Raw genomic sequence first — 65,900 nt, forward strand, 5'->3', positions numbered from 1 at the left:
CGTTTGAAATAGAATTGAGCTGAATTCAATGCATTTTGAACCATTTATGAATTGCATTTTACACAGTTTTAGTTGAATACAATTAGCTGATAGTTTAAAAGTGACCAGATGACGCTCAGTTTTTACAGTGTAGTCTACACACTCTCCAGACCCACAGAGGAGGCATGTGGTAGTCTATACCCTCTCCAGACCCACAGAGGAGGCATGTGGTAGTCTATACCCTCTCCAGACCCACAGAGGAGGCATGTGGTAGTTTATACCCTCTCCAGACCCACAGAGGAGGCATGTGGTAGTCTATACCCTCTCCAGACCCACAGAGGAGGCATGTGGTAGTCTATACCCTCTCCAGACCCACAGAGGAGGCATGTGGTAGTCTATACCCTCCTCAGACCTACAGTAGGGCAGCGAATGACTAGGGGGGAATTGGCATAGTGACTAAATTGTGGGATGGGAACAAAGGTAGAAAGGCAAAAAAAAAAAAATACTAAATAGATAATAGAGTCTCTACATTACTAAACCAGCTCCCACTGTGTTTATTGAGAGATCAGCGTTTCAATCACATAAGGATCTATAAAAGAATATCTTATCTTATCCTGATGAAAATGCTTGTGTGATCGGAACATTGATCACTCAATAAACACACAGTGGGACTGGGAGCAAGTTGAACAGTGTGCTACTGCTGACTAATAATTCTGATGCTGATGTTCTGTCTGTCCTGCACCTCATTACCATGCTCTACCTTTTTCTTTTAATAGAGAGAGCCTTATTCCCAGACAGGGATCTGAACCAGTGTAGTATTCAGTATATTTAAGGTGCATTTCATAGATGTTTAACCTTAATCTTGTAGTTTTGTCATGAGGAGGACATGTGATAATCAGACATAAAGCTTACCAACATGTTCTGTTTCTCGAGAGCTTGGTCGTATTGGCCCCTCAACAACCTCAAGAAGATATCTAGTGAACTGCAGACCCTAACGGTATTTCCTCAACCATTTCCTCAACTTTCCTCAAGTTTTCCTGACTACAGTTGAAAATAGTTGAGGAAATAGCACCTGCAGCTACCCTGGGTGACATCATCCGGACAGAACACGTCTGTACGTTTTATATCAGATTACCACATGTCCTCCTCACAACAGAATGATGGGATATGATGAACTTTTACAGTTTTCTCATTTACGCCTCTCTCTCACCAATCTGTTTTCCTGCCTATCCTGTTTTCCAGTGAGCACCCCTAATTTCCCTGATTTACATATCGCTGTCAATCACACCCAATGGAATCCAATCAGAAAGCAGGGGACGGACTCACAGGCACGCAGAAGGAGGCGGCTCTCAGGGCGCTGATCCAGAGGACTGGATACCAGCTGCTGCAGGTGGGAGCAGAGAGAACAGAGATGTATGGTGTGGGACGGGATGGTGGAGGGATTCCATATCCCACGGGTCGGCACGGTAGCGCAGTGGTCAACACTGTCGCCTCACACCAAGAAGGTCCTGGGGTCCAAACCCCCCAGGTTATCCTCAATAGTTAGGAATGGGTTAAAAGAGGATACATTCCTGGTATATGTTAAAAATTATTCTAATTCTTAATTTGAATGTATTTACATGTACAGTATCTCAAATTTCTTCTATGAGTACTTGCTCCGAGGTGTTAAATGGTATTCTGGCTCCATCCAATGGCAAAGAATACAAACTGCATTTGACTGGGTAATGAAAAACATGGAAAGCTGAGGTCCCCCTCCCCCCTCTCTCTCTGTCTCAGGAGAATGGCCAGAGGCGATATGGTGGCCCCCCGCCTGGCTGGGATGGTACACCTCCAGAGAGAGGCAGTGAGATATTTGTAGGTAAACTACCACGGGATCTGTTTGAAGATGAACTGGTACCTCTCTGTGAGAAGGTGAGAGAGTGCATTTAGACAGTTATCTTTTCATTACCCCCCCCCCCCATGTTATTCCTACATGGGAATCCCTTCGAATGTATATATATTTTTTTTATGATGAATTGAAAATGGAGGACCCTGATGTAAACAAGATGAAAGGCTTTTTCTGGTCTGCATCCTCTTAGCAGTTGTTTGTATTGAGCCGTACTGTATTGTACCCATTCTGCAATCTGTTAATAAAAGTTTCAATCAATCAATCAATCAATCAATCAATTCCCATGGATCTCAACCGCCTTAATTCCTCTGTCTCTCTCTCACCATCTCTTTCTCTCCCTCTCTCCCTCTCTCCCTCTCTCCCTCTTTCTTTCTTTCTTTCTTTCTTTCTTTCTTTCTTTCTTTCTTTCTTTCTTTCTTTCTTTCTTTCTTTCTTTCTTTCTTTCTTTCTTTCTCTCTCTCTCCCACCCCCACTCTCTCTCCCACCTCCCTTTTTCTCTGTAGTTTGGGAAGCTGTATGAGGTGAGGATGATGATGGACTTTAATGGTAACAACAGGGGCTATGCCTTCGTCACCTTCACCACCAAACTGGATGCCAAGGCCGCCATGAAGCAGCTCAACAACTATGAGATCAGGTGGGTGAGCTCAGCCTTCACAACCCCAGCAGTTACTCTACAGATGGTAGAGGTAAACGGTACTCTATCCCCCCCCCCTCACAGTGAGCTGTGGTGTTCCACAAGGAAGCATACTAGGACCGCTACTCTTCCTAATTTATGCAAATGACATGTCGTCAGCCTGTGACTGCAACTTGTTCCTGTTTGCGGACGACTCAGCCCTGCTGGTCTCTGACAAGAACAAGTTGCAGGTTGAAAAAACCCTCAGCTCGGAACTAGGCAAAATCTGCATATGGCTCGCTGATAACAAACTATCATTACACATGGGCAAAACAGAGTCCATTCTCTTCGGTTCAAATAACAAACTCAGCAAGACCGACGGCTTCTCAGTTACAGTGGGTGACAATATTGTCACAAGAAAATACGAAATTACCTACCTGGGTTCCATCCTAGAGGCAAATCTTTCCTGTGACAAAATGGCATCCAATGTAAAAAAAGTCAACCAACGAACTAGATTCTTGTACCAGATCTCCTCTCTGGTAAACAAGAATACCCTGAAGACTCTGGCAGGAGCACTCATTCAAGGGTACTATGACTATGCGTGCACCTCATGGTACCAAAGCACCTCAAAGGCGCTTAAAACAAAATTACAAACATCACAAAACAAACTGGTCAGACTACTACTTGACCTGAACCCCAGAACCCACCTCACCCCTGCCCACTTTGACAACCTAGGATGGCTTAGATTAGACGACAGAGTACAGCAACTTGCAATGGGCCTGGTCTACAAGATACACTATACGACCGGGGTGCCCATGTACATGTCAAAATACTTCCCAAAGGTCAGTGAATACCACAACCACTACACCAGAGGAAGCTCACCAAATCATGTTAAACCCAGATTCGGCTCAAACAAGGGACTAACCACGTTTCGCAATTATGCCACAACAATGTGGAATGCCCTACCCAAAGCTATAAAGGAATGTGAATCCCTGCCCACATTCAAAACCGCTCTTAAAGAGCACCTACGGGAGGCTGCAATTCGAAACTGGCCACCGTGAATGCCCAAAACCCCCACCACCTCCTAATAGACAGTCTCCTCCCCACCGCATGTATATATTCCCTCCCCGCCGTATGTATATTTCACTCCCACCCACCCACCCACCCCCTCCTAATGTACAGTCCCCTCCCCATCATATGTATATACTCTGTCAGGATCTAGGGGTAACAGTACTGTATATTTGAATACCGTTTATGTCACAAATGTATCAGTACTAAATACCTATATGTCCCTATGCCATAAATGTCATGTATGTTGTGTATGTCATAAATGTCTATATGAATTGAAAATGGGGGACCCTGATGGAAACAAGACAAACGTCTTTCTCAGGTCTGCATCCCCTTAACAATTGTATGTATTGAGCCGTACTGTATTGTACCCATTCTGCAATCTGTTAAATAAAGTTTTCATTCATTCATTCATTCACAAAGGTCTACAGTGTTCTGCTGACACTCATTTATCAAAACTTATAGATAACATTTTTAAGTAGAGTAATCCGTATTAAAAAAAAAAAAAAAAAAACATCCACAGAGCTTTTAGAAAGGTGCGGAATAAGAGTATTGCTTTCCCCTCCTAAAACGATTGATTTTGTATCATTTAAAAAAAATTGGCGGGTCCAAAATGAATGTTGTTATTTACATGTTGCAGGCATGTATCCCCTCCCTACTTCCCATTTCCCCATGTGGAATGCACCTTGGGATAAATGACTGGATAAATGACATGCTGTTCAAAATCGACCTGTTTACTGGATAGGATGACGAGTAATAAAGGTTTCTAGGATTTCTGTATTAGTCAGTGACTATTCTGACTAATCAAATTATGAAGTTAGTGTGTTGATCTGTTTGTTTACCCAAGGAATATTTGCTGAGCACATATTAGATTAGATTAGATTCAAATCAGTGGCGGCTGCTGACCAAATTTCTTGGTGAAGCACAACATTATTATTATATTATATATTAAATGATATTTTTTAAACATCCCCAACGCTGCAACACCCCCATTCCTCCCAGGTGTCAGGCTCCTCATTCGCTTCCATTCATTTTGGGGACCATGTTTAAATATCATACTTCTGAAGTATAAACAAACTATACTGCTGTGACGATTTCAATAAAACAGATCATTCTGAGTCAAATAGCAAAACTGTACATTGGAATATTGGTAAACATATCGGTCAATCCCATTGTCCCGTGGGATTATGCCCCCCCCCCTCCCCGCGGCGATATTAATATTTGATTAGAAACGTAAGCAAGGCTTGCAGCGACTCATGTGGTCCTTGGGGGCTACCTGGTGCCCGCGGGAACCGTGTTGGTGTATTACACATGCAAGGCCACAGCGGGCCAATTAATTCATAATCACTGTAAAATATATATATATATATTTTAAATTCACTCACCACACAACAGCCAAAGCAGTGACCGATCCATTGAATATGGCAGCTTCTCCATCGTGACAAGTCCGTCTCGAGTCGAGACACGTTCTTTTATCCCATGGAAAGTGTAAACAATTGCACCACTTCCGGTATTTTTAGCTCATGGGAGGTTCGGGGGGGGAAGGCAGCGCATTCATTTGATTCCCTCACGCTCTCGTAAAAGTCAGTCAAATCTTACTAAAAGCACGAGCAGTGAACTCCAAGCCCACGTGACTGAACTCAAACTAGAAAGAAACAGACTAAGAAACGACGTAAACTCCATGATCAAAACTGCAAAAAAGAATTTCATCAATGACAAAACTGAGGAAAACAAAAACAAACCACGTGAACTTTGGAAATTACTCAATAATCAACTAGGATGCAGTAAAAAACTTAAAACCAGATTCTCAAACATAAACATAAAAACGGACAACACGCTCATCACAGACAAGCTGGATGTAGCCAATTACTTAAACATTTTCTTCACAAACATAGCCACAACACTGGTAAACAAACTACCCTCCCACTCAGGGCTTTATGGGGTAGAACACATAGTAGCTTACTACAAAAACCTAGGGGTCCGCAAGGACGACTTCAAGCTGGAAATGGTAACAACAGATGAGGTACTCAATAAACTGAGCGCCCTCCAACCTAACAAGGCCACTGGCCATGACAACATCCCCTCCAAATTCCTCAGAGACTCAGCAGCCGCCATCACCCCAATCATCACACACATAATAAACCTCTCCATAAAACAGGGACACGTCCCCAAGGACTTCAAAATTGCGAGGGTGACCCCTCTGCACAAAAAGGGCAGCAAATTAGACCCAGGCAACTACCGCCCTGTTTCTATTCTCACCTCCATCTCGAAAGTAATGGAAAAAATAGTCTATGAACAGGTCGAAAAGTACCTAGCGGAAAAAAATCTAATCTACGAATTCCAATCTGGCTTCAGAACATCCCACTCCACTGACACATGCCTTCTCTATTTGAATGACCACATCAAACAAGAGGTGGACGCGGGAAAATACTGCGGCATGGTCATGCTGGACCTACAAAAGGCCTTTGACACGGTCAATCACTCCATTCTGATTGACAAGCTAAAAGCAATTGGTTTTGATAGTCTATCGGTGAGCTGGATGCAATCCTACCTTGAGGGGAGGGAACAGATGGTGGATGTAAACGGTACCCTATCCCCCCCCCTCACAGTGAGCTGTGGTGTTCCACAAGGAAGCATACTAGGACCGCTACTGTTCCTAATTTATGCAAATGACATGTCGTCAGCTTGTGACTGCAACTTGTTCCTGTTTGCGGACGACTCAGCCCTGCTGGTCTCTGACAAGAACAAGTTACAGGTTGAAAAAACCCTCAGCTCGGAACTAGGCAGAATCTGCATATGGCTCGCTGATAACAAACTATCATTACACATGGGCAAAACAGAGTCCATTCTCTTCGGTTCAAATAACAAACTCAGCAAGACCGACGGCTTCTCAGTTACAGTGGGTGACAATATTGTCACAAGGAAAGATGAAATTACCTACCTGGGTTCCATCCTAGAGGCTAATCTCTCCTGTGACAAAATGGCATCCAATGTAATAAAAGAAAGTCAACCAACGAACTCGATTCTTGTACCGGATCTCCTCTCTGGTAAACAAGAATACCCTGAAGACTCTGGCAGGAGCACTCATTCAGGGGTACTACGACTATGCTTGCACCTCATGGTACCAAAGCACCTCAAAGGCGCTAAAAACAAAATTACAAACATCTCAAAACAAACTGGTCAGACTACTGCTTGACCTTACTCCTAGAACCCACCTCACCCCTGCCCACTTTGACAACCTAGGATGGCTTAGAGTAGACGACAGAGTACAGCAACTTGCAATGGGCCTGGTCTACAAGATACACTACACGACCAAGGTACCCATGTACATGTCAAAATACTTCCCAAAGGTCAGTGAATACCACGATCACAACACCAGAGGGAGCTCCACAAATCATGTTAAACCCAGATTCGGCTCAAATAAGGGACTAAACACGTTTCGCAATTATGCCACATCAATGTGGAACGCCCTACCCAAAGCTGTAAAGGAATGTGGATCACTACCCACTTTCAAAACCTCTCTCAAGGGACACCTACGGGAGACTGCAATTCAAAACTGGCCCCTGTAAATATCCTAACCCAACCCCCTCCAATGTACAGTCATTTACCTAGTATGGTTTTGTCAATAGTCCAATGTACAATTTTGTTTGTTTGTACAGTGTCTCCCCCCCCCCCCTCAATGTACAGTTTTGCTTGTTTATACAGTGTGTGTCCCCCCCCCCCCCAACCACCTCCAATGTAAATGACCCAGTATGGTTGTCAATATCCCAATGCACCCAACCCCCCCCCACCCAACCTCCTCCAATGTACAGTTTCTACGTCAAATGTATATACTCCCTTTTCTTGACTCCTTCTGTATCACAAACAGTACTGTATTTGCAAATCTGGTATGTCATAAATGTATAGATGTAGCAGTACTGACTATCTGTATGTCATGTATGTCATATATGTCCTGATGAATTGAAAATGGGGGACCCTGATGTAAACAAGACGAAAGTCTTTCTCTGGTCTGCATCCCCTTAACAATTGTGTGTATTGAGCTGTACTGTATTGTACCCATTCTGCAATCTGTTAATAAAGTTTTCAATCAATCAATCAATCAAACTCTCGTCCCCCCGCCCCCCTCCTCCTCACGAGCTCCATGTAACGCGGAAAGGCAGTGGTCTATGCCATGTCTCGCAGCTCCTCTCTGATTGAGTCTCAGACCGTCGAGGGCTGTCAATCATTCAACCTGCGTTCGTGAGTAGCGTGCGCAAAGTTGCACGGGCGGGGCTTAGATGACTCAAATAGCCTATTTTGATTGGATAATAGAATAAAAAGATCAACCCGTGCAGGGAAAGTTGCACTTGAGTGATTGACAGCTAGCCATTACTGACTGCAGGCCTGATCAGAGAGCTCAGAGCTGTCACTTTTGGCCATTTTTGAAGAAAAAAAAATGCACTCGAATTTTTTTTACAGAGGAAAACATTTCGAATAAAAAATATAATAAAAAAAAAAAATATATATATATATATATATATATATATTAGTGCTGTCAGGCGATTAAAAAAATTAATCTAATTAATTACAGGATTTGTAATTAATTAATCTAATTAATCGCATTTTAATCGCATAACCATTTTATGCCTGATATTCTATATTCTATAATCATATTTCAAATTGCATGTGTCCGGATGGCAGAATTCAGTACTGTATCTACAAAACCTTCTGTTTAATCATCTTCCATCTATTAATTTGCTTAGATTTTTCAGGTCTGGTCAATTTGAGCATAGTGTTATTCACAGTCAAAGATAAAAAAAAAATTATTGATATTCTCATTTGGTTCATTACAATTTACTCAAGCCTAGTAACAGACACAGTATTTCTGACACTGGGAATACATTCCCTGAGATCCATAGATGTCCCTAGAATCAGATACCAAGAACATGCAAATGGACCATATAAAAAAAGTCTGTAATGTGTATTCTACGTTCTTATGGAATGAATGAGATAAAAAAAAAAAGTTATTAAAAAAAAAAAAAAAAAAAAATATATATTTTGTAATTAATTTTGAGTTAATTTTCATAACGCGATAATTTGCTGTGTAATTAATTAATCTAATTAACGCGATAAACTGACAGCCCTAATATATATATATATATTATATAAATTAATAATAATTATGAATTATGAGTGAATTTGTGTTTCACTTGTTGTCATGGAATAACCTCCACTGATTCAAATCTATTGTCATCTTACAGCACAAGTACAGTACAACGAAAATAAGTTTGGCATCCAACCAGAGTGCAAATGTAACAGTAAAGCAATAGTAATATACAATGTACAGGTGATTAAACTGGAGTATATATAAATGAGTACTACAGAGTAATAATACTAATCATACAGCCGTATCCTCGCAACAAAGAGAGCTGCTATTGGTCGAGCGCAAGATACGTGACCGAACTCGCACCAATTGCGTCAAATAAAACTCTGCGGTGACCAAATATCCGTTCGCGAGGACCGATCTAGTCCCAACTTAAAAATTATGATTGCGCAAAATGGGCTATTTTGTCAATGGAGAACTTTTTGTTCCTAAATCTACACCAATCTATCTTTCACCCACAGTGAAAATTGTGTAATTCGCCGAGTTGGGAACGAGAATAGTTTTCTAGCCACTTCTCAGCCTTCACCATACGGCCTATATGGTAGTAAGCCATCCTGACCAGCAGTGTAACTAGTAAGAGTAGGTAAGGGATATGTACAGATATAGATATAGATATAGTATATACAGATATGTAAAAATCCTTATACTGTATGCAGGTATATTCAGACAGATGTGGATAAATATACGGTAAATATAAATATATATTCTGATATGTCATTTAATGTCTCTTCTTCTTACCCCTCAGGAACGGCCGTCTGCTGGGCGTGTGCGCCAGTGTGGATAACTGTCGTTTGTTCGTGGGGGGGATCCCGAAGACCAAGAAGCGCGAGGAGATCCTGACAGAGATGAGGAAGGTGACGGACGGGGTGGTGGAGGTCATCGTCTACCCCAGCGCCGCCGACAAAACCAAGAACCGCGGCTTCGCCTTCGTGGAGTACGACAGCCACCGAGCTGCCGCTATGGCCCGCCGGAAACTGCTGCCAGGTAGACATGCTTCATAAAACACCTTCCACTGATCACATCATGGAGCACTTTACCATAACAACAGGTCCAATCAATAGAATAGAGAGAGCAGAAAGTAAAACAACACCATTTAAGTCAAATAGAATAGAATAGAAATAGACCATCCTGCAATGCAAATCATCTTGGACATGTCCTACCAGCTTGCAGCTAGCAGTGCCCCATGGCCAGTTTATTTTCTTTACAATATGAGAGGTGTCTGATGATGGAGAATAGCCGAACTAAAATAGAAAATGTAAAGGTACATTATCCCTTTACAATTCTGAATGCCAAATATACCTATGAAGTTCCTGGCAGATTTCAGCATCATCACCACACCGGCCAATCATAAATCAGTGTTACTGAGTCACGGTCCAGTGAGTGGAGGAAAGAGTGTCAGGGTTGTTGTGATAAGAAATGCTCCAGATAAACTACCTGACTAGACTGACACGGGTTTATCACATCTTGCTGGGTTGGATTGGATTAACTTTATTGTCATTGCGCAACAAAGCACAACAAAATACAGTCGGCATCCAACTAGAGTACAAGTAGCACTAGCAGCACAGTATACAAACTTGGCAAATAAATGCGCCAATACTTAAATAAATAGGTAAATTAATAAATAGACAAACGTATGTATACTGTGTAGAGTGCACAGCAATGCCACAGCATGCAGATACACACGCAGGCACATAGATACAGAGATGGGTAAACAAAGGGTACTGTGCCATTGCACAATGACATTCAGAGTTCAGAGTTCACACACACGGGCTGAGCATAGGCAACAGAGAGAGAGAGACAGAGAGAGAGAGAACATCGGATATAGTCATAAAGATAGAGACTGTTCCTGTCACAGAGATTGCTTAACCTCCATGTCTTCTGTGCTGAATCTTAAGCCTTAAGGTCGCTTTCACACAGGGGCTGTTTGGTCCGGACTTTCGGACCAGAATTCGATAGTCCGGTTTTTCGGGTCTGTGTGAATGCGCGTCGAACTCGGTTTGCGGACCAAACAGTCGAACTCTGGTCCGTCTGAAAACGTAGGTCTCGGTTCGGCTTCATCGAACCAAACGCGAACCAAATATAGGAAGTGATTATTATTACCACTGCTCGCAGCACTCACTGCAAAACAAGCACACTGCATCTAATCTCTCTATCTATCTATATATCTATATATCTGTGCATCTTGGGAAGAAGGAAGAAAAAACGCGGCTTATTATTATTACCGAGGCGCGCGGCTTATTATATTATTAATAAAACAGCTACTTGTGGGCACTCATAAAAACACTGTGGTCTACAAGTTGTTTAGCGAGAGGATGGTGGTAATGTGCTTCAATAGAACAATGGATCAATGCCATGTCAAAACTCGGCTCCGCTGATCTGGAGGACTCGCAGTCCACACAGACACACACACACGCGCGCGCGCGCACACACGGGATCGCAGCCACACACACATTTCCACTGTCCAATAGACAAGCGCCCTTTTCGACCGCGTGACATTGTTCAGAAGGTCTCGGTCCGCCTGACAGATATCTGTGTGAAAGCAGGCGAACCAAATGAAGAATGCAACAATGTTGCAACTTCACCCCCAGAACCGCACAGAGTCCACCAAAACTATATGTGAAAGCGACCTAGTGATAAGAAAATCCATGACAATGTTAGTGTTTGTGCAACGATGTTTGTGTAACACTGATAATAATAATAACAATACACTTTATTTGTATAGCACCTTTCATGCAAGAATTGCAGCCCAAAGTGCTTCACAGCAGTGATGAAGACATAAATGGACATAAAATAGACATAGACATAAAATGAGCATAAAATTGGCATAAATATAGAAAGGCTTAAAATGAGCAGAGAATTGACATAAAATTAGTATAGAAAGACAATAATCATAAAATAGACAACATGCATTCATACGTTATCACAATTGACCTGTGCTACGCGCCCTATCAATCGATCGATAATACGCCATGAATGAACAAGTTGTTAATACTGTATCATAGCTGTATGCACTGGCGTAACTCTCTCTCAATGTGTGCGGGGGACAGATTTGGGGGCGTGGCGAGTGACGGCGATGGGGGGGGGGGGTTAGGGGGGGGGCCGTCTACCTAGTTTTTTTTTCTTTTAAATACCAGGGGTGCAATACCGCATTTTTCCAAGCGGTGGCGCCATTTCTCCATGTAAACGACACACTGAGTGAATGAATGAATGAAAACTTTATTTAACAGATTGCAGAATGGGTACAATACAGTACGGCTCAATACATACAATTGTTAAGGGGATGCAGACCTGAGAAAGACGTTTGTCTTGTTTCCATCAGGATCCCCCATTTTCAATTCATATAGACATTTATGAAATACACAACATACATGACATTTATGGCATAGGGACATATAGGTATTTAGTACTGATACACTTGGGCGACAGTGGCTCGGGAGGTAGAGCAGTCGTCTGGCAATCCGGAGGTTCCCGGTTCGATTCCCGCTCCTCCCGGGCAGCGTGTTGATGTGTCCTTGAGCAAGACACTTAACCCCTAATTGCTCCCGATGAGCAGGTTGGCACCTTGCATGGTTGCCTCCGCCGTTGGTGTGTGAATGTGTGAGTGAATGGGTAAAAATGTGAGTAACAAATTGTAAAGCGCTTTGGATAAAAGCGCTATATAAAAAAGCAGCCATTTACCATTTACCATTACATTTGTGACATAAATGTTTTAAGCGCCTTTGAGGTGCTTTGGTACCATGAGGTAAGCATAGTCATAGTACCCTTGAATGAGTGCTCCTGCCAGAGTCTTCAGGGTATTCTTGTTTACCAGAGAGGAGATCCGGTACAAGAATCTAGTTCGTTGGTTGACTTTTTTTGAGCTCATACAGAAACAAGTATTGTTGTGACAAATAATAAACAAATTTGAAAGGTTTATGGTGAAAGAACATTTATTATATGGTGCTTCAATTAGCAATTATGAACACAGTAATACAAGATATGCATGATAAAAAAAAATACATGCTATGTTCCTGAGAAACACTACTATACAATATACAATTTTAGCTCTTAATGTATCTATCACCTTTATCTATCACCAATCACTTTTAATCAAATTTAATTACAGGTACAAAACATTAACATAAATCACTCTTATGCACTGGTACATAAGTTATATAACAAACCTGTTTCTATGTAGACTACTATACAATTTTAACTTTGTCATTATTATACTTAATGTATCTAAACTATATTATACAAGAGCCACATCTGTTCTTTCCTTAAAGTGACTTTATATACCTCATTCCTTTAAAGTGACTTCTCCATTATTTAAATTGACATTTTCACATTTAAACTCATCCAATGCTTCCAAAGACATGTTGTCTCCGATCATGGGCAGAGATGAATTCCTCACAGAGTTCTCTAATGTCAAAGGCATCAACTCTTTCTTGATGTATATGACAAACTGCCACACTGTTCAACCTTTTCTGCTTCATGGAGTTGCGAAGCCAGGTCTTCAACCTCCGGAGTCCGCTGAAACTCCTCTCAGCTTCAGCAGAGGATGAGGGAACAACCAGCAACAGCCTCACAAGGACCTCCACCTGATCAAAAAGACCTCTGACTTCAGGCAACATGCCTCTCAGGATGTCTGCAGCTTCTGTGCTTGATGCATAGGTGTTAGTTGCTTTGAACATGGCTAGCTGAACATCCAGCATCCTCCTGTTCATCTCTGGATACTTGTCCACAATGTCATCACTTTCTCCCCTAATAAGCACACCCTCCAACTTCTGAAGCACTTCAAAGCTTCTTTGATTAAACCGCTCTCGGAATTGCAGATCTGCTGTGTCCAGTATTTTGAAGAACTCCCCTCTGAAGAAGTCCACAGAAGTTGCTGGGACATGTGCTGCAGCGTCACCAGTTAGACGTTTTGGAGGGTTGCGGATACGAGGCATTTCCATCGGATCGATGTTTAGTGAGGTGACCAGCTTTGCGGTGTTGTCAAATATCTGTGAATGAATGAAAATTTTATTTAACAGATTGCAGAATGGGTACAATACAGTACAGCTCAATACACACAATTGTTAAGGGGATGCAGACCAGAGAAAGAATTTAGTCTTGTTTACATTAGGGTCCCCCATTTTCAATTCATCATTATTAGTCAGGATTTTCAATTCTTAATGACATTTATGACATAGGATAGGGACATACATATATAGTACTGTTATATTTGTGACATATACCTGTTGGAATCTTTCCTCTGTTCGTTTCTTGTGGAGAGCTGTCTTGACACACTCTACTGCAGCCTGCATCCCTGTGATTGTGGTGGTTCGCCTTTGCAAGGATTTGTTGAGGCATTCCATTGCCTCAAGAACCTCCAAAGCAAGATGGAGTCCCAGAACTGTGTTTCCTTTCTGGAATCTGTCAAGCAGACCATTTGCCTTTGTAGCTGATTCAGAGCCAGTTGAAGCCATCTCTTCCAAGCTGAGTAACACTGCCGCATACTGATTGAGGACTGCATGCACTGCTGCGACTCGCACAGTCCACCGTGTAGGACACATCGGCTTCAGTGTGGTGTAGGATCCATGTGAAGATGTGGCAATGTTGCTGAAGATGTTCTTGAACTTGCCTGAAAGTCCAAACAGACGCCCCAATTCATGGACCCATTGCAGAGCATCACGGACTACAGATGAAGCTGTGCAAGTTGCCTGTGTTATCAAATTAACACAGTGAGGACCACAGTGTACATACAGAGCCAGTGGCTGTGCTTGTGAAATATAGGCTTGTGCACCAGAATATTTTCCGGACATGTTTGCTGCTCCATCATATGTCTGTCCCCGGAGCCCATCAAGAGACAAACCAAGACGAAGCAGCACATCTTTGGCTACATTTGCTAGGTTTTGTCCAGTTGTGAGCGACACTTCATATAAACCAACAAATTCTTCATGGGGAATAAGGTTGTGGTCAACATAGCGAAGACAGATTGATTCCTGTTCGGTCCCAGTGATGTCCTGTGTTCCATCAATAATGATGGAGTATTGCAACTGTGGTTGTGATCTGATTTCAGTGGCTATATCTCTAATGATGGATTTTGCCATTATGTTCAACATTTCATTTTGGATTTGGGGGCTTGTGTAATCGACACGTGAATTAAGCCACTCAAACAACTTGGAGTCATCAGCTGATCTCATCCTGAGTAACTGAGACAGATTTCCTTGATCTGATTCATGGCCTCTGAGAGCCAGACCTTGTCTGCCCAGGAATTGCACACTGCTCATGATCTTCTTCAAGCATGACATGGCTTTTTGCTGTGATGCTGCCAAAGCACTAGAAAGCTGAGCATTAATAGGATTTGGTTTCTGATAATGTTGCATAACTGCAAGCTTATGAGACTTGCTGTTTGTATGATCAGTAAATCTCTCCACAGCCTTTTTCCAGTTTCTGAATCCAGCAGAAACAAATGCTGGATCAGTGTATTTCGCCAGGGTAGACTTCTCACGTTGAAATGCTTTTGCACAATAAAAGCACAGGACTCCACTGTGTGTATGACTGTAGTGAATCCAAGAAAATGCTTTAAACCATTTCTCTTGGAAACGTAGCGTTTTGTTTGCCAGTGTTTGACCTGGTATTTCTCTTGGATTGGGCTGATATGGCTTATTTGCATCCACCTGCAGAATAAACAAACCCAAAAAGAGAGAAACCATTAGAACACGGGTATAGGTTTACTAACTTTATTTATTTGAACCATGGGGACAGCGTACATTAATAAAACATTAATGCACCAGTGTTCCATTCCCATTATTGATTGATTGATTGGAAATTGTATTAACAGATTGCAGAATGGGTACAATACAGTACGGCTCAATACACACAATTGTTAAGGGGATGCAGACCAGAGAAAGAATTTAGTCTTGTTTACATCAGGGTCCCCCATTTTCAATTCATCATTATTTTGTCAGGATGATTGCAATGAGTTTGTATCTTGTTTGCAAATGACTATGTCTTGCTGATGGACTCTGTAAACAGGCTATTGGTAATGGAATGCAACCCATCACATTCACAGGTTTGGTGTGAGTGCTCGGCCTGAGTACCGGTAATCAGACCATGACATCGTTCACACACCAAACCTGAGGGGAGGGGGCAGGGAGCTCTGTGTCTTCCATCTATCCAACCATCCACTACACAGTCAAATATGTATTTTGTTAAGACATTATTGTTACTTACATAATTTCTGTCATTCAGTGGTGGGGATAGTGCACGCTGCAGCTGTGCATCTACGTTTACAGGCACTGTCTGTGTGCTTTCAGAAGCCGTATTTGCATCCTCCTGCAGAATAAACAAACCCAAAAAGAGAGAAACCATTAGAACACGGGTATAGGTTTACTAACTTTATTTATTTGAACCATGGGGACAGCGTACATTAATAAAACATTAATGCACCAGTGTTCCATTCCCATTATTGATTGATTGATTGGAAATTGTATTAACAGATTGCAGAATGGGTACAATACAGTACGGCTCAATACACACAATTGTTAAGGGGATGCAGACCAGAGAAAGAATTTAGTCTTGTTTACATCAGGGTCCCCCATTTTCAATTCATCATTATTTTGTCAGGATGATTACAATGGGGTTGTATCCTACCCACCCCCCCCCCCCCCCCCACCTCCAATGTACAGCCCCACCCCACCTACCCAACCTCCTCCAATGCACAGTTTCTATGTCAAATGTATACTCTTTTTCTGGATTTTTTTAGTATCACAAACAGTACTGTATTTGAAAATCTGGTATGTCATAAATGTATAGATGTAGCAGTACTGTCTATTTGTATGTCGTGTGTGTCATATGATGAATTGAAAATGGGGGACCCTGATGGAAACAAGACGAAAGTCTTTCTCAGGTCTGCATCCTCTTAACAATTTATGTATTGAGCTGTACTGTACTGTACCCATTCTGCAATCTGTTAATAAACTTTTCAATCAATCAATCAATCATGGACTTATGAACCACGATTATTTTCAAGAGAAACAAACAGGCAAATAGCTATAGCTATATAGTCAATCTGGACAAATACATTAGGCCTATATTAAAAAAAGAAAATCTGCTAAAATGCTGTTACTTGCCTTCCTGTTTCGTGGTGGTGTCGTCACTGCTGCTGGTTTAGCTCCGGGCGACAGCGTAGCAAAACTTAGTTTGCTTTGAAGAAGTAGCTTTCTCCTCTTGGGCGACGGTGCCATCTCGTTGTTGCATGCACGCAGGTAGGAGTCGGACATAGCACTGAATGTCTTATCTTATCTCTCTTTATACCGTATGTGATGACGTATTTTAACACACACCTCGGCTGAGGGGACGACCCGAGCTATTATTATGCAAAGACGAGTACTTTAGCGAGTGGGTACTTGGCCCGTGCAAATGCGACCCCCATCTACTACTCTTTGCATACAGGTAGTCAGACGGGGGGGGACATTAACTGCATTCTGAAAAAATGGGGGGGACCCATTCCAAAGTCCCCCGTGCCAAATATGCCCCTGGCTGTATGCTCTATGAATGAACAAGTTGTTAATACTGTATCATAGCTGTATGCTCTATGAATTAACAAGTTGTTAATACTGTATCATTAACTGTATGCTCTATTCCGCTTCAACACCACATACACTCGGACCCCAGTCACAAATGAGAGGTGCCTCGATAATGCGCTATGAATCAAAATATTGTATCCCTTGGCTGTAATGACTGATCCCCATCCGCCCATATTGAATATTGTAGATTTATACAACAAGATAATGTCATGGTGTGAATAAGGTTTGTACTTTTAGTAAAAACCTTTTTTCAATGGTTGCTACTTTGGGATGGTTACTTTTCAAATATATAATCCATAACAGTTTACTAAATGTTAGAATCGTAATCATCATTGATGTCATCTACACCAGGGCTGGACTGGGACTAAAAATCGGCCCTGGCATTTTTGGCCCAGACCGGCCCACCATAATTGATCGGACACCACCCACCAGTACACCATCCTTGCGGTCCCCTTATATATGCGTACCTACTGTACTATTCCCCCAAACCACTACAAAGCTGGGTAGTAAGTGCCATTGGTGGACAAGTGGACCAGTATACTCACTCGCTCTTGGCTGAATCTTGTTTTGGGTGGTGATGTAAAAACATCTGCAATATAGCAGGCTCAGGATGGACAAAGTAGTCTATAGCCCAGGGGTAGGCAACCCTAGGCACGCGGGGGCATTTTCATAGGCACAGGGGGCAGCATAAAAAAAATATATATATATATATTATAATTTTTCTTTTTCTTTTTTTTTGCTTTGAAATATTATAGTGAAATATTTTGCACTGTTGTCGCATTTATCTTGTTGAAATCCTCCCACAGGTTATTTTTACTACCACATATTTAATTGAGACCCTTTATTTGTTTATTATTTCAATTTAGCTGGAAATACATTGCTACATCATTCAGTAACATTTGCAGAGCCTTATAACAAAAACATTATTACGGTCACTATTGTGACCAGTGGGATTAATCAACAAATTGTATTATTTATTTTTCTATTTCATTGAACATTGCACATATTAAAAGCCATTTTTTTACTCAAAATGTGAGTATTACCAAGTCAACTTATGTTCTTAAAACAATGACAATAAACATAGTTTTATTAGGTTGAAATAATGTGGTTGTGTACTTATTTTTCTGTTAACTTATTATGGATTATGGACTCCTATACGATTGAACCGAATGGGGCTTAAACAAGACTCTCGATGCTCCTTATGTCTAAAGGGTGATATCGGTACATTTATGCATATGTATTGGGAATGCCCCCCTGTTAAGATATTCTGGAAAGAAGTAACCACGCAATTATCAGATTTTTTTATTTCTGACCATACCTGTACTTCCTTCGGTATTGTTGCTGAATAATGTCTCTCAGTTATCACACTCTGTACATGTAAAGAGGCTAATCTTGTCCGGTTTTACGGCTGCCAAAAAGCTAATAGCATCACGTTGGATTCAACCGGATAAAATGTGCCTGAAGGTATGGATTCTTACCTATCTTGATGTGATTTATTTAGAGATATCTACTGCACGAATCCTAGGTGTTAATGAAGCCGGCATAGCAATTTGGTCAGATGTGGTGGAGAAGATAAAGCATAGCATATGACTTTGTAATTTTTGGTATTAAACGAAATAATGGTTGGATTGTCCAAGGGGGGTCCTGAGGGGGGGGGGGGGGGGGGGGGTAAGTAGAGCGAGCAAGAGCATATGTATGTATTGTATTGTATTGTAATTATTATGTATATATCTTGTAATCTACATTTATATTAATTCAAATACTGGACTGTTATAGTCCTGTGATTTATTGTGGATTTGTACTGTTAATGTTTGTGTGTCTAGTTTTATATTATGTCAAAAATTTTAAATAAAAGAAAATGTGTTAAAAAAAACATATTATGGATTGAAAACTGAAAACCTTAATGCACAGTAACTGAACTCAATATTTTTAAGTTCTGGTAACTTATTATTATTTATTTTGTTACAGTGTAGTCTTGCGATCAATCAAAACTTATTTACACGATATACCTCACATTCACCCTCCATTCACATCCTGGTGTTCTCCATTAGGCCTGTAGGTGGAGCTATGACAGCACACGTACAGTACACACACCGATGGTGTGTGATGTGTCCAAAAATGAATGGGCAAATGTGAGTGAAATGGTCACACTGTATGCAGCTGTTTGTCTGCATTGCATTCGCCCCCCCCCCCCCCCCCAACTCAGATTTAGGGTTGATACAACCATCATAATAATATTGTTAATAATAACAATAACAATAATGATGTAATAATGTAAAAATTATCATTAAAAATACCTGATTATGAGAAAAAAAAATTTAGATGCATGGAATATTGTTGAGGCACACTAGTTACGACTATATTTCAAACAGGCACTCCATGTCAAAAAGGTTGCTGACCCCTGCTATAGCCTGTTCATCCCTGTCTCTCTCCTCCACAACCTGGCTTGACTAAACATACAGTAAGGAGAGAGATGATTACAATTAACTGGTACATTCAGGTCTAGAATTGTTAGAATTCCCTGACAAAGATGTACAATTTAAACAATACCATACTGGTAATGAGCAAATAGTTGTTTATTCAATTAATGCATGGAGCTGTTCCATCTTATTTCATTTGATACTAACTACTCAGTTCATACAGATTTCAAGTATTCAAATATCAATGATGAATATTGCATAAGGTTTACACAGTTAATAGATCACCTTTTTGTTTTATATTCATGTTCAGAGAGGAGTAATAGTTAGAGCTTTGTATGTGATTTATATGGCAATTAAATCAATGGTGTGCTTGTTTGTTTGGGGAGTTTGACCTACAGTTAATGTGCCTAGTACCACGTGAATGTGCATGGTCAATGGACAGCACAAAAACAATTTGTGTAAAATGAAATGAGGTTTGCATATATACTCTATCAACACAAAGCTACAGTGCGTTTAATTAGATCACCCTGCATAAAGTAGTCCATCTAGAGCTAGACTCGTATTTTTCAGTCCAGGAAATTGTAAAATTGGGCTCATGGTTTATGTGTCATTAATTTATGCATTCATACATATATTCTCTCTCTCTCTCTCTCTCTCTCTCTCTCTCTCTCTCTCTCTCTCTCTCTCTCTCTCTCTCTCTCTCTCTCTCTCTCTCTCTCTCTTAGGTCGTATCCAGCTGTGGGGTCATGCCATCGCGGTGGACTGGGCAGAGCCAGAGGTGGAGGTGGACGAGGATACCATGGCAACCGTCAAGATTCTGTATGTCAGGAACTTGATGCTGCAAACCACAGAGGAGACCATAGAAAGAGAGTTTAACAGCATCAAACCAGGTTAGATGCACATGCACACGCACGCACACACACACACACACACACACACACACACACACACACACACACACACACACACACACACACACACACACACACACACACACACACACACACACACACACACACACACACACACACACACACACACACACACACACACACACACACACACACAAAGTTCTGTGGAATGGTAATGTTAGACCTCCAGAAGGCATTTGATTCAGTGGATCACAACATCCTGTTAATGAAGCTTAGGGCCCTAGGCTTTAATGAGGCAGCTCAGAAATTGATTGGTTCCTACCTAACAGGGAGACAACAGGTGGTAGATATAAACAGAGTACTCTCCAGTCCTCGGACAGTAGAGTGCGGGGTCCCGCAAGGGAGTGTATTGGGTCCGCTCCTCTTTCTCCTGTATATCAATGACCTGAAAGCAGCTTGCTCATGTGACCTTCTTTTATACGCGGATGACTCCGCCTTACTAGTGTCTCACAAAGACAAACAAGTGGTTGTGCAGAACTAGAGAAGGTTAGCGACTGGCTAGGCTACAACAAGCTGTCCTTCCACGTGGGGAAGACTGAGTCCATTCTATTCGGGTCAAAGGCTCCGAAAATCGCCAGGTTAACATTAGAATAGGAGATACTGTTCTCACAGACAAAACATCTGTGAAATATCTTTGTTGCGTCCTGGAAAACAGCTTATTAGGGGAAAGCATGGCTCACCAAGCACTTACAAAGATCAATAACAGGACTAGATACCTAGCCAGAATCACAAATTTTTTAGATCAGTCAGCGATGAAGATTCTTGCTGGAGCACTCATACAGTGTCACTATGACTATGCGTGTGGCTCCTGGTACAACAGTGCCCCCAAAAGTCAGAAAATAAAACTACAGACATCACAAAACAAGCTAATCAGGGTAATACTAAGGCTACCTGCCCGAACCCACCTTGACCCATCTCACTTTGAGATCATGAGATGGCTTAAGGTGGAAGACAGAGTAAACCAGATAGGGATGTGCCTAGTTCACAGAATAGTGCACGGGGTAGTGCCAGTGTACTTTAACAACTACTTCAACCGAATCAGAGACACCCATGCATACCAAACTAGGAGCAGCTCAACTGACTTCGTGCCAGTCAGATTCAGAAGCTGTATGGGGAAGGAGTCATTTTTATATTCTGCAGCTGTCTATTGGAACAGTCTGCCCAGTGACCTGAAAATCGTAGACAATGCCGTTAGATTCAAGTCCAGCCTGAAGACATGGCTCAAAAGGGACTATACTTGACCTAGACACTTAGCTTAAGGCACCCTTGCATGTTGTATGAGTCTGTTATGTATATAAATGTTAAATGGTATATGTGATGTGTTGTGATGTCACATTTTGTATGATGCATGTATTAAGCATCACACTCCCCCACCCCCCTACAAGGACCACAATGGAAATAAGCTCTGAGCTTTTTTGTGTTTCATCCTTGGCAGTATATCCTGACTGTGCTCTTCTGTCACATGTTTATTTTTATATTGTCAAATAAAGTCATTCATTCATTCAGTCATTCATCAGTCATTCATACACACACACACACACACACACACACACACACACACACACACACACACACACACACACACACACACACACACACACACACATAAACACACACATGCGCATACATTTATAACTTATTTGAATCCACCAATTAACTTGTTAAAGGAAAACTGCAACATTTTGGGAAATTAGCTTATTTAACATCTTCCCTGGAGTTAGACAAGAAGATACATACCTTTTTTGTCTCTCTGCATGCATTAGGCTTAGGGAACACCCGCACCGTTAGCGTAGCTTAGCTTCATCACTGGAAGTGGGTCAGACCTTTACCCTGAAGTTCCCTACAGTCCCCTACAGTCACGAAATACACTCCAAATACAACTCCAAAACGTTCCTGTAAACATGTTGTGACCTGTGTATTTACCACGTGGAGAAATAAAAAATAATTGAATTCGACATTTACGTTTTCTAAGCAGATATACTCGGAACAATCTTTTGCCGAACCACTACTCTCTGGGCTCAGTGATTTCACGTCACCAGTGTTACTTTCTAACGTGAGGCCAGTGTTTGTTTACATTTTCATTTCATTCAAAGGATCCGAACCGATTGAAGTTATTATGGATACCATGACTGTGGTAAGTTTTCATTTATGTTTTTAGATGGAAGGCTGTATTCCATCTGTCTAACGTTAGCGAATATTGTGAGATTGATGAATAGGACATAGCGTTGCTGGACTATCGACCTACAGTAGTTAGCCCCTTTCGTGACTGCGATGCACGGCTACAGGGTTTGGGCGAGTGAATCCACACTTGTGGTATTATTATAACTAATTTATTGTGTAACGCTAGCCCCTTAAAACTTACCACAGTCATGGTATCCATAATAACTTCAATCGGTTCGGATCCTTTGAATGAAATGAAAATGTAAACAAACACTGGCCTCACGTTAGAAAGTAGCACTGGTGACGTGAAATCACTGAGCCCAGAGAGTAGTGGTTCGGCAAAAGATTGTTCCGAGGCGTACACTTTAAGACCATTGACAACATGGTTTGATCCCCAAGCATCAGTATCCTGGAGAAAATTAGAAGAAAATATAGTAGCCCCACATAGACTGAAGGACATAGCATACACTAAAATATCAATTAAGCAATGCGAACGGAAATTTGGCCCCATAATTACTCATGCGATCCGGATATGGCGTGAAACACAAAAAAAACATTCTAATCCACATAAATGGCACAATCATACTCCCTTATTCAATAACAATGCACTCTTGATTGGAAAACGACCTATAAGATTCCCTATATGGGAAAAGCAAGGCATACACTCATTAGGTGATGTTTTTAACAAACAGGGTTTCTGTAGCTATGAAGAAATACACAACAAATGTAATCTCACCGAGTCCACAATTTTTTTTTACACACAGTTATTGTTATGTTTGAAGTCTCAAGGTGTTCCATTAAAGATACCAATTGAACACCACAGATACCACAAATTCTTCTATGAAAGAGAGACATCGAGAGGTTTTGTTTCAGATTTTTATCATCAATTACTAACGTCCTCGTATGAAACCCTCCACCTAGACTCCGTCTGGAGGAGGGATATACCAGACCTGGAAAGCGATTTTGATTGGCAAGAAGCCTGGGCAAATATTCGATTTACATCAAGGAACCCAGACCATCAACAAATAAATCTTAACTATATTCACAGGACATACTTGACTCCTATAAGACTGAAAGAAATGGGTCTTAAACAAGACTCCAAATGCTCCTTATGTACAAATGGGGACGAGGGGACATTTATGCACATGTACTGGGACTGCCCACCAGTTAAAATATTCTGGAAAGAGGTGACCCAGCATTATCAAATCTCTTAACTCTGAATATACCTGTACACCCCTCTGTATTACTGCTGAATGATGTTTTTGAGAATGCAGTACATCCACAGCTAAAGAGATTGGTTCCAACCGGAAAAAATTTGCCGAAAGGTCTGGATTATTACATATCTCGATGTGATTTATCAAGAAATATCTACAGCAAGAATTTTGGGTCTCAATGAATCAAAAATGAAAATGTGGTTAGAAGTGGTGGAGATAATAAAAGATAGCATATAATGGTAGTGTCTGGTTAGGAGCGTGGGATAATGGATGGATTATCCAATGCGGGGTCCGGGAGGGGGGGTACAAGCTAGAGCTAGAGCATATGTGTGTAGGGTATTAGATAGCAGGTATTGGGGGTATATCCTGTATAAGACATTTAACTATATGGTGATTTCATTGGATGTGCACTGTTAATAATGCTTGTATATCTTATCGTGTGTTGTCATGTTTGTTTATATGTTTGTTTAAAAAATTATAAAAAAATAAAACACAAATTTTTTTATTTCGAATCAATAATTTTTTTTATTTCTCCACGTGGTAAATACACAAGTCACAACATGTTTACAGGAACATTTTGGAGTTGTATTTGGAGTGTATTTCGTGATTGTAGGGGACTGTAGGGAACTTCAGGGTAAAGGTCTGACCCACTTCCAGTGATGAAGCTAAGCTATGGTAACGGTGCGGGCGTTCCCTAAGCCTAATGCATGCAGAGAGACAAAAAAAGGTATGTATCTTCTTGTCTAACTCCAGGGAAGATGTTAAATAAGCTTATTTCCCAAAATGTAGGAGTTTTCCTTTAAGCTGTAGCCAATTGGGGGACCCTGTTGTCCTCGTCATAAATCTATCAATACAGACCGTCGAACCAGACTTAATTAATGTTGCGTTTCTTTTTCAAATGTAGCCAAGAGTAGAGACACTAACCCTGTCAAAACACCAGTCAAAGTGTATATTTCAGCACTAAGATTGTTTACCAATGATTTTAAGTGTTATTAGCTAAATATGAGTTTCTCTGAATAATGTGAATTCTTTGTGTATCAGAAAAAGGTCAGTAGTCACTCGAGGAAATGACTACATCCAGATTTAACACTGCCATTGGAAAGAGGAGATCCATAGATGTATGACTTGGCCATAATAAGGTCATTTATAGGCCTGCTATTCTAAATTATATATTCAAATTACATTATATTTCAAGTTGCATGTGTCCGGATGGCAAGATTCAGTACTGTATCTACAAAATCTACAAAAAATGATCTCCCTTTTATTCATTTGCTTCGATTTGTACACTTGATCTCAAGAAGGTGCTCAATGATCTCAGTGAACGAAATTCCTCCGAGCTCAATGTTAGCATGGTGTTATTCACCGTCAAAGATCAAAAGAAAATAAATATATAATTAATATTCTCCTTTGTTTCATTACAATTTACTCAAGCATAGTAAGAGATCCATAGATGTATGACTTGGCCATAATAAGGTCATTTATAGGCCTGATATTCTAAATTATATATTCAAATTACATTATATTTCAAGTTGCATGTGTCCGGATGGCAAGATTCAGTACTGTATCTACAAAATCTACAAAAAAGAATCGCCCCTTTATTCATTTGCTTCGATTTGTACACTTGATCTCAAGAAGGTGCTCAATGATCTCAGTGAACGAAATTCCTCCGAGCTCAATGTTAGCATGGTGTTATTCACCGTCAAAGATCAAAAGAAAATAAATATATAATTAATATTCTCCTTTGTTTCATTACAATTTACTCAAGCATAGTAACAGACACAATATTAATTAATTAATTAATTAATTAATTAATAATATATATATTTTTTTTATTTTATAAATTTTTTTAACAAAAAAAACTCTAACCCTAACTAACCTTACTGTCATGCACTTGTCCTAATAAACTAACCTACACTGTAACATGCAACACTTTGATGAACATTGTTACTCAGCTGATAGAGTTGTACCCTTCCTGATGACTTGTCGTACAGAACTTGTAAGTTGCTTTGGATAAAAGCGTCAGCTAAATGACTAAATGTAAATGTAAATGTAAACAATATGTCTGACACTGGGAATACATTCCCTGGGGTCCATAGATGTTCCTAGATACCAGGAACATGCAAATAATTGACCTTGTAGAAGTGAAGCAATCTTCCGTTTACTTGGGCATGTACTTTTAGGCAGATTTTCTGAAAATATGGCTGCATTTTAAGAGGTTAAAAGATAACAATTTCATTTAAACTTGCTTTTAAGGGTATTTAAAAGAGCATAATCTCTGCCATGCAGTATTACAATATAAACTGAGAAGAATGTAACTTATTTCTTTATTTTAATTAAAAAAATGTTCAAGCCACGGCAGCAGGTTTATGAAGATGTCTGAGTTTTTTCCAAATTCCAAAACATTAGTCTACAGTTATAATGTAAGATGCAGGTTAGATACTGTAAATACTGTTGATCAATACTGAGGGCGAAATGACCCATCCACAAGAAGCTGCCCGTGCCATGACTCTAGGTTTGTCTGACCCACACTCCTTACTGCCTGTAGGTGCTGTGGAGAGAGTGAAGAAGATCAGAGACTACGCCTTCGTCCATTTCACCCAGAGAGAAGACGCCACCAGCGCCATGAACGCTCTCAACGGCAAGGTTAGAACCACAGACATGCTAGAACCACAGACATGTTAGAACCACATAGATATTATAACCACAGACATGTTAGAACCACATACATGTTAGAACCACAGAGATATTAGAACCACATACATGTTAGAACCACAGACATGTTAGAACCACAGATATATTAGAACCACATACTGAACATGTTAGAACCACAGACATGTTAGAACCACATAGATATTATAACCACAGACATGTTAGAACCACAGACATGTTAGAACCACAGACATGTTAGAACCACAGAGATATTAGAACCACAGACATGTTAGAACCACATAGATATTATAACCACAGACATGTTAGAACCACATACATGTTAGAACCACAGAGATATTAGAACCACATACATGTTAGAACCACAGACATGTTAGAACCACAGATATATTAGAACCACATACTGAACATGTTAGAACCACAGACATGTTAGAACCACATAGATATTATAACCACAGACATGTTAGAACCACAGACATGTTAGAACCACAGACATGTTAGAACCACAGAGATATTAGAACCACATACATGTTAGAACCACAGACATGTTAGACCCACAGATATATTAGAACCACATACATGTTAGAACCACACACTGTACATGTTAGAACCACATACTGTACATGTTAGAACCACAGACATGTTAGAACCACAGATATATTAGAACCACATACATGTTAGAACCACAGACATGTTAGAACCACAGATATGTTAGAACCACAGAGATATTAGAACCACATACATGTTAGAACCACAGACATGTTAGACCCACAGATATATTAGAACCACATACATGTTAGAACCACATACTGTACATGTTAGAACCACATACTGTACATGTTAGAACCACAGACATGTTAGAACCACAGATATATTAGAACCACATACATGTTAGAACCACAGACATGTTAGAACCACAGATATGTTAGAACCACAGAGATATTAGAACCACATACATGTTAGAACCACAGACATGTTAGACCCACAGATATATTAGAACCACATACTGTACATGTTAGAACCACATATTGTACATGTTAGAACCACAGACATGTTAGAACCACAGAGATATTAGAACCACATACATGTTAGAAGTTAGAACCACAGACATGTTAGAACCACAGATATGTTAGAACCACAGAGATATTAGAACCACATACATGTTACCTTGAATGGCCCTTCTAAGGTTTCTCTCCTCCACACTGCCTGTGGAGCTTTTTTTCCCTATTGTTAGGTTTTAGTGAGTTTTTCCTTACCTTCGCGTGGGGTATGTCTGGGAGTGCTTGCGTTCTTTCATTTATTTGCATCCATCTAAAAATGTTTGCACCTTATGGTGTTCTTGTTCTGTTCTTGACTTATTGTTATGTTTTCTTCTTGACTTGTTTAAAGAAGATCTGTACGGCCCATGGGGACATTAACGTGTGTTGTTGGGCCCTATAAATAAATTTGATTTGATTTGAGTTAGAACCACAGACATGTTAGACCCACAGATATATTAGAACCACATACTGTACATGTTAGAACCACATATTGTACATGTTAGAACCACAGACATGTTAGAACCACAGAGATATTAGAACCACATACATGTTAGAAGTTAGAACCACAGACATGTTAGAACCACAGATATATTATAACAACATACTGTACATGTTAGAACCACAGACGTGTTAGAACCACAGATATATTATAACCACATACTGTACATGTTAGAACCACATACATGTTAGAACCACAGATATGTTAGAACCACAGAGATATTAGAACCACAGACCTGTTAGAACCAGACATGTTAGAACCACATACATGGAATGTATATGTGCGGTTTGATTTGAGAGGGAGGAAGGAGGAGGGGAGGATTGTAACATTTAATATATACTGTATGTATAGTGTAAATGTATAGTCTCTTCTCAGGTGATTGATGGTTCTCCTATTGAAGTGCCTCTAGCTAAACCAGTAGTAATATTAATATTAGTATTCATCTCTCTCTCTCCTTCCCTCTGACAGTGCAACTGTGTTTGATAACTTGCCTGTTTGATAACTTGCCTGAAATTGGATCTAGCTGTGAATGTTTTTTTCTGTATTTTATTGTGATGTTCTTCTTTTTTATGTTGAAACTTTCTGCTGCCTTGCTTGGCCAGATCGCTTTTGAAAAAGATATTTTAATCTCAATGATGCTGATCTGGTTAAATAAATGATTTGATTGATTGATTCTCTCAGGTGATTGATGACTCTCCTATTGAAGTGCCTCTAGCTAAACCAGTAGTAATATTAATATTCATCTATCTCTCCTTCTCTCAGGTGATTGATGGCTCTCCTATTGAAGTGACTCTAGCTAAACCAGTGGATAAGGACAGTTATGTTCGATACACCAGAGGGACCGGGGGTCGCGGCGCATCTCTGCTCCAAGCCGACTATGCTGCTGCTGCTTATACCCTAGGACAGGTAGGACAGGTAGGAGCCTGATACTGTCAACAATGGGCTGGCTGACTGACCGATTGCTTGATTGATTAGTTGTTGGTTTATTTACCAATACATATTTTTATTATGATGTTTCTCACTTCCTGTAGGTGTACGACCCGTCATCAGCCTACCTAGGTGCACCAGTGTTTTATGCCCCCCCAGCGTATGCTGCCATCCCCAGTCCGTTTCGCTTCCCAGGGGTCAAGGCCCACATAGGTGGTAGAGGACTAATCAGGACCCCTTCTATCAGAGGTGCGTAGAAATAAAATAATCTGCTTATATCTAATTATCAGCAAAATGTTGCTTTCAGATGAAAACTACGTAAAGAAAAATCTACTTACAAAAAATCAAGAAACAAAAACCTACATTTGAAATAATCAAATGTGTTTTGAAAGGGCGGCAGGCTGGCAGCTTGGTTAGAGAGACTATCTAATAATCAAAGGGTTGCTGGTTTGATCCCTGTTCTGTTCAATACTGCTGATATGTCTCTGAACAAGGGTACCTAACCACCCATGTATAAGTCTACTAACCAGCTCCAAGGACAGGTCTTGAAAAGTAGCGAACATTAGCTATGTTCTGTGATACAACACAACAGGCAGCAGTTTGCAATATGTCATTGAAGTTGTACCTGTCCTCGAGGCCTTGATACACCATGCAGGCAACCTTTCTGCCAGTGTTGTAGGGCAATGTTGCCCAAGGAAGGAGGAGATGTCGCAATATTTTGGCATTGATTACATGGCAACTTCTTGTCTCTCTTCAATTCTTGTTGGCATGTTGCCCTGGAATTCTACCCTAAAACATGGCTAGTTTTCATAGCCCTTGCTCAGTACATAAATTACCATTTTCAAGTTTCAATAAAAAATAATAATAATAATAATTTGGAATCATGGGGTTTTCATGCGACTGCAGCATAATGTTTGTAAGCCATCTTATTTATCAAGTTGAAATTGCTGTTTTGTGTTTGTTGTATTTGCTTATTCAAAATCTGCTGACAGCGCCTGTATATTACAGTCTTAATATGGCAAATCTATCGAATGGAATCTCGCTGAACTGAATCAAAATACAATTGGACACAATGTGTATGTTATGAGTCAAGATTCAAATCTCCAATCATATCAAATAAGTCTTGAATCAGAATGATACAAAAAGTAAAATCGCAAACCACCACAAATCATTTGGAATTAAATAATGATATTGAAAGAGAAAACAAATTATTTAATAAATTAATTATATTAATTAAAAAGCCACAACACAGATGACATCATAACCAGAAGTGTCTTGCTGTACTGTGCTGGCTCAAGCAGAGATCATGTGACCAATATCCTCTCTGAGTGTGTTCACATGCAGGCAGCAGTGCCGGGCGCAGACATTTCCACGGGCAAGGGGCAAAAAACAAAAAGGGACACTTCCTTACCACTAGAATAGCTGGGCCGGTCATATGAATTTTAGAATTAGAACAAAAGAAAACGTTCCTTAACACATCTTTAGGAAAGGTCAAGGAGGGAGGGCATCTTTCTTTTGTTCCAAATTATTGGAATTCCAATTTTTTAAATATTTCCATACAGTAAAGATGGGTATGGGGGAGGCATATTTTATTACGTCTCATTCTGTGGACATAACAACGCACAGCAATATACCCCATGCTTAATGCATATTGTCGGTCAAAACAGTCAGTTACCATTTGTAATAATTACATTACCTCCACTCTGTCTGAATGAATTAATAGTTTATTAGTTTAATAGTTTAGTTTAATAGTAAAAAGGGATAGGAAGAAGCAAGATGCTCATCAGGTCCTGCCCCTTATAGGCAGCAGGTGGTTTGCAAAGTGGGCTACATGTTGGCAGAATTTGGAATATTTTCCAATCTTTTAGATAACGCTACGCTAGCTGTATTGAGCGCTGTATTCCAATTTTCACAGCTCACACCTCGCTGGATTTAAGAACGATATTTCAGAGCAAGATTTCTGTTTCAGTGTCAAGAACAATCACTTGAAAAAAATCAAGCACCCTCAAAAACCATTAAGTATAGTTGAAACGGCAAGTACTCAAGTAATCCATTACTCACACCCATTCCTACTTCATATTTAGGCACGGTACAGTAGAGTATATTTCTTAACACATATCAGTGAAAAGGTTCCTTCATTGACGCTTCAGTTAGCCACACGACCCACACGTCTTGTTAGCTTTCCTAACCAAAACCAATGGTCATCCCTATAGCCACAAGCTCACCCTAACCTCACGTTCTGTGTCCCTCCTACTATGCATTTGCGTGAATTGGGGATGCCAAGTGGCGACAAATGAAAGGCACCCATCAGTGCTGCATGTAAACACACTCACTGTCTGTGATTTTTCAGAATGTCTGATTCTGTTCACCCCCTCCGGTTGATTTCCTGATAATTCTTCTGATTTCTCTTGATTTTTGATGCGTTTCCTGTAGAAATTTACATGACTGTACCTGTAGGGGCTGCGGGGGTTCGGGGTCTGGGGGGGAGGGGCTACCTGGCCTACGCTGCAGGGGGTGGAGCCATGGGGCGGGGCGCCACCTATGGCCTGAAGCAAGACAAGCGGGCGGAGGAGAAGCTGTATGATCTACTGCCAGGCATGGAGCTGACGCCTATGAACCCTGCCACCATGGCTCTGAAACCACCCGGGATCAAACACGCACCACAGGTTCATACATACACACACACACACACACACACACACACACACACACACACACACACACACACACACACACACACACACACACACACACACACACACACACACACACACACACACACACACACACACACACACACACACACACACCATACACTTTACAATGCGGACGAGGACCTTGCCCTCAATTATGATCAATATTATGTATATATCTAACCTGGATCTATCCACCCATCTATCTAACGTTCTATTAATTTACTTGTCCATTCATCCATATCTTTTTTTTTTTTATCTACTTTTTCGCCTCCTATTTTTCTGTATTTTTCTCCCATCCCAATTTAGTCGTTATGCCAATTCCCCCCTCCCCTTCCCGGTCGTTGCGCGCATTTGCCCCCCACTTGCCGGTCTAGGGAGCCCTGAAGTCTATCACATGCTTCCCCCGATACATGTGGAGACAGCCAGCAGCCTCTTTTCACCTGACAGCGAGGACTCTCACTGGGGAAGTGTAACGCGTGGGAGGATCACACTACCTTTCCCAGTTCCCTCCCTCGCTGTGCAGGCGCCCTGACCGACCTGTAGGAGTCGCTGTTTACAACGACCAGGACCCACCCCACCAGCTTTCCACCCACTGACACTGCCAATTGTGTCAGTATGGACGACCGACCAAGCCGGAGGTACCGCGGCAGCCGGATTCGATCCCACTGTCTCTGCGGTGGTAGCCAGACGCTTAGTCCGCTGCGCTACCCGGCCACCCCCCATCCATCCATATCCTTAAAGAATTAGAGTTAGAAAAATAATTGGGGCAAACAATTCCAACAATTCATCCATCCCTCCCCAATTAATATGTCTGTCTGTCTGTCTGTCTGTCTGTCTGTCTGTCTGTCTGTCTGTCTGTCTATAGATTCTAGAGGAGGTTTGCCAGAAGAATAACTGGGGCCAGCCAGTGTACCAGCTCCACTCAGCTATAGGACCAGACCAGAGACAACTGTTCCTCTACAAAGTCACCATCCCTGCCCTTGCAACTCAGTACCCTACTGTGTAAGTGTTTTGTTAATGTAGGCTAAACATAAACATTCTAAATGGGTCCAAGTTTATTTCCTGTTGCAGTGTTTACTAATACAATAGCTCACATGAAATAAACTTGGGCCAAAGCTGTTGGAATTATACTGAAGGTCGAAGTATAATCACTGCATTCTGTGTGATTCATTCATTAACTGACATTTACATGTAAGTAGTTTTGCATAGTATATTTACTAGATTCAGTAGCTTTGCATAGTATGTTTACTAGATTCAGTAGCTTTGCATAGTATATTTACTAGATTCAGTAGCTTTGCATAGTATATTTACTAGATTCAGTAGCTTTACATAGTATGTTTACTAGATACAGTAGCTTTGCATAGTATATTTACTAGATTCAGTAGCTTTGCATAGTATATTTACTAGATTCAGTAGCTTTACATAGTATATTTACTAGATTCAGTAGCTTTACATAGTATACTAGAGTCAGTAGCTTTGCATAGTATAGATTCAGTAGCTTTGCATAGTATATTTACTAGATTCAGTAGCTTTGCATAGTATATTTAATAGATTCAGTAGCTTTGCATAGTATATTTATTCAGTAGCTTTGCATAGTATGTTTACTAGATTCAGTAGCTTTGCATAGTATGTTTACTAGATTCAGTAGCTTTGCATAGTATATGTATTACTAGATGCAGTAGCTTTACATAGAATATTTACTAGATTCAGTAGCTTTACATAGTATATTTACTAGATGCAGTAGCTTTACATAGTATATTTACTAGATGCAGTAGCTTTACATAGTATATTTACTAGATTCAGTAGCTTTACATAGTATGTTTACTAGATTCAGTAGCTTTACATAGTATATTTACTAGATTCAGTAGCTTTACATAGTATATTTACTAGATTCAGTAGCTTTGCATAGTATGTTTACTAGATTCAGTAGCTTTGCATAGTATATTTACTCGATTCAGTAGCTTTGCATAGTGTATTTACTAGATTCAGTAGCTTTACATAGTATATTTACTAGATTCAGTAGCTTTACATAGTATACTAGAGTCAGTAGCTTTGCATAGTATAGATTCAGTAGCTTTGCATAGTATATTTACTAGATGCAGTAGCTTTACATAGTATATTTACTAGATTCAGTAGCTTTACATAGTATATTTACTAGATTCAGTAGCTTTGCATAGTATATTTAATAGATTCAGTAGCTTTGCATAGTATATTTATTCAGTAGCTTTGCATAGTATGTTTACTAGATTCAGTAGCTTTGCATAGTATGTTTACTAGATTCAGTAGCTTTGCATAGTATATGTATTACTAGATGCAGTAGCTTTACATAGAATATTTACTAGATTCAGTAGCTTTACATATTATATTTACTAGATGCAGTAGCTTTACATAGTATATTTACTAGATTCAGTAGCTTTACATAGTATATTTACTAGATTCAGTAGCTTTACATAGTGTGTTTACTAGATTCAGTAGCTTTACATAGTATATTTACTAGATTCAGTAGCTTTACATAGTATATTTACTAGATTCAGTAGCTTTGCATAGTAAGTTTACTAGATTCAGTAGCTTTGCATAGTATATTTACTCGATTCAGTAGCTTTGCATAGTATATTTACTAGATTCAGTAGCTTTACATAGTATATTTACTAGATTCAGTAGCTTTACATAGTATACTAGAGTCAGTAGCTTTGCATAGTATAGATTCAGTAGCTTTGCATAGTATATTTACTAGATGCAGTAGCTTTACATAGTATATTTACTAGATTCAGTAGCTTTGCATAGTATATTTAATAGATTCAGTAGCTTTGCATAGTATATTTATTCAGTAGCTTTGCATAGTATGTTTACTAGATTCAGTAGCTTTGCATAGTATATGTATTACTAGATGCAGTAGCTTTACATAGAATATTTACTAGATTCAGTAGCTTTACATAGTATATTTACTAGATTCAGTAGCTTTACATAGTATATTTACTAGATGCAGTAGCTTTACATAGTATATTTACTAGATTCAGTAGCTTTACATAGTATATTTACTAGATTCAGTAGCTTTACATAGTATATTTACTAGATTCAGTAGCTTTACATAGTATGTTTACTAGATTCAGTAGCTTTACATAGTATATTTACTAGATTCAGTAGCTTTACATAGTATATTTACTAGATGCAGTAGCTTTACATAGTATATTTACTAGATTCAGTAGCTTTACATAGTATATTTACTAGATGCAGTAGCTTTACATAGTATATTTACTAGATGCAGTAGCTTTACATAGTATATTTACTAGATTCAGTAGCTTTACATAGTATATTTACTAGATTCAGTAGCTTTACATAGTATATTTACTAGATGCAGTAGCTTTACATAGTATATTTACTAGGTGCAGTAGCTTTACATAGTATATTTACTAGATTCAGTAGCTTTGCTAAATGGCTTTTTGTCATTTTATGACCCTGTTGTAGGATGTTTGATTGTGTTTTCCTTCTCGTCATCAGTGACAGTGTTTATCAAGTTAATAAGTCAGCTCTACTCACCGCAGTTGATAACGCATAAGCTTTGACAGGTGTGCTCTTTAATATGGCTATTGTTACAGGTTGGGTAGCAAATTAATTTAGAACAGTGATTAAACTTGAACCGGACTACGTGTGCATTTAACGCACACACCATTGATCTTGTTTTTTTTATTCTATGTAAAATCTCCTCTGCCTCCCTCCTCCAACCCGCTCACCCCTGACAAACTATGTGCAGCCCTGGATGAAGTTAAAGGCCAACTTTCTCTTCTCACTGTATTTTCATAATCTTACAAGTTAATCTTCATCTCCTCTGCCACCTCCCCCCTCCCCTCCAGTCACCCGTTCACCCCTGCCAAGCTGTGTGCTGCTGTGGAGGAAGCTAAGATTCATGCTGCGGAACACAGCCTGCAGACCCTGGGCTTACAGACAGAGGGTGCTGATGCTGCAGCTGCAGCTGTCGTGGCTGCCTCTGTAGCCTTCCCAGGTATGTGAAGGGCCGTCGTACCCAAACTAACTCTCATAAAAACAAATTACGCTTTGACTACCAAAAGAGCCATTTGTAAGATTATAAGGATTGAAATACCTCGAGATTGTTGGATGAATCGAGATCTAACAATGAGTAAAACTCCTCTGTGAAAATGTCTGCCTAGCTTTTTAGAAGCGTTTTCACAATTCAATGTCTACGTCAGACAGAAAAAATTCAGCTTGAAGTGCATACAATTCTCTTCAAGTAGCCTAGCCTACCATGTGTAGCTTACTAAGTAGCCTAGCCTACCATGTGTAGCTTACTAAGTAGCCTAGCTTACCATGCGTGGCTTAGTGGTGGCTTACTAAGTAGCCTAGCTTACCATGTGTGGCTTAGTGGTGGCTTACTAAGTAGCCTAGCCTATCATGTATGGCTTACTAAGTAGCCTAGCCTACCATGTATGGCTTACTAAGTAGCCTAGCCTACCATGTGTAGCTTACTAAGTAGCCTACAGTAGTCTACCATGTGTGGCTTTACTACAGTCACAAACCCTCAGCTTGCACAGTCAGACACAACATGGCGAAACATACGGTTATCCTATAACCATAGTTATATGAGTATAGCGAGCGCTCTGCGCTCAAGTGGAACACATCCCATAGCAGTCTAATACTGAATAAATTTCTCCACATGTACACACCCATCCGCCTGGCCACACCCCCATCCGCTCCTCTACATAAGCAGGGGTGTGGCCATACTAACAGCTCCTTCCCAAGTCTTTCACCACCGAAGGCGAAGACCACGGGGTCCTCAGTGAGTCCAGCGCAGATCGCTCGCTATACTCATATAACTATGGTTATAGGATAACCGTATGTTATATTTCGTATTTAGCTTACGCTCTGCGCTCAAGTGGAACACAGGAGCTGAGCAGAGCGGAAGCTCAACAAATGTACCCGCTGCGGCACTCCACAACCATCAGAACCGGGGAGGACCCGAGCCCCCGGACCCCCCTAGTGGAGGACGGGAGGGAATCGGATCCGACCGTGTGAAGAGGGTTTAGCAACTCAACGCACAGGGTGAGCAGACCGTGGGACTTACCTTCCCACAGAAGAACCCACGACTACACAGGCGTGCAACCCACATGCCACTAGGGAACGAACGGGAAGGGAAAAAAAATTGTTACAACCCCTAATATCACGGGGACAAGGTCAAGAACCCAACCCCGTGGCAAGGCCGTAGCAGCGGAGCGTGAAGGAGGCGCGAAGGAGGGTCAGGACCCCCCGGAAAAAAGGGGGCCTGGTGGGGTCTCGATGCTGCGGCCTTCTACAACGGTGCTCGGTTTCCGGGTTCCTCCGATTGGCCACGACGCCCACGTGACCCTACGCTAGCACGCCCCCTTCCTGCCGCGCCGCGCTCGCCAGCTTCCGTGAGCGCCGCGCTCCTGCCGCGCTCCCTCAGCTTCCTCAATTTATAACGAATCATTAAAAAAATATACCGTTAACTGGAATATGTTGTTTCTTTACACATATGTTGGATTATGTAATTGGTTTGTCATGACAAACCAATAAAAATCGCGAATTAACCGGTGGCCACAACAACACACAGTAGCCTACTGGTGGTGGTGGAGGACCGGGGGGCTCCGCATCTCGGTGCGGCAGGGGGAGAGGAGGCAGCCGGGGAGGCGGCCGGGGAGGCGGCCGGAGAGGTCGAGGGGGAAGACGGACGCCTGTCTGCAAGAAAGTGGTCTACGACGACCACGAGAGTGAAGAGGAGGAGGACAACGCGGTCAGCTTGCGATCAGAGGAGGACGAGTACTGTGTGTTGTTGTGGCCACCGGTTAATTCACAATTTTTTATTGGAAACAACAACACAACAACACACAGTACTCGTCCTCCTCTGATCGCAAGCTGACCGCATCGTCCTCCTCCTCTTCACTCTCGTGGTCGTCGTAGACCACTTTCTTGCAGACAGGCATCCGTCTTCCCCCTCGACCTCCCCTGCCGCCTCCCCGGCCGCCTCCTCTCCCCCTGCCGCCCCGAGATGCGGAGCCCCCCGGTCCTCCACCACCACCAGTACTGTGTTGTTGTGGCCACCGGTTAATTCGCGATTTTTATTGGTTTGTCATGACAAACCAATTACATAATCCAACATATGTGTAAAGAAACAACATATTCCAGTTAACGGTATATTTTTTTAATGATTCGTTATAAATTGAGGAAGCTGAGGGAGCGCGGCGCGGCAGGAGCTTGGCGCTTGAATGAGGAAGCTGGCGAGTGCGGCGCGGCAGGAAGGGGGCGTGCTAGCGTAGGGTCACGTGGGCGTCTCTCTCTCTCTCTCTCACTCTCTCTCTGATTGTGTAGGGCATATTGGAAGCGTGGCTGCATTTGACTGACTGTGATCATATATTGATTGATGGCAATGGTGATAGTTGTACCTAATTAAATATTCGCCAATGCATGGTACATGTTTGCAAAATGTTGGCTATAGCACCCCTCATGGAGAAGAATGTACCGGCCGCCACTGCACCCCCCACATCGCCAGCATATCGGACAGGGCCCATCCAAGAGCAGGCCCTTCCACCCTACAGCACGCCGCCCTGAAGCCCTCAAGAGGCTAGAACCCCACAGGGGGACCAGGCAACGCGCCGGGGAGACAACCCCCAAAGAGGTTGATCCCTCAATCCAGGCAACAGATCAAAAAGACTCCACCTGTGCCTGGAGCACTGCGGACTAGACAGGCGCCTAAGGGGTCTGCTGAAAACAGCACCCCGTCGGAAGGGGTGTTCGGTATGCTGTGCACCATGTCGCAGCCTCCACAAAAAAAACCGACCCTCTAGAGGGACCGAGGCAGTGAAGGCTGACACGATTGGCAGACGTCATGAAAGGTGCGGGGGCACACTCGCAGGCAGACAGGGTCAAGCCCGGCCTAACCCGAGAGTCGACTCTACCAACACACCTGGAAACCAACCACCACCTAACAGGAGGCGGTTGTTCCTATAATCCCCCCAAGAAAAAACTCCAAAACACAACTGTGGGTATACACCGGCTATACAGCAGTACGAGTGTCTCAGTTCTCAAGAAGGGGTTAACCCAGGCCAACAGGTCGACGAGAACGAGTCCGGACCTGGGCCCGGCGGACCGGGACGTATACAGGGATGCCAGAGGGGCACGAAACCCACCTCGACAGCCCCCTCCCAGCCCCGCCAAGCAGGAGAAGCGAGGGGCGGAAAAAAGAATGGAGAAGGACCAGGCTCCTTTAGCACAGCGCAAGGTACAACACAAAAAGGACCAAGCAATAGTGAAGGATAACACGCAGTGATATAACCACGAACACCTCCATAACATCAACCCCTGCAACGCCCGCGCCAACCCGGCATTTTCGCCCCGAAAAGTCCTATAGGGTACCAGAACAGCAGATCTGCGCCCCGGCGGACAACGGGTTAACTGACCTGGTCCGGCGCGACCAGAACCAGTCCCGTGTCCTAATCACGCCACCATCCCCAGTCCTAAGAGGGGGGTAGGTATGCATGTCGATCTAAAACATCATAGAGGGCGCCACCAAGACGGTCAGAACATGCCCAGTGGCCCACCCCAAAAGCGTGAGACCCCTCCGCCAATGCTCTGATCTATTCCGTTATCTCCCCCCAGAGATGAACAAGAATTCATCGAGACTAACCCAGTACACAGGCGCTCGGAAGAGACAAACTCCATCCCAGTTGCCCCATGAAAACGCTGTTACAATGAAATGAGCAACCAAGGCGCGCAAGCCCACGCGTGATTCCACACAGAAGCACCCAGGGCCAGCACTATGTACACGTAGAGACCCAAAACATATCAATGGTAATTCTAACAAGAACCCAGATAACGTTCCCTTCAAGCCGCCTGGGAGAGCGGCAGGAAGCCGGCCAAAGACATGGATATGGGTCCCATATGACGCGTCTGAGGGAAAAACACCCCTGTCAAACCTGCTCTGTATAAAAGAGAGGAGACAGGGAACCCCCAGAGAGACTTCCCACGTGAGAAACAATTTGAAAAGATATATGTAACATTGAGCTATGTGACCAAAAGCTCAAGACATATGCAACAGAGCGCAGAGCAGAAAACTTTTGTTTAAGTTCATATGCACCGCAAAACCCATCTTGACAACAACAGAGGTCCACAACATGGAGCCTGAAAAGAACTCACGGAAGTCTCACAACCAATAGAAACGCGCCCAGTGACATACTCTATGGCGGGGGGAATTCCGTGACCCACAATGCGTGGGACCAGGGAACCCCCCCCCCTCTCCCTACCCTGTGACGCGCTGACCAAACAGTGCGACAGGAAGCCCGAAGGACAGAAGGCCCAACCCCCTGACCAATCAGAAAAGAGGGGAGGAGGGGTTTATCAGTTAACCCCCCCATGACCCCACACCCCGGATACGATGAAAAACAACCAGCAGCGATGATACCCGCGTAGCCAGCCAGCATGCTATATGAAAAGCGTATATCCACAAGGACAAGCTAAACCAATGCACGCCAGCCACAACCATAACTCGTTTGCGAACAGGTTTTATATACAAGGCTGTAGGCTCATGTGCGAACACGACACCTGTGTTTCATGTTTTAAGAAAAAACACATACGTTTAAAAGAGGGTCAAGACCTCGGTACAAGCTACATATACGAGCACTTCTGTAGGCTAACACTCCAACCAAGTTGTGGACTCGATGCCATGTTTCCAATGTAACAGAATACACACAACCAGTGTTAATTTTGTCAACTAAAATAATGACGAAAGATGTTCGTCAACGAAGGTTTTTTTCATGACGACAACGAGACGTGACGTCACATTATTGAAGACCATGAGACGCTAACAAGACTAAATAGTTTATTAAATATCGTTGACCACAACTGAGGACACAAAAATGGAATTTACAAAAACCAGGACGAAATTTCTCTTCATGTATGTTGATATTGTTGACTAAAACAAGACGAGACAAAATAATTATAACTTTTCTTAATGCCAGCGTCCCGACAGAGCAGTGTGACGGGGAGCTCTGTTATTAGCATTAGCTGAAGAGCTATTTGAAAAGCTAGTTTTAGCTTAACGTTACCTTGGCTAAAGTTGGGACTATTCATAATCCAGCTGCAGACCTGCAAGCAAAGTACAGCAAGTTGGCAAAGGAGTATTCCAAGGTAAATAACTTTTTCACCAGTAACGTTACATTGTTTGTATTTCCATCTAGCTCGCGTTAACTAGTGGCTAACCTAGCTCACGCTAATGTGGCTAACTGATCGACCTCTCGCACACAATTAATGACATGTTGCGGACAGCCATACCGGTGACAATGTTTAGCTTTTAGTGCCAAATGATAAGAGTCTGAGGCGGAGTCTCAAAAGAGAATGTTGAATATTTATTGTGCATTAAAAATCACAACAGAGCTTCTGCTACTAGCTGACCTAAACGGAGCATTCTGGAAGCAAGTGCAACAACGTATAATGTCCGCGTGGAACCAATGTGCCAACAACCTTTCCGTGGGTGAAGCATAGTTGAGCATAGTTGTCATTTAATGATACTAATACTAATCTATACAATCACCTGTTGTTGAATAAATACCATTACTTTCTAGTTATTACTAAAAAACAGTATATAAAACAGTAGCTGTAAAAAAGAAAAGAAAAAAAAGGTTTTATAATTTATATAATATAGTTTTTTAACGAAACAAAAAATAGACAACAATGTCATCCGTTTTCGTCGACAAAATCTAGACTAAAACAAAAAAGACAAAATTGAGACAAAAACTGACTAAGACTAAAATGCTCAGACATTTAGTTGACTAAAACTGACTAAACGAAAAATAAATGAAGATGACCAAATATTATGAAAAAGAAGCACTTGACACATGACTAAGATAAAAACTCAAATGAAAATAGCTGCCAAAATGAACACTGCACACAACCCCCTCAGACAACGGTAAAAATGACCACTTATAAGAAGAACACAGACTTCTTCATGATGAGGGAAGAAAAGTCTTTCGATCGAGTGCTAGCCACAGGCCTTGCCAAGCACACATATATATAGCGACCAGAACGATTTACAAGAAACTGTCCTACTCTCCTAAACAACACACAACCCCACAGCTAGGTGAGGGTTTATACACCGTATCACCAATATATAACAGTGAATAAAAACACAGTTTGTAACAGAAAACAGTCCCTCACCAGGAGGGATCTTTTATTTAGTTAACAAAAATCATATGTTGGGGCGGGGAAGGGAACAGGGGTAAACAGGGGAAAGTCACTAGCGGCGCCTGCCGCGTGCAGCACGGTGCTTGCCCCCACAGGGAGCCGGCCCGGAGTTCTGGGGCGCCTGGTCACGTCGATTCCTACCGTCACCTCCGGGCGTGGTGCGGCTGGCTGCGGCGGACAAGGCACTCCCTCCACTCCTGGCCTTCTTGGACGAAGGCCCAGCAGCAGCGGCAGTGGTGGCGGCGGCAACGGTCGCGGGCCTCTGCCGGCGTTGTTTCCGTCGGCCATCACCGGTGCCATCGGGTCGGGGGAAATGGGGTTGGAGCACAGCGCGCTCCTCCTCCATCTCTCTGCAGGCAGCCGTCATCTGCTGCATGGCCGACCCGAAGAGCCCAGCATCGGAGAGGGGGGCCGTGAGCAGGGGAATCCTCTTCTGTTCCGGCACCCGCGCCTGCTCCAGGCAAAGTTGGCGCTGGGACAGAGTGGCCAGGGCGCGCCCCTTCCCGGCGGCTATCGCCTGCAGCTGGGTAAGGTGCAAGATGGCTCCAGCCGCCTGGGCGTGAAGGTATTGTTGATGGTCGTCCAATACCGACCCGCCCGCCATCATCCCCGACATGTAGCGCGCTAGCTGCGCGATGTTGGACGTCGCAGCTAGGCTCTGAGTCGCGGCGATGTACGCCTGGTCACTCCAGTTAGCCATCTGCCTAGCCGATTTCCCTTGGGGAACCGGCTTCCGCAACGGCTCCCACACCACTTCGGGACAAAGAATGGATGTCATTGGGCTATCAAGCCGAGGCACCCCGTCCTTTAGTCCCTGGACCAAACCCGCCACCCGCGTGACTGGCACGTAGGCGGTGGTAAGGCTGGACAACGTTGCCAGAGATGACCTATCATGTCATCAGGAACAGGTGCAGGTAGAGGCTGCGGCAACACCACACCAGCTCGGGGAACATGGCACGCAACTCCCCTTGCGTACCTCCCTCCACGTCGCCCACGTCCCTCACGTACGGGAGGCTGCCATGTCGGGCGCCACCATCCGACGCGGCAGATAGCTGGGCATCTTGTTCAAGTTTCAAGTTTCTTTAATAGTTGTCATACAGAAGTACAGAATACTTTTGTACAAAATGCTTCTTACTGTTGCGCTCCAGAGACTGTGCATGACAAGATAAGTATGAAATAAAAACATAGTAAAAATTAGAAGAAAAAGGTCACAGTGTTCAGTTTAGACATATGTACAATGTTCGTAGACGTAGTTACCATACAATATACAATACTGTGCAGTGTACTAATATACAATACTATATAGTGCAAGGCATAAATGGACAAGGTGCAGTTTAGGTACAATTCACAGTAGGTGTACGAGTTGTAGTGCAAATCCTTTATCAATAAATATAAAGTGTAAGTGTGTTTGTGTGATCTAAAGTGTGGAGAGTGGGTGCTGCAGTGTGTTGTTTGTTTGAGTGAGTGTGTGTGTGCGTGTGGGTGTGTGTGCTGTGTGCATTTGATGGTTGTTGCATAGTGATTATTGTTCGTTTAGCGATTATTGTTCGTTTAGCAGCCTGATGGCCTGGGGATAGAAGCTCCTTCTGAGTCTTTCTGTGCTCGCCATAAGACTCCGGTATCGCTTGCCTGACGGCAGCAGTTCAAAGAGGCAGTTGTTCGGGTGGCTCGAGTCCTTAATAATTCTCTTAGCCTTCCCCTTGCACCGCTTGTTGTAAATGTTCTGGAGGGTGGGAAGCCCCCCTCTAATTGTGCGTTCGGCTGAACGTGTCACTCTTTGTAGTCTGCTACGGTCTTGTGCAGTGCTATTCCCAAACCAGGAGGTGATGTTGCCGGTCAGGATGCTCTCTATTGTACATGAGTAGAAGTTCCTAAGGATCTTCTGACTGACTTGGAACTTCCTTAGGCGCCTGAGGAAGTAGAGGCGTTGTCGTGCCTTCTTCACAACACTGTCAATGTGTGTGGTCCATGTCAAGTCCTCGGATATGTGGGCTCCGAGGTACTTGAAACTGTTCACTCTCTCAACTGGTGCCCCGTCGATGCTGAGGGGGCTGTAGTCCTTGACCCCCGACCTCCTGAAGTCCACAATCATCTCTTTTGTTTTGCTGACGTTCAGGGAGAGGCAGTTCTCCTGACACCACTGTGACAGGTTCTCTACCTCTTCCAGGTAGGCCCTTTCGTCGTTGGCAGAGATCAGGCCCACCACTACTGTGTCATCAGCAAATTTGATGATGGTGTTGTTGTTCCGCTGTGCTACGCAGTCATGTGTGTACAGGGAGTAGAGGAGGGGGCTCAGAACACAGCCCTGGGGGGCCCCTATGTTGAGCGTGATGGATGAGGAGGTGCAGTTGCCGGCTCTTACCACCTGGGGTCTGCCCGTCAGGAAGTCCAGGACCCACTGGCACAGGTCATAGTTCAAGCCCAGGTCCCTGAGCTTGGCTATGAGTTTGGAGGGGACTATGGTATTGAATGCTGAGCTGTAGTCGATGAACAGCATTCTCACATAGTTCCCCTTCCTCTTGTCCAGATGTGATGCTGCTGTGTGCAGCACATGGGCTATGGCGTCCTCCGTGGACCTGTTGGGGCGATATGCAAATTGCAGAGGGTCCAGGTTGATGGGGAGGGAGGAACAGATGTAGCCCTTCACTAGCTTCTCAAAGCACTTCATGGCTATGGAGGTGAGGGCTCAGGGTCGGAGGTTCTAACCCAACACCGGAGAACAAGGGACCTCAAGGAGACGCAACACTCCCTGCCACACCCCGAGGGGGAGAATGATACGACTCCATTGGGGCATCAAACAAGAGCGCTCTCGCCCCCTCCATGTGATCCTCAGTTTCCATCGGAAACGGAGACAGGGCAAGAGCACCCTCGTTTGGCTCCAGCACCTCCCCAAAGCCAGGCCGTTCGCCCCTGCAGCTCGCCGCCCTACGACGGGAGCGAGCAGAGGCGAAGAGCCTGTGTCGCAAATCCCCAGCCACCAGAGGAGCTGTCGGCATATCGGCCGACCGTCCACTGGCGGGGGAACCAGGGCCGGAACTAGGCCATCTCACGGGAGACGGTGGTTCAACGGCCCCTCGGAGAGGCAGACTCACCACCGGGCGCCGCTCGGGCGTATCTGACTGCCACGACCGTGGAGTCAGAGCAGCCCCACAACGCTGGTGAAGGGTGACGTTGTGAGTGTTCGAACCCCCCGAAGGTGCAGACATTATGATTTAGCTTTTCTCGAAAATTGGTGAGAGAGAGAAAAAATAAGATACAATGTCCACGTAGCTCCTTTCCAACAACTATTTCGGCACTAAACTCAAGTGGTGTATACAGACACTTGTCGTGGTGAAAATAGGGAAGGAACTGTTAGTATGGCCACACCCCTGCTTATGTAGAGGAGCGGATGGGGGTGTGGCCAGGCGGATGGGTGTGTACATGTGGAGAAATTTATTCAGTATTAGACTGCTATGGAATGTGTTCCACTTGAGCGCAGAGCGTAAGCTAATACGAAATATAACAGGGATCCATCGTCTGCAGCACTTTCCTAAGGATGTATGAACAGCATCTATAAAACTGTTTAAAAACTGACTACTAACTCTTGAAGGCACACCTTGACATTTTATGTTTTCGTTTGTGAGGTCTTTTTTCACCAGGCACTTGTCACATTGTCAACAAAGCTTTTCCTTTTAATGACTACCTCGGTTGACCAAAGATTTAACTGTTTTCAGTCCTCATTATATCATATCATTAGTTAAGTTTGCAGCTAGTGCTACTTGGATCAGAAGGCTAATATTGAGAACAATCGATTTTTAGGCTTTCTCCCATAATGTGCCTGGTGAAAACAAACATTTAAAACGTTAAAGTATTCATTTTCTTTTTTTTTATACAAACTATTATTGTAATAGAAACTAGATGGTAGTCACAAAAATGTAACCGTCTTCTCCTACCCTTCTGTTCTCTCCCTCTTACCTCCACTCTACCTTCCCTGAAAATGCTGTATTGAGCCGTATTGCAATTAACCTATGTATAAATAATTTTAAAAATAATTATTTCATGATTTCATTTTAGAGACTGTGAAATCAGTTGATAAATGTCATAATATGTAGGTCTTGTGTTATTTACCAAACAGTCATTGTGATATTGTTTAATATGAAAAAAAATCTGTTTCGATCAGCTAACCCCCCCCTCCCCCCCCCCCCCCCCCCCATCTTACACAAAATGTTACATTTACATGGTGACATTATAGTGAAACTGGATAATTATCCTACTCATCTTCTTTCCCCCCCCCCAGGCTATACCTTAGCCAGCCCCTCTACTGCAGCAGCTGTAGCCTACGAGGGCTACCCCGCCTTCGCCTTGACAACGCGCCATGGTGAAGCATACAGAGTGTTCTAGAACACCAGTTTCCAAAGTCTGGATTGCAGGAAGATGACATTGGAGTCACTTCTTATCCTGACATAATATTGATATACAACGCTACGCTATGTCTGGCTACTTCATGTTGCCAAGGCCTTCCTACTGTAAGTCCCTGCAATATAAGGCGTTGTGAAAACAACACTGCAAGTGAGGAAGTTAGTGGGATGAAAAGGTTCCATCTTGGTTGAACTGGCCTTCCCCAACACGGCCCCCAAAGAGACCGAGAACCACTGTTGAAAAACATCATAATATCATCACAGAGCATTCTAGAATGTTCCACATCATCACACCAACTTCTGCAACATCGTCACACCACTTTCTAGAATGTCCTACAGCAGGGGTCAGCAACCTTTTTGACATGAAGTGCCAGTTTGAAATATAGTTGTAACTAGTGTGCCATATCAACAATATGCCATGCATCGTAAATTTTTTTTCTCATAATCAGGTATTTTTAATGATAATTTTTACATTATTACATCATTATTGTTATTGTTATTATTAACAATATTATTATGATGGTTGTATCAACCCTAAATCTGAGTTGGGGCGGGGGTGCAATGCAGACAAACAGTTTTGCTTTACTGAGCTCCATTATCTGGGGGCTGTAGTTGGTCACTTTAAGCTGCACACCGGAGCATCTTTTAATCCAGCTGTTTGCTGTTCTCTGATATTTTCTGACATTTCGTTGATGCGTCGCTCGACACTTCGAGCTGACATGGGGATATCTTTTATCCTTGATTTGATTGTCTCTTTGTTTGGCAAGCCTTCAAACAAAACATCTGAGCTACAGAGAAAAGCCTCCTTGATATACTCGCCATCAGTGAATGGCTTTCCACATTTTGCAATGCAATGAGCAATGCGATAGCTTGCTTCAGTTGCATGGTTTTTAGCAGTCGTGAACACTTTGAGGGTGCTGGCTGGCTTTCCATACCTGGCCACGGCACGTTTAATCGATTCTGCCTTATCCGCCTGATCTTTGAAACTTTTTTGATGCTTCGTCTCAAAATGGCGTTTCACACCTGATGTTCTGCAAACTACATTTTCTAAACATAAAATACACACAGCACGGTCCTTCTGACACACAAACCCGTAGTCGTCTGTCCACGAGGGCTGGAATGCCCGAATTTCCTTTGCTTTAACTTTCTTAGCGGGGGTTGCCATCATGAAAGACGGCACATACAGAATGCAACAGCACTGTGTGATTACCTGGGAACTGCGCGCGGGCGCGGGAGGCCAGCTGACTGCTGACAGCTGAGCACCATGGGAACAGCTGTATAGCTGTCATAGGGGTGTGCAAAACAGTCAACTTACAAAAAAGAACCTGTGGGAGGATTTCAACAAGATAAATGCGACAACAGTGCAAAATATTTCACTATAATATTTCAAAGCGAAGTTAAAAAATATTATTAAAAGAAAATTATAAAAAAAAATCTTTTTTTTATGCTGCCCCCTGTGCCAATGAAAATGCCCCTGCGTGCCAGGGGTTGCTGACCCCTGTTCTACAGTATCATCACATGGTGTTCTAGGAGGTGAACCCTCGCCGCCAGCTTCCGGCAAACTTCCCGCAATCTGTCACAGATATTTTAATCCCTTTTTCTATCTGTCCTTTATCCAAAGCGATTTACAAGTTATGTACGACAAGTCATCAGGAAGGGCACAACTCTATCAGCTGAGTAACAATGTTCATCAAAGTGTTGAGTGCTACAGTGTAGGTTAGTCTATTAGGACAAGTATTAGGACAAGTATATTCTTTCCATCCACTCCTGAGCTTTCTTTCTGTCCACCCCTTTTAATCATCTCTCTCTCTCTCATTCTCTGTCATTTTCACCAACATGCCTTTATTGTCCTACCTGTCACTAGACCATTGTATGTGGATTGTTAGTGGATTCATGTATGCCGATTTTATTTTATTTGTCGTTGATTGATTCAGCAGTCAGTAGAAAAAAAGTCAGTGATTGGCTAGATGCATTTTCAGACCCAATTAGATTTAAATAATGTGTTGATCTGTTAATGCTTTTGATTGGTTATGTTGTTTAGTGTGTTATTTTAGCATGTTTTTTTATTTGGGGAAGACGGGGAGCTTTGCTTATATTTACTAGATTCAGTAGCTTTGCTAAATTCTCTTTTTTGGGAAATCGTTTTGTCATGTTTGATACCAGATATCATGATCTCAGACACAGTGTAGTGAAACTGGAACTTTAGAATTCAATGTTTTTCTTTGTTTATCACTGTGGACCTCTGGAATTTATAGTTGTCAGACATATTTTGGACTTTTTACTGTGATCATCCCTATGTTCCCCGGGTCCTATGTTCCCCGGGTTCTATGTTCCCCGCTTTGATTGATTAATAGATTGAAAATCTTATACATTTTATTATTTTATTAATTATTAATGTCCGCCTTGTTTCGAACGGTTAAGCTTAGGCCCTCGTTCAAACTGGTTAAGGTTAGAGTTTGGAATCAGGGCTGGTGGTCTAAAATTTTCAATCTATCAATCAATCAAAGCGGGGAACATAGAACCCGGGGAACATAGGACCCGGGGAACATAGACATGCTCCCTTTTTACTCATGACAATCTAACTATAAAGGAAGGAATGTCTGTCTGTCTGTCTGTATGTATGTCTGCGTCTGTATGTCCATCCTCTGTGTCCTTCATCCGATCAATTTCACACTCGAGTGTGAAGTCAATCGGACTAGCGGTTCTCAAGAACGCTGCAAGCAGCCATACAGTACCACCTGTTAGCTAGAACCTGCAAGCAGTCATACCACTGTTAGCTAGAACGCTGCAAGCAGCCATTCCACTGTTAGCTAGAACACTGCAAGCAGCCATACAGTACCACTGTTAGCTAGAATGCTGCAAGCAGCCATACCACTGTTAGCTAGAACGCTGCAAGCAGCCATAACACTGTTAGCTAGAACGCTGCAAGCAGCCATAACACTGTTAGCTAGAACGCTGCAAGCAGCCATAACACTGTTAGCTAGAACACTGCAAGCAGCCATACAGTACCACCTGTTAGCTAGAACCTGCAAGCAGTCATACCACTGTTAGCTAGAACGCTGCAAGCAGCCATTCCACTGTTAGCTAGAACACTGCAAGCAGCCATACAGTACCACTGTTAGCTAGAATGCTGCAAGCAGCCATACCACTGTTAGCTAGAACGCTGCAAGCAGCCACTGTTAGCTAGAACGCTGCAAGCAGCCATAACACTGTTAGCTAGAACGCTGCAAGCAGCCATAACACTGTTAGCTAGAACACTGCAAGCAGCCATACAGTACCACCTGTTAGCTAGAACCTGCAAGCAGTCATACCACTGTTAGCTAGAACGCTGCAAGCAGCCATTCCACTGTTAGCTAGAACACTGCAAGCAGCCATACAGTACCACTGTTAGCTAGAATGCTGCAAGCAGCCATACCACTGTTAGCTAGAACGCTGCAAGCAGCCACTGTTAGCTAGAACGCTGCAAGCAGCCATAACACTGTTAGCTAGAACGCTGCAAGCAGCCATAACACTGTTAGCTAGAACACTGCAAGCAGCCATACAGTACCACTGTTAGCTAGAACGCTGCAAGCAGCCATAACACTGTTAGCTAGAACGCTGCAAGTAGCCATACTGCAGTTCTCAAGAACGCTGCAAGCAGCAATACTGGGGGCCAAGCAATCGGCCCGTTCTGACCATCCCCTAAACATGCTCTGCACTAGTTTTTATAATTCTGGATCTCTGGAATTTATAACTTTTACCCTCATGTCTCGTATCTCTGTCCCTCCACTGATCCAGTAGTTTTGGCCATTTTGTCACTGAGTCTGAGGCTTAACTTCTATCCTCTCCTTTAAGTGTTGGCCAAAAATAAAGGCCAGTACAAGGCGAATTCAACTTTCATTCATTTGTTTGTATGTATGTATGCCATATGCATGAAGGAAAAGCGTGTGTGTGTAACATACAATATGCTGTGTTTAAGTGGGGTTTCTACCTAAATGTGCCTCAAGATGTACGAATGTAAGCTTATTGCCACTGTTGAAGGGAAAACCTCCAAAACTCGTGCTCTCAGGTTTACATGTGTTTGTAAAGTTATACTCTGGGTGTTGGGATGGATCTCGTGGGTTATTATGTTGTCATGAAACTTGTTCAACCTCAAGTGTAATAATTAGCAGAAATTGGATTTGTGATGTTTTCATATGACGGTAACAATTTGGAAGTCTGTTTCTTAATGTACAAGCCTTTGAAGTAGGGGGGGGGGGGTACATTTTGTTGTTGATATTATATTGCTATTTCAGTATTTACACTTGAATATAGTATCCCCCCCTTTTTCTCTCCCACTGGGAAGTGTTGATGTTCAGCAAGTGATGTCACCAACCAGGAAGCTGTGATGCCAAAAACTACCTTGACTTTAGATGTTTCTAAATGTATAATATTCCATTGGTTGTCTTGGTACAAACATTTGTGCAAAATCCACATCATCGCTGTTCTGCAGAAACTCCCTTTCCAAAAAAGAAACGAAGGAAAACCATTAATCTTCCCATCGCCCTTGACATTTTACATGATTAATGTTATGGCTTGGGTTCAGAATCATTAAAAAAAAAAAAAAAAAAAGTTAAACTTTTACATGTGAGAGACAATTTCCGCTGTAGAAAAAAGGCCTGGAAAATTTTATATGCAATGTTTCTGCTGTTTATTGATGATATGTTGACATGTTATCTGTGTAGAAGACTAACATGGACGAACACATACAGTTATGTTGTTATATAAACTTTTCTAAAGAGATTTTGAAAGTTTAGAAAAGTTTTCTCTGACTAATAAGCTGTCCACAATCTTGGGAGTCGAGCTGAAGTTATTCTAGTTTGAGAAGTTTACTATAACAAACCAGTTTGGGGTGTTATTATTCAAATCCCAGCAGGGCTTACAAAACCAAACTGAATCTCTTTCTGTCAGTCCCTCCAGGATTTAGCAGTTTTATATTGATTACTGCGACCAGAAAAGTCTTTATTTTTATTTGAAGCAACATCATTTTTTAAAGCAGGTTTTGTGAAAATTTTAAAAAGAAAAAAAGACAATAATTGCTGGTGTCATTTTCTTTTTGGTTGTTTATTCGAAGAGTATGAAGATTGATGACAATTGCGAGTCAAAGGACAAAGTTGAGGAAATAATTTTTTAAAGAGAAAAGTTAGCAAATTCATCTGTTCCTGGAGGGACCGCTTGGTTGGAAGGGAAGGACTGTGAATACATTCAGACATTTGGTACATGATCGCCAGAGTCAATTACCAACTGAAATCCTATCAAATACTTTCATTGTTTGGTTTGGATGCCTGGAGCACAAGATGGCCACAGTTTGTGCTTTTGAGGAAAACGTTAGCTTTTTTTTACTGTCTCAGAGTTCTTATTCTAGAACTCTATAGATTTCAGTAGCCAATGCTTCATCATCATTGGAATGCTCAGTTCTCAAATCCTAATCATGCCGGTATGCTCATAGATATAACACTGGATGGCTCAAGGCGGAGTCTCCCACGTACTTCACCAGTGGCCATCTTGTGAGGGTGGACTACTGCTTTAAGGTGATGATCTGCACAAACAAAAATACTCTCAACTCGCTGAAATCTTGTGGCTATGATTCTAGCTTGGAAGAATCTTTTTGATAATCTTTTTTTTTTGAGTGGGCGTGCTCCACCCTCGCAAGACGGCCGCCATGTGGCAACGTCGGTCTCCGTTGGCCAGCAGCGCGGGTAAGCCAACTAGTGTTATATATCTATGGGTGAGCTCCCATGCCCACATTAGCCTTGATACTGTACTGTATACTGTACATAGTGCAACATTAACACCAAGTACAGTGTTCCATCATTGTTCCTTTTACTGTTTTAGTCACTTCAAAGTCTTCTATTCGAGAAGCCTGGTAAATGGTACCATTGTGTACTTTCAGATGAAAGGACCTGAGGTAGACAACCGCAATCGAATAAAGTAATTGGGAGAAAAGTAATTGAATCTGACTCAGGTTAGTTGTGAATGTTTTGATATGTGCTGTATGTCGGGATACATTAATGATACATTCTAAGATATGACTATGAACATGCCAAAGCAGAGACAGTATTAAAAGAAAAGTGTGTGTAGCACTTAGAACCTATTTTTATACCAGAAAAAAATAAAAGATCCAACATTTATTTGTGAAGTTAGTTTGCTATCTCAAATTCTCTGTACTTCAGTAATTGGGTTTGAAAATGGAAACGTGTAACGTCTAAATCAACAAATGGGATTTTAATGGGTTTCTGAATGTGTGATGTAGTAGACGAAGTGGAAGGTATTTTTGGGGTAGCCCTGCTGTAATAGGAAATGCTTGGATAATTATTACGTGTCATGATCCACAATTTCCCTGATGAAAAAAATAATAAATGGCATTGTAAAAGAAAGACTGTTGTGAATGTTTTTATCTTACGATACAGTAATTATTACAATTACATTTATCTGACTTGTAACAGGGCCGTCCACAGGCATTTTGGTGGGCAGGGGCTCAAGCACAAAAAAAAGGCACTCATCAATACGCACTATTCCCACCATGATGTTGACACGTCGCCGACATGTGAGCGTTACGGCCCACTGGACAGGTCATCCGTGGGCCACAAGCTCAACTGAAGCAGGGCTTTTTAAAGAGGGGAGCAGACAGTGTTTCACATCCCTAACTAGGGGTGTGGACATTTCTCTATTCTAAGATCACGATGCAGGCGTGGACGATTCTGCATCGATGCAGTGACTGAACATAATCGATTATTAAAATTAGCGCCCTACAAATCAAATATATTATTATTATTATTATTATTATTATTATTATTATTATTATTATTATTATTATTATTATTATTATTATTATTATTATTATTATTATTATTATTATTATTATTATTATTATTATTATTATTATTATTATTATTATTATTATTATTATTATTATTATTATTATTATTGTATTATTAAAGCTAGTGCTCTGGTCATACATCCACTCAACTCATAGAAAATACAGCATCAGGCTATTCTAAAAGTTGATACTGATACTAATAAAAAGAGTATTGAACCATTTTTAACAGATGGGTATCGAGATACCTTTCTAGTATCTGTATCATGCAACACTAGTAAAGACATTTATTTTGACATTCTGATTTAAGAACTTTCTAAATAAAAGTTAATTTATCTGACTGCTTGTATTAATTGTAAAAGTAGCCATGTGCAGTAATATAGATTATAAAATTGAGGATGTAATATATTATTGAGCTGCATCGAGATGCATCATCGAATCGAATCGTGGACAGCTGAATCTTAATCGAATGGTGAGGCCAGTGAAGATTCACAGCTCTAGCCCTAACGGTCTTTATCCTTCACAACGAGGCCACGCTCTCCTCCACACACACTGCCCACATGGGCCTGGAGAGCCGAGTACTAAATTGATGAGGTGTATTTTTTCGTGGATACTACTATGCATTTCCCTCTTCATATTTGAGAGAATTTCAATAAAGAATTAAGAAAAATGTAACACCAGGTAAAAAAAAAGGGCCCTTTCACTCTGAGGGCAAACGGGCAAGGGCTCAAGCCTCCATTGGGCCCTATGTGCACGTGCCTGTCTTGTCTTGTATACAGAGTCACTTACTCTAACCATGTTATTGTTCTTATTACATTATTATATATATGTGTGTATTATAACATACGTATAGAATTAAAATTGCCTTATGTAAATGAAAAGTAATCATCAAATCTTTACCAAGGATCTCGTCTTACAAATCAACAACAAAGAATATTCTACCTATAAATTCACAACTTTACTGCTCGGCCATCTTAAATGTATTGTAATTTACAGTGCAATGCCATGACATCACATATAACAGTGTATTTTCTATCATTTTAAGCCATTTAAAATCAGTGCAGTTCTGTACAATGACATTAAAGTCACTGTGCTTCACATCTACAAAGTACATTGTTTATACCGGTATGAATTGATGGCTTGTTTTGCATGTGAAGCACCTTATAAAGTTATTATTATTAAAAGTAACTATACTCACAGGTGTTTTATAGACAAACAGTGGAGTGAAAAGTAGGCCATTTCCTTTGAAATGTAGTGGAGTAAAATATTCCTAAAAATAGAAATACAAGTAACATACCAATTGTACTCAAGCACAGTACTAGTAGTTATCTATCCATTTTTTTTTTTTTTTTTTTATATTTTATTTTGATTTTCCATTATTCAAAACATACACAAATGACAATACTGAGACAATTACAGGACAGTAATAACAGCAACAACAACTACATGTGGGTGCCTATATACGCCTATGGTAAATGGTTGTAAATGTGCAAGATAAAGTGATAAAGGTCCCTACATATGTAAACAAACACATCAGGAAAACAGAAACAAACGACAACAACAAAAAAACAGAACAAAAAATTACAATATTTTCAGAGACATTGAGAGATACAGGATGTCCTCAACACATCTTTAACACATCTTTACCAGAATGGAGCTACTAGAGAGATCAATGAGAAGGTCATTCAGTCAAGTCGGGTGGGAGATCTCCAAGATAGTCCAGAAAAGGCTGCCAAATTTTATTGAAATGATCAACCCTGTTCCTTAGTGAATAAGTCACCTTTTCTAGAGGGATACAGCTCTTCACCTCTGAAAGCCACATCCCAAATGGCAAAGGGAGATCTGACTTCCATTTTGTTGCAATACATTTTTTGGCAATAACCAGGAGGAGTTCTGTAAGCTTGATGGAATGAGTGCGTGTAAGGTTTGAGTTTGTAAGGTTACCAAGGAGGCATAATTCGGGATCAGTCGGAAATGTTATATTATGAATTTGTGATATGGCCTCACAGACCCGCTCCCAGAAACTTTGCAGTTTGATGCAATGCCAAGGCCACACCTAAAACAGAGGGGCGAGATACTAGAGTTGAACCCATGTAATTTGGAGGGGGTAAAATAGACCTGATGCAGGAAATTGAATTGAATCAGTCTATATCTTGAATTTAGTGTGCATGTGACCCCATCTTTACATAGGTCCTCCCAGAGGCCTGGATCAATTTCTGTGTCCAAATCTCTCTCCCATCTAGTCCTGGACCTATCAGGTTCAGTGGTCGGCAGAGAGGGTAGTAAGGTGTTATAGACTTGAGAGATGGTTCTCACCATCCTTTGATCATTATGAAAAAGACTTTCAATGGGAGATTTTTCTGGTAGTTTCCATTGACCTTGAGTGTTAACCCTCACAACATCTCTCAGTTGCAGGTATTTAAAGAAATCTCTTCCAGGAAGTTGATATTTCTCTTTCATTTGCTGGAAGGACATAAAAACCTCCTTTTCATAACAATGTTCCAGTCGAGTGATACCTTGTAAAGGCCAGGACTCAAAGTCTCTATTCTGGTATAAGATAGGTATAAGCCTATTTCCCCATAGGGGGGTTTTAGGTGATAGAGGGCTATTGTGTCCGAACATTTTTTGTAATTTTAACCAGGTTTGGACTGAATGGATCATGAAGGGGTTCTGGGTGATGGTCTTAATTGATTTCACGTTCCATTTGTACAAGGTATCTGACGGGGCGGTCTCGTTGATGTCTAGACATTCAATGTTCAACCATGAGGCTGAGAGGTCCCCCTCAAACATTTGAGCCAAAAATCTGGCTTGTGCCGCCAAGTAATACAATCTAAAATTAGGAAGTTTCAGTCCTCCCTTTGTATAGTCTAAAGTAAGTTTAATTAAGGCGATCCTTGGGGATTTACCTCGCCATATAAACCGTCTGATCAATCCGTCCAAGGAGGAGAAAAATTTAGAAGGGACTTGGATTGGGAGGGACTGAAATATATAAAGAAACTTTGGCAGGACATTCATTTTTATAGCATTAATTCGGCCTAGTAAGGTGAGAGGGAGGTTCATCCATTTTTCCAAGTCCTCCCCTAGGATTTGTAACTGTCTTAACAGATTGAGTTTATATAGATTCCCCATCTCCTTATCTATTAGTATACCCAAGTATCTTATACCATTTGGTGACCATTTAAAAGGGAAGTTATGTTGAATGGTGTCTTTAATAGAATCTGATAAGGGCAATATTTCACTTTTGTCAAGGTTAATTTTATAACCGGAAAAGGAGCTATACAAGTCCAACAGTTCGACTAAACGTGAGAGGGAGCTTTCCGCGTTTGTTAAAAAGAGAAGAATATCGTCGGCAAAGAGCGAGATTTTATGCGTGTTCGGTCCAATTCCGAAGCCTGTTATTTTAGTGTCTATTCTGATTGCTTCTGCTAGGGGTTCTAGGGCAAGCGTAAATAAGGCGGGGCTAAGAGCACAGCCCTGTCTGTTACCTCTATGTATGGAGAAATAATCTGAGGTAGTCCCATTGACCGCAATCCTAGCTTTGGGGGAGCTTATCTATCCATCTTGACATTAGCTCTAGAAGTAATAGTAGTTCTGAGTGACTCTGAAAACGTCTGAAGTTCCTTCGTAAGCCGTGATGACGGGCCGCAGACCCTTCATCTGCTTGAAATGTCCAAAGTGTCTGATCCTGTAGGAGCCCGGTGGGGCGGACTCAGGGATGTACCATTCCACCGTGGCGTTGCTCTGTCTGTCTGCTCCTCTCACCCAGTGGAACCTATAGGACAGGGACAAATGATTTGAAAGGAAATCCCTCATTTCCCTAAGGGGATTAATCAAGTATAGATCTATCTCTCTAAACAAGTGCATTGGTGTATTTCAGGTGCTCACTATCTGTCATTTTCATGTCACGTATATACCTTTTTAAATACTTTTCATTAATATACAGAGAGAGGGAGTTGAAATAAATGATCAAAAAACTGTAAAAGCGAATCCAAGGCACTCTTCCAAAGTCATATTTATTTGGTCAAATAAGTGGTCTACATGTTATAGAACTAAATAATAATAGCTCTATATTCCAACAGCCATCACTGATATAGAGTGTCTGGTCAGTAACATGGGTCCCTCCGCTCTGCAGTAAACACAAAATACACTTTATCCAATCAGAAGAGACTGCCAAAAATACAAAATAAAAACTAGTTTAAGCAAATATGTGCTTTAAACAGGTAAAATAATCTGCCAGTGCAATAAGAAAATCTGGCTTGGCAAAATCTCTTGAAATAAGTAGAAATATATAGGGTTCTCTCTCCTGATTGGATAAAGTGGAATGGGATACCAGTTTGGAATTCCAATACTTTTGGAAGAGAATTTCCCTCTCCTTGGATCAACGAGCACCTTCATACAGCTTTGCTTCACCAGCATTTGAACGCTGTTGCCCTCCTCTATTTCTGCTTTTGAGATCAATTATATTACTGTCAATTACATCAACACATTATTATAATTCATAATACTCAAATGTCAAAAAATATTTGACAGAAAAATGATATGCCAAGTCTACAACAGCCAAGGGTGTTCTCTAAGAGCCTGGCCACACTGATCCATTCATCTACGTTTTTAATTATGTTTCAATGAGGAGTGTCCGTCAGGGCTGGTGATGGGTGGCTGTTGGACAGGGCTGGTGATGGGTGTCTGTTGGACAGGGCTGATGATGAGTGTCTGTTGGACAGGGCTGATGATGAGTGTCTGTTGGACAGGGATGATGATGAGTGTCTGTTGGACAGGGATGATGATGAGTGTCTGTTGGACAGGGATTATGATGAGTGTCTGTTGGACAGGGCTGATGATGAGTGTCTGTTGGACAGGGCTGATGATGAGTGTCGGTTGGACAGGGATGATGATGAGTCTTTCTCCACCAAATCTTTGTCTGTTTTGACACACAGAAAAGTGATGAACTTTTGGAATTGACAAATGTTATTGTCCACAGCAAAGCTGTTGTTTCTAATTAAAAACAAACCAACGGACAGCAATACCTTACATCTGTTTTATCTCAGTTTTGTGATGGATCAGTTTGGCCGCTCCCTAAAAGAAACATATACTGTATGTGTAGTATGTGCTAAATATTGGAAGTAGCAATGCTGCATGGATATTTCCAGGTGATATATTTGAAGCAGGGAGGCTGGGAGCCAGCAGAGAATCAGTCTTGTCTCTGATTGTGTGTGATATTCCACAGATGTTCCACAGGCACTGTGTGTGTGTGTATGTGTGTGTGTGTTATGGCGTGGAATATGTGTATGTGTATGTGTGTGTGTGTGCATGTGCATGTGCGTGTGTGTGCTATTTCATCCATAAGTAGCTGCTTCTGCTATATGATTTACAATGTTTAGTCATTGACTGACTTGGCCAACAGTTGAGTCAGCAGGTAGAGTAATGACAGGACACAATGACTGAATGTTTGTCAGTCTACCAGTCTGCGCAAAGGAGGGGCCTCTTCCCCACTTAGCTGCATGGAGGCAGACCAGCCAGCCCGACGGCAACGGCTGGTACCATAGCAACCGACCTGGTCCCATAGCAACCGACCTGGTACAGACCTCTAATGAAGTAGATCAACTTTTTCTTCAGAATGCCTGACAACACTTTCAGCTTGAATGTGGCCCATAATAGGTTACGTTTTTTATTAACAGAAAATATCTGCAGGAGTAGACCGCATTTGAACTCGAGTGAAACATCTAGCTTATTCCTCAGCTCTGGTAGAAGTGGAACAGTACCTGGTTTCCCATGATGCATCAGTGTAGAGCACCTCCCAGCTAGCAGTTCCGTTGTGGTACTTTTCCACGGTAACAAATGTCTTGTCTCTCTGGGATGGACAAGGGCGCCCAGGTTAGATTGATGTACAGAAAGAGTCTTAAAATCAATGACATTACTGTCAATGAAATCAATTACATGAATATACTGTTATTATTCATAATACTTTAGATTAGATTAGATTACATTTGATTATATTAGATTAGATTAAATGGTATTGTCATTTCACAGCACAAGTACAGTACAACAAAATGATGTTGGCATCTAACCAGAGTGCAAGGTAACAGTAAAGTGCATAATAATATACAGTGTAACAGTAGTAAGTACTAATACATATGAGTAGTCAATATACTAGGCTAATGTACAGTATTATTATTAAGGCCGGGCCGTTAACGCATTTACCGGGCTAAGTTAACGGCAGTGCAAGGTTATACACAAAGTCCACTACACAAACTCGAGACTCTCTCGAATGTACCCCAACATCTCTGACGCATGTAATAGATGCAAACAATCCCCTGCCGATCACACCCACATGTTCTGGTCCTGCCCCAGCCTTGCCACATTCTGGTCTGAAATTTTTTAAACTATCGGCACAGCCTACAACCTTACTATCACCCCTGTCGTGGCCTTGTTCGGTATTCCTCTGCAGCCTCTACCCTCCAAAATATCACATCCTGTTCTTGCCTTCTCCACTTTATTGGCCAGGCGACTTATTCTTTTTAAGTGGAAATATATTCAACCTCCATCTCACAATAGGTGGGTTAAGGAACTACTATTATCTATTAATCTTGAAAAGCTCAGATTCTCCCTCAAATGCCCTACTGGCTCCCTGAATACCTTTGAGAAGACTTGGAGACCCCTTTTAAAGCACATAGAATCCTTGACATCCCTGCCTGGTTGTGACGACTGAGTCCCCCCCCCCCCTCCCCCCCCGTCTGTTTTTTCCATATTTTTATTTATTTCTTAAAATGTTTTGTCTTTTCATCTCAGTTATATTAGTATCATAGTTTTTTTTCTTTTTTTTTCACATATTTATCTTTTTTATTTTCGTGTATATGTATGTTTGTTGTCACTCTTCGTGGGGGGATGGGGTGGGGTTAGGGGATAGGAAAGGGAAATGGGGGGGGGGGAAAGAAAAAAATGGAAGATGTATAATATGTATAACTGTCTGCATAATTTTGAAAACTCTTCCAATAAAGAAAGTTATTAAAAAAAAAAAAGTTAACGGCAGACTATTATCGTGCGATAAAATAATTGCCGCCCTTAATCTATTCTCAAAATTGGGTCTGGGAGCCAATTACATTAGCTGATGTATACCTGGTCGAATTACTCTGTGTGTGCGGAGACACGTTGTGGGCGCGTTTGTTTACACACTGCTACTACACTCGCGTCGCCAATAAACATAATAGTTTCAAGACATTGCGTCGGTCTGAGAGAAGAATCAAGCATCGAAAATACATTTGGACTGCAGTATTCTGTTGTGGATGGTTAAAACCTTTGTTTACATATTGTGGTGTGGATTAAAACGTTCATTTCTGGAACCGTTTTCTGCCTGGCTCAAATCAAGCTGGCAGGCTCGTTCGAAGTTGAACACAGCTAGAACCTCCACCACAAGTCTCTGTAAGTAAGCTAGCTAATGGCTAATGCATCTTTTAGGGCTGTCCCCGACTAAGGATTTGGATAGTCGACTGGCCAAAATTTGCCGTTAGTCGACTATTAGTCGACAAAAAATTTTAAAAAGTATAATTTTTTTTTTTTTTTTATCATTCCATTTGGGCTGTGGGGGGTGCTTAATGTCTGAAGGAGTCGACTGAAGGCTTCTTGTCCTCTGCAAAAGCATGCGATTGGTCCACTGATGGATACATCTTGATATTTGTCTAGTCTAGTGTGTTCATTAGATGGGTGAAATCCTCTTTCAGTGCCTCTGTACCTGTTTTCGTAGGCAGTTAGCCTCTGGTATGCGTGCCATTAGCGTTAGCCACGCTTCTAGGCCTCTTTTCTTTTGGAAAGAATGATACAAAAATGTAATAAAAAAAATCTTTATAATTTTTTATTTATTTTTTTACTAAGAGGTTGGCAGTCGACTACGGCTCCTTTCGACCGATTAGTCGACTAATCGACCAATAGGGGTCAGCCCTAGCATCCTTACACCACTGGCAAGTATTTTCATATCTTAACCAACGTTGCAACTTGCAAGGCGCTTATAATGAAACGTTCCAACAGCGACATGAATTGTTCATCAATTCATTCAACCTAGCGTGCACTTATTTTCAACCTAGAACCTAAGTGTGCTCTCTCTCTCTCTCTCTCTCTCTCTCTCTCTCTCTCTGTGGGTCCTTCATTGCCGTCTTTGATTTAATGTTATCCTCTTACATAAAGGCCTCATGTCATATTTGGGTAACTAGTAAAGTAACTGAGTTACTATTTTTCAGTAACTAGCGCAACACTGCGTAGAACACACATATTTTGAATGCCTTCGGCAGACTTCAAATGAGCCATTTTAATCTAGATTAATCTAGATTAACTCCAGGATTGCAGATAGATTAATCTAGATAATTTTTTTTTATCTATGCCCACCTCTAATTATTATATATAGTAGTACAAGTATGATTACACTATGGTAGTTAACCATACTGGCCAGTGGTATAACTAGTAAGATGGATATATATATACAGATATGGATACATTTATATACAGTGTGTATAATGGGGGGGCGACAGTGGCTCGGGAGGTAGAGAAGTCGTCTGGCAATCCGGAGGTTCCCGGTTCGATTCCCACTCCTCCCGGGCAGCGTGTCGATGTGTCCTTGAGCAAGACACTTAACCCCTAATTACTCCCGATGAGCAGGTTGGCACCTTGCATGGTTGCCTCCGCCGTCGGTGTGTGAATGTGTGAGTGAATGGGTAAAATGTGAGTAACAAATTGTAAAGCGCTTTGGATAAAATCGCTATATAAAAAAGCAGCCATTTACCATAATGTACAGTATGAGTAGGCCTATACAGATATATATGCAGATATAGACAAACAAATGGATATATGGTGAATACAGTGTTATTGTACATTGCTACCATACAGTGTTATATGGATAGACTATGGATTGAGGTAGGTAGTTATAAGTACATTGAGGTAGTACTAGACAGTTGTAGGCTGTAAGTACTGTATGGATTGAGTATAGGCACCAGAGTTCATAGTTCATATGGTATAGGTTGAGTATAGGCACCAGAGTTCAGAGTTCATACAGTATAGGTTGAGTATAGGCAATAGAGCCTTGACTATACAGTAAGCATCAGTTCAAAGTGTATACGTAGAGAGAGAGAGAGAGCAATACTCAAATGTTCCATTTATTTACTTGATTTGTGTAATTATATCCCCTTGAAAGAAATAAAGATTCTATGTCTTACCATGTCTCCAGAGTGTCTGGGGTTTCCAGCAACAAACGTGATGGAAGCAACATCACCCTGTGTAAAAAAATAATAATAATAATAATAATAACAATAAAAACGCACGCTCGCGCGCGCACACACACACACACACACACACACACACACACACACACACACGGTTGTGACACCATCACCTTAAACTTCGATGCCCCGAGGGAGTTTCGAACCCGTGGTCTCCCACACCACGGGCAACAGCACAGACCACTATACCAAGAAGTGAATTTACCTCTTGGTATAACGGTCTGTGCTGTCGCCCGTGGTGCGGCAGACCCGGGTTTGAAACTCCCTCGGGGCATCGAAGTTTGAGGTGACGATATCACAACCGTTACATTGGTGCCAAATGACCTGGATGCCTTGGGTGGAGTGGAGTGAGTTTAATTCTTTATCCGCCAAACCCGAGAAAAGTCGGGTTTCGTTGCCAACGGTTGAGCGCCAAACCCGACTTTTCGGTTTTGATCCTTTGATCTTTTCCCATTCTAGACACTCGGCCAGAGCTCCCTGGGTCTCCGTAGCACATCTGCCTACGTTACAATTGCAATGACGATCGACTCCTGCCAGGTGGCAGTATCGCCTACCTTTTGAACTGGGATAGTTTAGTGTGGGGACACTAAAAAAATCTGCAAGAACTCCTCCCCCTCAGAGGACAGAGCGACAGACCGATCGCTCAGAGATTTTATCGCCTCAAACCTATTTCCCGTATACACGAGTATACACATATACATGAGTAATCGCGATGGCGATGGGATCACTGGACTTATTCTTTTTTGAGAACTTTCTGGCTAAGGTAAGGTCTATTCTATGTCTATTTTACCGACCCCCCCCCCCTTGATGATTTTGTGAAGACACTATGTACATGGTATACCTTTGATTTGGAAGTATTTGGGGTTTCAGCCGAGCAACCCAAACGATTGGGCATAATGCGTCATATCTCGCAATCTATGTCAAAAAGAGTGGATTATTTTGGAAAGGCGCCATTGAGTAAAGATGGGAAAAGAGCGTGGCGGTCAATGAGTTAAGGGGGGTGAGTGTAACGGATGGTACCGCGAGGCGCAGTCACGATGGACTTGTCAGACAGATGTTGTGAAGTGACTGTGGCGAGTAGCGGTGCTATGGGTTAAACTCACTATCACCCTTAAACAACACATAGACATGTTGCAAAGCAGTGAATTCACCTCTTGGTATAGTGGTCTATGCTGGCGACCCATGGTGCGGCAGACCACGGGTTCGAAACTCCCTCGGGGCATCGAAGTTTAAGGTGACGATATGACAACCGTTACATATATGTCTGTAGCTAGGGTAGACTTGTATCTCTTACCACTCTGTAGCTAGGGTAGACTTGTATCTCTTACCACTCTGTAGCTATTGTAGACTTGTATCTCTTACCACTCTGTAGCTAGGGTAGACTTGTATCTCTTACCACTCTGTAGCTAGGGTAGACTTGTATCTCTTACCAGTCTGTAGCTAGGGTAGACTTGTACCAGTGCCTCTCCAAAGCTGCTGTTGACTGGTGCCTTGTCTACAGAAGCTGTAGGCAAGAGGCTAAACAGCTGGAAGTCTTTAAAGAATGGAGGCTCTGGACCTCTCTCTAACTCTGACTCTTTATCCTGAGAGAGAGAGAGAGAGAGAGAGAGAGAGAGAGAGAGAGAGAGAGAGAGAGAGAGAGAGAGAGAGAGAGAGAGAGAGAGAGAGAGAGAGAGAGAGAGAGAGAGAGAGAGAGAGAGAGAGAGAGAGAGAGTGATTGATTGATTGATTGAACATTTTATTAACAGATTGCAGAATGGGTACAATACAGTACAGCTCAATACACACAATTGTTAAGGGGATGCAGACCAGAGAAATACTTTTGTCTTGTTTACATCAGGGTCCCCCATTTTCAATTCATCATAACATATGACATACATGACATACAGATAGACAGTACTGTTGCATCTAGACATTTATGACATACCAGATCTACAAATATACAGTACTGTTTATATGTACAAAAATTGTCTAAAAAGAGAGTATATACATTTGAGGGGGAAGAAACTGTACATTGGCGGAGGTTGGGTAGGTGGGGTGGTGGGGGGCATGGGTAGGTGGGGTGGGAAACTGTACATTGGAGGTGGTTGGGTGGGTGGAGTGGGGGGGGGGGGGGGTGGGTAGGCGGGGTGGGGTGGGGGAAACTGTACATTGGAGGGGGTTGGGTTTGGACATTTACAGGGGCCAGTTTCGGATTGCAGTCTCCCGTAGGTGCTCTTTGAGAGTGGTTTTGAAAGTGGGTAGTGATTCACATTCCTTTACAGCTGTGGGTAGGGCGTTCCACATTGATGTGGCATAATTGCGAAATGTGTTTAGTCCCTTGTTTGAGCCGAATCTGGGTTTAAAAATGATTTGTCGAGCTCCCTCTGGTGTTGTGGTTGTGGTATTCACTGACCTTTGGGAGGTATTTTGACATGTACATGGGTACCTTAGTGGTGTAGTGTATCTTGTAGACCAGGCCCATTGCAAGTTGCTGTATTCTGTCGTCTACTCTAAGCCATCCTAGGTTGTCAAAGTGGGCAAGGGTGAGGTGGGTTCTAGGAGTAAGGTCAAGCAGTAGTCTGACCAGTTTGTTTTGTGATGTTTGTAATTTTGTTTTAGCGCCTTTGAGGTGCTTTGGTACCATGAGGTGCAAGCATAGTCGTAGTACCCTTGAATGAGTGCTCCTGCCAGAGTCTTCAGGGTATTCTTGTTTACCAGAGATGATATCCGGTACAAGAATCTAGTTTGTTGGTTGACTTTTTTGATTACATTGGATGCCATTTTGTCACAAGAAAGATTTGCCTCTAGGATGGAACCCAGGTATGTAATTTCATCTTTCCTTGTGACAATATTGTCACCCACTGTGACTGAGAAGAAGCCGTCGGTCTTGCTGAGTTTGTTATTTGAACCGAAGAGAATGGACTCTGTTTTACCCAGGTGTAATGATAGTTTGTTATCAGCGAGCCAGGTGCAGATTCTGCCTAGTTCCGAACTGAGGGTTTTTTCAACCTGTAACTTGTTCTTGTCAGAGACCAGCAGGGCTGAGTCGTCCGCAAACAGGAACAAGTTGCAGTCACAAGCTGACGACATGTCATTTGCATAAATTAGGAACAGTAGCGGTCCTAGTATGCTTCCTTGTGGAACACCACAGCTCACTGGGAGGGGGGGGGAATAGGGTACCATTCTACCTCTACCATCTGTTCTCTCCCCTCCAGGTAGGATTGCATCCAGCTCACTGATAAACTCAAAACTCAAAACCAATTGCTTTTAGCTTGTCAATCAGAATGGAGTGATTGACAGTGTCGAAGGCCTTTTGTAGGGTCTAGCATGACCATGCCGCAGTATTTGCCCGCATCCACCCTCTTGTTTGATGGGTCGTTCAAATAGAGAAGGCATGTGTCAGTGGAGTGGGATGTTCT

General features: G+C 42.0%; 2 protein-coding genes across 2 annotated transcripts in view; one reads left to right on the plus strand and one right to left on the minus strand.

Moving 5' to 3' along the window:
* Nucleotides 1-1,270: 1,270 nt before the first annotated feature.
* a1cf (apobec1 complementation factor) lies at nt 1,271-35,809 on the plus strand (the record flags this gene model as incomplete). The annotated part of the gene is made up of 11 exons (XM_084323253.1): nt 1,271-1,369; nt 1,756-1,890; nt 2,371-2,501; nt 9,437-9,675; nt 20,392-20,556; nt 26,518-26,615; nt 28,941-29,084; nt 29,210-29,354; nt 31,539-31,771; nt 32,667-32,803; nt 35,653-35,809. 11 exons carry the CDS (start codon nt 1,271-1,273, stop codon nt 35,807-35,809), a joined length of 1,683 nt encoding a protein of 560 aa, XP_084179379.1.
* A 21,003-nt stretch (nt 35,810-56,812) lies between these two features.
* asah2 (N-acylsphingosine amidohydrolase 2) overlaps nt 56,813-65,900 on the minus strand; it is a gene marked incomplete at both ends in the record, with an annotated part of 101,171 nt that continues 92,083 nt past the window's right edge. Inside the window, 4 exons of the mRNA XM_084323053.1 lie at nt 56,813-57,011; nt 58,999-59,087; nt 62,437-62,493; nt 63,930-64,082. Coding sequence (XP_084179179.1) covers nt 56,813-57,011; nt 58,999-59,087; nt 62,437-62,493; nt 63,930-64,082 — 498 coding nt within the window. The remainder of the gene's footprint in view (nt 57,012-58,998; nt 59,088-62,436; nt 62,494-63,929; nt 64,083-65,900) is intronic.

Source organism: Notolepis coatsorum, assembly GCF_963971535.1.
Source record: "Notolepis coatsorum genome assembly, chromosome: 10".
Taxonomy (NCBI): domain Eukaryota; kingdom Metazoa; phylum Chordata; class Actinopteri; order Aulopiformes; family Paralepididae; genus Notolepis; species Notolepis coatsorum.